This window comes from Pinus tabuliformis, chromosome 3_1 (assembly GCF_031772625.1).
Source record: "Pinus tabuliformis cultivar Carrire ecotype Pingquan chromosome 3_1, CPIR1, whole genome shotgun sequence".
Taxonomy (NCBI): domain Eukaryota; kingdom Viridiplantae; phylum Streptophyta; class Pinopsida; order Pinales; family Pinaceae; genus Pinus; species Pinus tabuliformis.
Genome location: NC_142301.1, coordinates 181,269,866 through 181,341,954, shown reverse-complemented (window position 1 = coordinate 181,341,954; position 72,089 = coordinate 181,269,866). Strand labels below are relative to the sequence as shown.

General features: G+C 37.8%; 2 pseudogenes; one reads left to right on the top strand and one right to left on the bottom strand.

The window, feature by feature from the left end:
* The first annotated feature begins 29,621 nt into the window (after nt 1–29,621).
* Nucleotides 29,622–38,338, top strand: LOC149186385 (PI-PLC X domain-containing protein At5g67130-like; annotated as a pseudogene).
* Nucleotides 38,339–50,429: 12,091 nt separating this feature from the next.
* LOC149186384 (SKP1-interacting partner 15-like) lies at nt 50,430–68,852 on the bottom strand (annotated as a pseudogene).
* Nucleotides 68,853–72,089: the final 3,237 nt, after the last annotated feature.

The window sequence follows — 72,089 nt, the reverse complement described above, 5'->3', positions numbered from 1 at the left end:
CACCATCTCATTTTTCAAAGACGCCCACAAATTCTTTCATGTAACGTGGAAAAATATATAGTTTTGGGTTGTTACAGAAGTCAAAAGCTTTTCACAATCTGCCTACATCTAAACAAAGCCTTTTGTTCTCAAATCTTCGAAGTCACTGTATAACATATTACAGATATAAAAATATAATCTATCGAAAAAGAAATAATTGTATGCGTTATACTTGAGGTACCGTGTTCTAACTCCACGTTAAACGGTAATTAATTTGGGCATGAGATTATAAAGGAAGGGCAAAGCAGCTGTGGAGCGCATTGAACAAAGGCAAGTTTCATTACAGGGTCAAAAACCCCCACTATTGGCTCCGGCGGAAGACGCAGAGTGAGGATGTTGAAGCCCAGCCAAAAAAACTTTTATCACGACAAACATTCAGCTTGGTAAGTATGGAAAACGGTCAATAAAAGAGATTCTCAGTAAGATTCACCATTTTCTTAAGGGGTGCAAAGCCTACTGTTATGCATGAACAGGACAGATCCATTTTCAGCTAGTGGAGGACTTGAAGAATCGTTACAGAGATTCAATAGCAGCAAAAGTTTCATCGGTGAAACAGTGATTTAAATTTTTAAGTTGTTCTTGTTCAATTGACTTCAAAAGAACCGGAATTCAAGACCGCCGCACATAAACTTTCAGGAAATCCAAAAATTCTAAGAAAATAAGCAAAAAAAACACCATGCTTCACGAGCGACGTTTCAAAACTCTTAGAATACATGGCAAAAGGTAATATTTATCAAAAGAAACTACAAACACGATTTGCATGCAGACCCAGAAAACCAAAGTTGACAAATTCCCTCCATAATTCGAACGACAAACACGATTTGCATGCGGACCCAGAAAACCAAAGTTGACAAATGCCCTCCACAATTCGAACGCGGATTCAGATCAAGAAACCTCGCAAAAATCAGAACTAATTTCTAATGCTATTCGAATCGCACACCAAGGCAGAGGCAAAAATGGCACTCTGATACCACATGTTTGACATTCTACAGTTTTAACAATGATTCTGCATGCGGAATAAACTCAAAGAATCATTAAACTTTATTGCCCAGGGATACGAGTTACCTCCAGCCATCGGTGATGTATTGATGCAGGCCACAGTCCACGAGCTTCTCCTTCAGCACTCCAGCTTCTGTCCAAGCAAAAGAACAAAAACTTCTGAAGGCACTTCCGAGCTCTGCTATCTCAGCTAGATGGTGTAGAACTGAAGGGGGTTGAGATCTGAGCTTGGGGACCAAACAGATGAACATATAGCTAAGCTTCCATCAATCTTCTAAATGCTATGTGTTAGAAAAACCACAAATCAAGGTAGAGATGAGATCAAAGTAATGGACCACTTTAGTAGCTCCCAATTATAAATTTAGTAATTGCAGTTGATTTTCTTAACTTAAGGAAACTACTGCAGTTGGTTTCCATAAGTTAAGAAAAGCTGCAACTCCATAAATCAAGGTAGCTTTTGTGTAAAATTAATGGAGCTTAACATTCTCCCACTTGGTCCATACTTCCAAACTTAATGTCTCAACTTAAAAACCATTGATAATCTGTATTAAGTAATAGATACATGAATCATGGCGATAAGTCCTCTAATGACGAGTATTACCTTCCATGTATTACTATGCATTTATTCTTATTATAATTTATGTGGCAACAATTTCTTAATGAATAGAACTTATGTTTATTCTTGGTCCTTCTTAAATGAATTTTCTCAAATCAACTTAAGGTGCACATAAATATGAGAAAAAACATCACAATAATTAAGAATTTCATTATCATTGTCCATACAATGAAAAACTGCATAATGGAACCAAGTCCCATATTCAATACATGACCCTTGAATTTAAACGGTGGCATGCCCTTAGTCAAAGGATCAACGATCATTAACTCAGTGCTGACTTGCTCAATGACCACTTTACTTTCTTTAACACATTCCCTTATAGCTAAATAATTAATGTCGATGTGTTTATTTCGACTCCCACTTTTTTTTTTTTAGCCATAAAACCAGCAGCTGAATTATCACAATATATTCTCAATGGCTTAGAGATAGAATCCATAATTCTAAGCCCATAAATGAAATTCTTAAGCCATACACCATGTAAAGCAGCCTCAAAACAGGATATACATAAGCATGTAGTCTTTGGTCCCTTGAAGGTACCTCATTACTTTCTTTTGCAGCTCTCCAGTGGTCTAAACCTGGATCACTCTGACATCGTCCCAACATTCCCAATGGGAGCTACACTTGGTGAACAATCCTTCATCCGAAATCTCTCTAAAATTTTATTAATATAGGTTTCCTGTGACAGACCCAAGATGCCTCAAAATCTGTCTCTATGGATCTTAATGCCAATGACATAAGATGCCTCACCCATATCCTTCATATCAAAACTTTTAGAGAGGAATTGTCTCACCTCATGTAGCAAACCCTTATCATTGGTTGCTAGCAAAAAGGTCATCCACATATAAAACAAGAAAACAAATTTTACTCCCACTAACCTTCATGTATATACATTGATCCATAATGTTTTCTACAAAACCAAAAGAAGAAATTACACTATGGAATTTCAAATACCATTGGCGGGATGCTTGTTTTAAACTATACAATGACTTCTTGAGCTTGCAAACCAATTGCTCACCATGACTAGAGGGGAATCAATGAAGATGTGTTATTCATGAAGAAGTGTTATCAATCATTAATGAAGAAGTGTTATTAATCATAATCTTTTAGTGCCAGTGTGAACATGCATTGAATCATATGTGACATTGTTTTGTAAATTAATGCAGTAAAGACCATTTTAGACAAAATACCATTCCCAACATAATCAGATTTATAGAATAGACTGAAAGATTCTTTACTGAAAAGTTTAAGGAATATCCAAAAGGTACAAGCCTTGAAACTGAGATCAAGTTTCTAGAAAACTTGGAACATAAAAGGTCTTTTCTAACTCCAAAACAAAACCACTACTTAAAGCTAAATAACATGTTCCTATAGCTTCCACATGCGAGCCCATCTTGTTTCCTGATAAGATGCTTTGCTCACTTCCCACTGGCTTCCTTAGGTTCTGCAAACCCTTTGTCTGCAAGCCATTTCTGATATTTGGCGCATTCCTTCTTTATGTGTCCTTTCTTCTTACAGAAAAAAACACTTGGAAACCTTCTTGATATCAGCCTGGGGAAGTGCTTTACCTTTCCCTTTCTGATTGGCTTGAGATTTTCCCTTTCCACGCGTTGCCAGCATTGCACTGTCTCCTAGTTCCATCACCAGTCTCTCTTCTTCTTGAACACACATGGTCATGAGTTCATTAATTGACCATTTATCCTTATGTGTGTTGTATGATATTTTGAAAGGTCCATATTGGTGCGGAAGGGTGTTCAGGATGTAGTGCACTAGGAAGGACTCCGATATTTCAACCTCGAGTTTCTTCAATTGAGCCACAGTGTCCCTTATCTGCATGATGTGCTCGCGCACACCTTTCACACTGGTGAGCCTTAGGGATGAGAATTTCATGATTAGGGTGCTTGCCAGTGCCTTGTCTGAAGAGACGAATTGTTCATCAATGGCCTTCAACAAGTCTCGGACCTTATCATGTTGATCAACGGAACCTCGAATACCAGCTGAAATTTTGGTCTTAATGAACATCATGCTTAGACGATTGGATCGCTCCCATCGTTCATAAAGCGCGACGTCCGCTGCAGTGCTGGTATTAGTGAGTGCCGATGGTTCATCCTTCCTGATAGCATAATCTATATCCATCCACCCTAAATGAAGGAGAATCCTCTCCTTCCAGATCTTGTAGTTATCTCCCTTAAGTTCAGGAATGTCACAACGAATTTCAGAGAAATTTGCAGGTTGTACTGCTGCATCAAAAGGATCACATGCTTATGTTAAATTGAGGCTTAATAACTTTCATGTTTTACCAATGTAAATCATGCAAAAAAGAATTGAATCAAATGACATGAAAATTGCCTGTGGGCTAAATTTTCAATTCAAACAGACTCAATAAAACTTTTATGAACTTTTATGTTTTACCAATGTAAAACATGCTAAAAAAAGAATTGAATCAAATGACATGAAAATTGCCTGTGGGCTAAATTTTCAATTCAAACAGACTCAATAAAACTTTTATGAACTTTTATGTTTTACCAATGTAAAACATGCTAAAAAAGAATTGAATCAAATGACATGAAAATTGCCTGTGGGCTAAATTTTCAATTCAAACAGATTCAATAAAACTTTATGATGATGCTAAAAAGAATTGAATCAAATGACATGAAAATTGCCTGTGGGCTAAATTTTCAATTCAAACAGATTCAATAAAACTTTATGAACTTTCATGTTTTACCAATGTAAAACATGCTAAAAAGAATTGAATCAAATGACATTAAAATTGCCTGTGGGCTAAATTTTCAATTCAAGCAGATTCAATAAAACTTTATGATAAAACTTATTAATTCATAACTCCTGTGGGTAGGTTATGAAATTTTATCCTAATTAATCACATAAATATAATAAAAATTCCTGTGGGATAAAATTTATTATATTCAGTGTAATTAATTACAATTTAATGTCTAAATAATCTTTATGTGATCTTGCCAATCAATATACAATTTTATTTAATTAAAGATGCAATGGCTATTCTCTAATTAATTAAAATCATATGGATCACTAGACATTATTTTGTTGCATAAACAAACCTTAACCAGAGAGAAAAATAATGTTTACTGAAAGGAGTAAGTCAAAATGACATTTTATAAACTCCATAAAACTGTAATAATTCTCCAGCAAAATCAAAAGCAGTCAGCATTGTCGAAAATGACTACAAATTGATTGTTCAATTTATAAACTAGACCAGTAAACAAGCTATTTTGCTCACAAGATAAAATTAAAATTAAATTTACATTCCTTAGTCTAACTGTCCCATAATTCATTTAAGACTAATTCTTAAATTAATTACAAAATGGGCTCTAAACAATTTGCCAACAAAACTGCAAATTTGAAATATTAGAGGAAATGAGTCTAGTAAGTCTGGCTATTAGTTGTCTATGATTCACAGGTAGAACTCATAAGCCAGCAGACCTGCCATTTATTTCCAAATGTTCATCCAGCTGCAAATATTCCCACAAAAATTTATCCTTTTCACTGTACACACAGAAATTTGATAACCATAAAGGCATTACATTGCAAACCATGTTTCGAAATCGCCCGCTTAAAATTTGTATGAACAAGAACATAATGGGAATGGATTCTGTTTTCCCTTATCTTGCAGGACGACTAATGCTACATACGAATGCCATTTATGTATGCCACCTATATGTGATTGTGATGGGGAGGTTTTGCATGTCTAATATGTCTTTATTAGAAAACGAGTATAGATTTAGAGTTTCTTGAACTAAAAGCACGCCATATGTTTACCCAACTTGGCTCTTGTCCATCACATTTCCAAAATAAATCCTTATTCTTGGGTCTCAATAGCTAGAACCCAGAATTGATGAGAATCCTGAAACAGGTACTTCCATGGAGGTTTGAAATAAGAGCTTACAGGTTTAAGCAGTTGTTCATACTGTTATAAAGATTTATGATAAAATGACCGAACTTAAATCAATAATTTTATCTGAAATCGGAATTTTCTTACTCATTACCAAATCTTGCACAATCCACATGTCTGTATTCGTGAAATTGATTTGCAAAAACGGAAACTTTCAAAAAGAAAATCCATCCCACTAATGTTTGATCTGAAATCGACGGTTTGGACGAAATCTGAGTATCGCTTCAACCACCATCTCATTTTTCAAAGACGCCCACAAATTCTTTCATGTAACGTGGAAAAATATATAGTTTTGGGTTGTTACAGAAGTCAAAAGCTTTTCACAATCCGCCTACATCTAAACAAAGCCTTTTGTTCTCAAATCTTCGAAGTCACTGTATAACATATTACAGATATAAAAATATAATCTATCGAAAAAGAAATAATTGTATGCGTTATACTTGAGGTACCCTGTTCTAACTCCACGTTAAATGGTAATTAATTTGGGCATGAGATTATAAAGGAAGGGCGAAGCAGCTGTGGAGCGCATTAAACAAAGGCAAGTTTCATTACAGGGTCAAAAACCCCCACTATTGGCTCCGGCGGAAGACGCAGAGTGAGGATGTTGAAGCCCAGCCAAAAAACCTTTTATCACGACAAACATTCAGCTTGATAAGTATGGAAAACGGTCAATAAAAGAGATTCTCAGTAAGATTCACCATTTTCTTAAGGGGTGCAAAGCCTACTGTTATGCATGAACAGGACAGATCCATTTTCAGCTAGTGGAGGACTTGAAGAATCGTTACAGAGATTCAATAGCAGCAAAAGTTTCATCGGTGAAATGGTGATTTAAATTTTTAAGTTGTTCTTGTTCAATTGACTTCAAAAGAACCGGAATTCAAGACCGCCGCACATAAACTTTCAGGAAATCCAAAAATTCTAAGAAAATAAGCAAAAAAAATGCCATGCTTCACGAGCGACGTTTCAAAACTCTTAGAATACATGGCAAAAGGTAATATTTATCAAAAGAAACTACAAACACGATTTGCATGGAGACCCAGAAAACCAAAGTTGACAAATACCCTCCACAATTCGAACGACAAACACGATTTGCATGCGGACCCAGAAAACCAAAGTTGACAAATGCCCTCCACAATTTGAACGCGGATTCAGATCAAGAAACCTCGCAAAAATCAGAACTAATTTCTAATGCTATTCGAATCGCACACCAAGGCAGAGGCAAAAATGGCGCTCTGATACCACATGTTTGACATTCTATAGTTTTAACAATGATTCTGCATGCGGAATAAACTCAAAGAATCATTAAACTTTATTGCCCAGGGATACGAGTTACCTCCAGCCATCGGTGATGTATTGATGCAGGCCACAGTCCACGAGCTTCTCCTTCAGCACTCCAGCTTCTGTCCAAGCAAAAGAACACAAACTTCTGAAGGCACTTCCGAGCTCTACTATCTTAGCTAGATGGTGTAGAACTGAAGGGGGTTGAGATCTGAGCTTGGGGACCAAACAGATGAACATATAGCTAAGCTTCCATCAAGCTTCTAAATGCTATGTGTTAGAAAAACCACAAATCAAGGTAGAGATGAGATCAAAGTAATGGACCACTTTAGTAGCTCCCAATTATAAATTTAGTAATTGCAGTTGATTTTCTTAACTTAAGGAAACTACTGCAGTTGGTTTCCATAAGTTAAGAAAAGCTGCAACTCCATAAATCAAGGTAGCTTTTGTGTAAAATTAATGGAGCTTAACATTCTCCCACTTGGTCCATACTTCCAAACTTAATGTCTCAACTTAAAAACCATTGATAATCTGTATTAAGTAATAGATACATGAATCATGGCGATAAGTCCTCTAATGACGAGTATTACCTTCCATGTATTACTATGCATTTATTCTTATTATAATTTATGTGGCAACAATTTCTTAATGAATAAACCTTATGTTTATTCTTGGTCCTTCTTAAATGAATTTTCTCAAATCAACTTAAGGTGCACATAAATATGAGAAAAAACATCACAATAATTAAGAATTTCATTATCATTGTCCATACAATGAAAAACTGCATAATGGAACCAAGTCCCATATTCAATACATGACCCTTGAATTTAAACGGTGGCATGCCCTTAGTCAAAGGATCAACGATCATTAACTCAGTGCTGACGTGCTCAATGACCACTTTACTTTCTTTAACATATTCCCTTATAGCTAAATACTTAATGTCGATGTGTTTATTTCGACTCCCACTTTCTTTTTTTTTTAGCCATAAAACCAGCAGCTGAATTATCACAATATATTCTCAATGGCTTAAAGATAGAATCCATAATTCTAAGCCCATAAATGAAATTCTTAAGCCATACACCATGTAAAGCAGCCTCAAAACAGGATATACATAAGCATGTAGTCTTTGGTCCCTTGAAGGTACATCATTACTTTCTTTTGCAGCTCTCCAGTGGTCTAAACCTGGATCACTCTGACATCGTCCCAACATTCCCAATGGGAGCTACACTTGGTGAACAATCCTTCATCCGAAATCTCTCTAAAATTTTATTAATATAGGTTTCCTGTGACAGACCCAAGATGCCTCAAAATATGTCTCTATGGATCTTAATGCCAATGACATAAGATGCCTCACCCATATCCTTCATATCAAAACTTTTAGAGAGGAATTGTCTCACCTCATGTAGCAAACCCTTATCATTGGTTGCTAGCAAAAAGGTCATCCACATATAAAACAAGAAAACAAATTTTACTCCCACTAACCTTCAGGTATATACATTGATCCATAATGTTTTCTACAAAACCAAAAGAAGAAATTACACTATGGAATTTCAAATACCATTGGCGGGATGCTTGTTTTAAACCATACAATGACTTCTTGAGCTTGCAAACCAATTGCTCACCATGACTAGAGGGGAATCAATGAAGATGTGTTATTCATGAAGAAGTGTTATCAATCATTAATGAAGAAGTGTTATTAATCATCATCTTTTAGTGCCAGTGTGAACATGCATTGAATCATATGTGACATTGTTTTGTAAATTAATGCAGTAAAGACCATTTTAGACAAAATACCATTCCCAACATAATCAGATTTATAGAATAGACTGAAAGATTATTTACTGAAAAGCTTAAGGAATATCCAAAAGGTACAAGCCTTGAAACTGAGATCAAGTTTCTAGAAAACTTGGAACATAAAAGGTCTTTTCTAACTCCAAAACAAAACCACTACTTAAAGCTAAATAACATGTTCCTATAGCTTCCACATGCGAGCCCATCTTGTTTCCTGATAAGATGTTTTGCTCACTTCCCACTGGCTTCCTTAGGTTCTGCAAACCCTTTGTCTGCAAGCCATTTCTGATATTTGGCGCATTCCTTCTTTATGTGTCCTTTCTTCTTACAGAAAAAACACTTGGAAACCTTCTTGATATCAGCCTGGGGAAGTGCTTTACCTTTCCCTTTCTGATTGGCTTGAGATTTGCCCTTTCCACGCGTTGCCAGCATTGCACTCTCTCCTAGTTCCATCACCAGTCTCTCTTCTTCTTGAACACACATGGTCATGAGTTCATTAATTGAACATTTATCCTTATGTGTGTTGTATGAGATTTTGAAAGGTCCATATTGGTGCGGAAGGGTGTTCAGGATGTAGTGCACTAGGAAGGACTCCGATATTAAAACCTCGAGTTTCTTCAATTGAGCCACAGTGTCCCTTATCTGCATGATGTGCTCGCGCACACCTTTCACACTGGTGAGCCTTAGGGATGAGAATTTCATGATTAGGGTGCTTGCCAGTGCCTTGTCTGAAGAGACGAATTGTTCATCAATGGCCTTCAACAAGTCTCGGACCTTATCATGCTGATCAACGGAACCTCGAATACCAGCTGAAATTTTGTTCTTAATGAACATCATGCTTAGACGATTGGATCGCTCCCATCGTTCATAAAGCACGACGTCCGCTGCAGTGCTGGTATTAGTGAGTGTCGATGGTTCATCCTTCCTGATAGCATAATCTATGTCCATCCACCCTAAATGAAGGGGAATCCTCTCCTTCCAAATCTTGTAGTTATCTCCCTTAAGTTCAGGAATGTCACAACGAATTTCAGAGAAATTTGCAGGTTGTACTGCTGCATCAAAAGGATCACATGCTTATGTTAAATTGAGGCTTAATAGCTTTCATGTTTTACCAATGTAAATCATGCAAAAAAGAATTGAATCAAATGACATGAAAATTTCCTGTGGGCTAAATTTTCAATTCAAACAGACTCAATAAAACTTTTATGAACTTTTATGTTTTACCAATGTAAAACATGCTAAAAAAAGAATTGAATCAAATGACATGAAAATTGCCTGTGGGCTAAATTTTCAATTCAAACAGACTCAATAAAACTTTTATGAACTTTTATGTTTTACCAATGTAAAACATGCTAAAAAAGAATTGAATCAAATGACATGAAAATTGCCTGTGGACTAAATTTTCAATTCAAACAGATTCAATAAAACTTTATGATGATGCTAAAAAGAATTGAATCAAATGACATGAAAATTGCCTATGGGCTAAATTTTCAATTCAAATAGATTCAATAAAACTTTATGAACTTTCATGTTTTACCAATGTAAAACATGCTAAAAAGAATTGAATCAAATGACATGAAAATTGCCTGTGGGCTAAATTTTCAATTCAAGCAGATTCAATAAAACTTTATGATAAAACTTATTAATTCATAACTCCTGTGGGTAGGTTATGAAATTTTATCCTAATTAATCACATAAATATAATAAAAACTCCTGTGGGATAAAATTTATTATATTCAGTGTAATTAATTACAATTTAATGTCTAAATAATCTTTAGGTGATCTTGCCAATCAATATACAATTTTATTTAATTAAAGATGCAATGGCTATTCTCTAATTAATTAAAATCATATGGATCACTAGACATTATTTTGTTGCATAAACAAACCTTAACCAGAGAGAAAAATAATGTTTACTGAAAGGAGTAAGTCAAAATGACATTTTATAAACTCCATAAAACTGTAATAATTCTCCAGCAAAATCAAAAGCAGTCAGCATTGCCGAAAATGACTACAAATTGATTGTTCAATTTATAAACTAGACCAGTAAACAAGCTATTTTGCTCACAAGATAAAATTAAAATTAAATTTACATTCCTTAGTCTAACTGTCCCATAATTCATTTAAGACTAATTCTTAAATTAATTACAAAATGGGCTCTAAACAATTTGCCAACAAAACTGCAAATTTGAAATATTAGAGGAAATGAGTCTAGTAAGTCTGGCTATTAGTTGTCTATGATTCACAGGTAGAACTCATAAGCCAGCAGACCTGCCATTTATTTCCAAATGTTCATCCAGCTACAAATATTCCCACAAAAATTTATCCTTTTCACTGTACACACAGAAATTTGACAACCATAAAGGCATTACATTGCAAATCATGTTTCGAAATCGCCCGCTTAAAATTTGTATGAACAAGAACATAATGGGAATGGATTCTGTTTTCCCTTATCTTGCAGGATGACTAATGCTACATACGAATGCCATTTATGTATGCCACCTATATGTGATTGTGATGGGGAGGTTTTGCATGTCTAATATGTCTTTATTAGAAAATGAGTATAGATTTAGAGTTTCTTGAACTAAAAGCACGCCATATGTTTACCCAACTTGGCTCTTGTCCATCACATTTCCAAAATAAATCCTTATTCTTGGGTCTCAATAGCTAGAACCCAGAATTGATGAGAATCCTGTAACAGGTACTTCCATGGAGGTTTGAAATAAGAGCTTACAGGTTTAAGCAGTTGTTCATACTGTTATAAAGATTTATGATAAAATGACCGAACTTAAATCAATAATTTTATCTGAAATCGGAATTTTCTTACTCATTACCAAATCTTGCACAATCCACATGTCCGTATTCGTGAAATTGATTTGCAAAAAGGGAAACTTTCAAAAAGAAAATCCATCCCACTAATGTTTGATCTGAAATCGGCGGTTTGGACGAAATCTGAGTATCGCTTCAACCACCATCTCATTTTTCAAAGACGCCCACAAATTCTTTCATGTAACGTGGAAAAATATATAGTTTTGGGTTGTTACAGAAGTCAAAAGCTTTTCACAATCCGCCTACATCTAAACAAAGCCTTTTGTTCTCAAATCTTCGAAGTCACTGTATAACATATTAGAGATATAAAAATATAATCTATCGAAAAAGAAATAATTGTATGCATTATACTTGAGGTACCGTGTTCTAACTCCACGTTAAACGGTAATTAATTTGGGCATGAGATTATAAAGGAAGGGCGAAGCAGCTGTGGAGCGCATTGAACAAAGGCAAGTTTCATTACAGGGTCAAAAACCCCCACTATTGGCTCCGGCGGAAGACACAGAGTGAGGATGTTGAAGCCCAGCCAAAAAAACTTTTATCACGACAAACATTCAGCTTGATAAGTATGGAAAACGGTCAATAAAAGAGATTCTCAGTAAGATTCACCATTTTCTTAAGGGGTGCAAAGCCTACTGTTATGCATGAACAGGACAGATCCATTTTCAGCTAGTGGAGGACTTGAAGAATCGTTACAGAGATTCAATAGCAGCAAAAGTTTCATCGGTGAAACGTTGATTTAAATTTTTAAGTTGTTCTTGTTCAATTGACTTCAAAAGAACCGGAATTCAAGACCGCCGCACATAAACTTTCAGGAAATCCAAAAATTCTAAGAAAATAAGCAAAAAAAACGCCATGCTTCACGAGCGATGTTTCAAAACTCTTAGAATACATGGCAAAAGGTAATATTTATCAAAAGAAACTACAAACACGATTTTCATGCGGACCCAGAAAACCAAAGTTGACAAATGCCCTCCACAATTCGAACGACAAACACGATTTGCATGCGGACCCAGAAAACCAAAGTTGACAAATGCCCTCCACAATTCGAACGCGGACTCAGATCAAGAAACCTCGCAAAAATCAGAACTAATTTCTAATGCTATTCGAATCGCACACCAAGGCAGAGGCAAAAATGGCGCTCTGATACCACATGTTTGACATTCTATAGTTTTAACAATGATTTAGTGTGAGACAATAATATTTTAAGACTAAATTTTATATTTAAAGTAAAACAGTTTGAGGAAAAAAATATTTTGAAAGAAATTTTATATTTAAGATAAAAACAGTTTAAGACAATATTTTAAAGCAAAAATTTATATTTAAGACAAAGTTTTATATTTCAGACAATGACAATTAAGATGAAACTCATTTAAGATTTAAGACAATATCATCTAACACTTGTAAAATTGATTTTGACAATGCCCCTTAAATCTACCAACTACCATTGTCTCAAGCCTATAGCGAGGTTGTTATTTCACTTACCATTCACATTATCTTATATAAAGACAACGATTTGTTGGGCTCTTAGTTTTGTGAGGTAGCCAACTTTGAAGAACGAGACAACTTTTCCTGTCAAGATTTCCCGGACATTAATTCCTCTTTTGTCCCTTTGATCTCCACTGATATGATTAGAGACAATTTGTTTCAGGAAATTTGCACAGAGATTCCATGAGTAGATAGGGGATAATTATATTTTTTATTTTTGAAAATAGATATTCGAACCACATGAAATTTAATCATATCAATTTCTTTCTTTTATATTATATTTTTCCTTTTTCATTATATCTATATATATATATATATATATATATATATATATAAGCTTGGCATTTCAATTTGTTTCAGGAAATTTGCACAGACATTCCATGAGTAGATAGGGGATAATTATATTTTTTTATTTTTGAAAATAGATGTTCGAACCACATGAAATTTAATCATATCAATTTATTTCTTTTATATTATATTTTATATTATATTTTTCCTTTTTCATTATATATATATATATATATATAGATAAGCTTGGCATTTCATTCATTTTCATTTAAAAAAAGGTCGGTTACATCCATATTCTAATGGTTAGGTGGCCTCAACCTGCCCAATGGGAAACCATATATGTTGGCCACCTAACCACATTATAAGCCATCCAAAAACATAATAGTTTGAGACTATCTAGCAAAGCTATATATGTTTGAGTATCCTTAATTCTCCTAAAATATAGATAACTAAAACATAATATCAAAGTCTGCAAAGCCTTCATCTATACAAAGAAAAAATTAAAGCCCAAACTATGCAAAACATGCTACTAATCATCTGAAGAATCCACAGGTGTTGGGTCTTTCGCACTTGAGCCAGGTAATTTCGTCTCAGGGAGACATGGAATATGTTTTTCTATGTAGCTGAGGTGGGTATTTTGTTGATGAATCTGTATTTTCATAAGTTGTAATTCCTTGTGAATTTCCTCGAGTCTAGGATCTGTCTTGGAGGGACCAGTGGAGGGAGTCGTCAAAGCTCTTACCACGATATTCTTCATCAACCGGTAAAGATAGACAATCTATTTAGATTAAGAGGACCAACCTCTAAAGTGTCAAGGATTCCGCACCAAGTCTTCCCATTCCTCCATATCGACATCTGCATCAGCTGCTTGTTGGTTTAATACTACTTCCCTGTCTGAGATTAACTGATGAATATGAGGTTGTGTGTCGGTCTGGTATGAATCGACATTTTTTTGAATGAGACTCGAGGTGGATTTGTGGCCCCTACCCTAAATTGGACATGTCTGGGGTTAGTTACTTCCCCATCGCTGACCTACATTTATATTATGCCCACGACCTCCATTAGTCAAGGTTCCTTTGCCGGAGGAGGGCCGCACCATGTTGCACTTCAACAAAACACCAAAATGATATGAAACCCTGAAATAGAGAGCTAAGACCTCGAGCTTGAGGCAATTGACAAGCTTAAGGTCTTGGTACACACACTGAAAATTTAGACCTGTAAGTATACCACAACAGAAATCCATATAACAGTGAGCAGTAAGGCCATAAACCAAACATTTTTCCATGGATATGAGATGGGTTTGCCAAGAGAGGCCAAACACATCAACCCAGGGCTCCCCGAGCCATCTTAAGACAAAACACAGAATTGATTCGGGTGTATCCTTACGTAGGAGACCCCTTCTCTTAAATGCCAGTAGGTTCATTGAAAAAACAAGATAATAGACACAAACATCCATGCAGGAGATGCATACTGAATTCTAGTGCACATACTGCAAACACATGCCCATCCGAGAGAGTAAAATTCCATAACAGACAGAAATAATTTTACAATATTCAGACAACCCATAAACAAAATCAGCACTTCCCCCCCAAATTTCACGGATGATTTTCCTTCTTACCCCACACATCGGCTTGGAAATGATTCTCCAGCACACTCAGAGAACATACCTACTGTTGCCGACCACAGGGAAGAGGATGAAAATGTCTATACTAAGGTGGCGGACCTCGCGAAGCTCCTTCACGTTCATCCCCAAGCTCTCCAGAAACACTTTAACCATTCCAATTGCAATGCCACCTAAACGTTCAGAGCTACTAACATAAAACCCTAGCAAGGAGATGTCCCTTCATCCTCTTCTGTCACCATTGATAACTCCATGTGTAGTGCCACCTTGCAGTTGAGAGCAAGTGTGTGAGTGCCATAACTTAATCACCCATCGTCCTTTCTTATCAAGGCGATGTCCATGTCATAGATTCCAGAGATGCTCTACTATCAGCTCACACCTTAATCGAGGGTCTATAATTCATAAATTGGTTAGGATCATTGTTATCTCTAGCATCGTGATCCAAGATATGCCTCAAACTATCCATCTCTTCTCGAAGGTCTTGTGAGGGCCATGGAGAATCCAAAGTCCTTCTAATATTTAAACAGCCCTAGATTTCTAAGAAATCTTCTACTTCATTTCCTTCTCTCCTAACATGGGAAGGTATGATATATTCAAACCAAGGTAGAAGATCACCTATGTTTCTCACTAATCGGGCAGTCCTCCAACTATGACTAATCTTCTCACTACTTGATCCGTGATTCAATTTTTTTAAAACTGTTATCACCAAGTTGTAGTCCCCTTTTATCACCAATTTTATGTAACCTTCTCTTTTGGCTATGAGGAGGCCTTGCATTACAACATTAAATTTTGCCTCATTATTGCTAGCATAGCCACAGTCTACTACATAGATGAGTTTGATTTGATGTTGCGAGTCTCTAAATAAACCTCCAAACCTAGCCTCGCCAAGGTTTCCTTTGGAAGCACCATCAAAAATTTAGCTTTGAGAATCCTTCTGAGGCAGTAGAGTAATGAATTAGAGAGGATCTGGGGGAGACCATGAGTTTCTAGGAAGAGGGAGCAATCATTTGCAAGGATAGATTTAGGAGGTGAAGGATCTTAGCTTCATGAGAAAAAACCTGCCAATCATTCAGATGCCATTGATCTGCTAGAATTGTTTCTCTTATATTTTGGACAATCCCATTCCATACTCCCTCCTGAGATAGTTGTTGGTCCTTAAAGATCCTTATGTTTCTTTCTTTCCATATTTAACATAGGAGAAAGTCAATTTACACTCCCCAAGCATGATTCAAGGCTGGGCTTGAAAATACCCCTTTTCTCCAAATTTCTATAGATTCCTTGATACTATTTTGCTCATGGTCTAGGTAACCAAAGAGGTGGCCTAGCTTCCTCAATAACTCATCAACAAAGGAGCATTAATTGAAACGGTGTTCAAGATATTCATTTTGAAGGTCACATAGAAAGTAATATGAGGGCCCTTGAATTCCTCTTTTCTGTAGTTGATCCCAAGTGAGAATTCTTCTTCGTCATACAAGCCACAAGAAGTGCGCAACTTTAGGGCAGAGGTGCTTTGTCCATATCTTTATCCATATAGCGTTGTGGTGATCTTGGGTTTCTTCTGTTGCTAATTTGTATGACTCCCAAATATTTAACATACATTTGATGGAGTACCCCCATCTAAGGATATCATTGTTGAAATTAATGGAGAATTTGTATTATTGGAGAGAGTCTGTTCATTAGTTGTGTGTGTGTCCTAGTTTAGGAATTAGTTCCTACTTTCTAGGTGTTAGTTCTAACTCTCCTATTCTCATGTAAACTTATATATTCTTGATGAATAGTGATCAATGTAGAGTGTTCTCCATGAGGCAGTCTCCATGTGCAGCTTTCTCACCTGTGAGATACTATGTTACATAATATATCTTATTTCTTCCATTTTTAACATGGTATCAAAGTCAGTGAGCTTTGGTGGATGTGGGAGTGCTCAAGTGGTAGAATTGTGGCTCTTGGTGGTTGGTATGAAGGAGGCCTAGCAAGGAGGTGAAGTGATGAGGAATAGCATGGTATTTTTTTTCTTGAGGTAAAACTGGAGCAGCGCGGGTTTTATTCCATACATTTGTGCTTCCCTAGCTTTTGACCAACACGGGATTTGGCCTGAAAAAGTGTGCTTATCAACCTTTACTAAGAACATTATCCATGAGGCAGTATCTAGGTGAAGCTTGCTCACTTGTGAGCTGCTATGTTTCAAAATATATCTTATTTATTCCATTTTTCATAATATATCTTATTTCTTCCATTTTTAACAATCATGACCTCCCTCTTTCACAATTTTCCTAGATTGGAGTTCTCTTTCAAGGTTTTTCCATTGGCTAGTTGCTAGAGGGTTCATCCAATCGTGATGCCATTTCCATTGTCTCCACACCAGATCATTTTGTGTAGGACTCCAGCATTGATCCACCAAAGATCAATTTTGCCTACTCATAGAAAGGAAGATATCCCCTAGGTCTTTCCTATTGAACAACTTCCCTCTCTGTTGCCATGATTCTTTCCAAAAAAGGGCACTTTTCCCATCCCTAATCTCCAAGAATATATGGTGTTTGATGAGATCTTTATTATTCGACTCAACATTGCAAGTTGATGAGCCCTTTGGGGTACTCGAATTCTTAATTTTCCTTCTAATGAGTTTGACATTCTATATTTTCTAGTCTATATTTTCTTCCACAAGTCAAAGCCACCCTTTAACCATATCCACCACAATTTAGCCCCCAGAACTTGATTTAGGATCAACAGATCTCTGAGACCTAAACCTCCTACTAATTTAGGTTTTATAACATTGGTCCAAGAAACCAGGGCCCATTTCTTAGCCTTCTGGGCTCCTCTCCAGAGGAAGTTTTTGAAAATTTATATTTGTCATGGAAATGCATGATGATTTGGGAGTTTCCTTCCCAAGAGTTGGTAAATCAAAATGGATTATAGAATAGCTTTCAAAAGAATCAACCTATCAACTAGATTTAGGGCCCTAAAAGCCCACCCATTGAGCTTCGATTGGATTTTCTGAAGAAGATCTTTCTAATAGGAATTTCTTAAGGAATTTATAACCAAAGGCATACCCAAATATTTGATTAGCAAGGATCCAATACCAAAGCCTAGGGAGCGAGCTAGGACGGTTTAGATGGGAACAAGGGTATTGAAAAAAAAACATTCGATTTATCAGGGTTCTAGAGGGTTGCATAAACTCATGAAGGATATCTTTTAACTTTCTAACTTCATGAAGGGAGACTTTACAAAACAACATGATATCATCCACAAATTGCTGGTGAGTGATACAGAGATCATTACCCCATAGACAAAGGCCTTTGAGATGAGAGGATTGGGAGGATGATTTGATATATCTGCCCAAGCCTTCTACTGTTGGCATTATGTTTCTGGTATGGCTATATGTTACAGATGTTGTACTTGATGGCAACTCCCATGACAAGGCTCCCATTTTATTGAAAAATTAAGAAGGACGCAGAAAATCAGTTCAGAAGGCGCGTACCCGCAGGCACATCATGCAGGGACCGCGTCCAGAGACGCAGGCCAGCCGTTCAGGAGGTGCGTCCACCCAGTGCACACATTTCAAGGCAGAGAAAGGCACACGTGGGGGTTTCTTGTGATTTACTCTTGGTATCTAGCCGACGGTATTGTGTTATTAAGGTGTCGGCTCGTGGTATTGTTCCATGATTTGAGGAGGAGCTTGCCTATATAAAGCAAAGGAGATCATTTGGCTCATGTAGGTCTTTGGTTGAATATCTTATGGGGCTAGATCTGGTCTAGATCTAAAGAAGGCGAATCTTCTGAAAGACTGAGATCTCTTTGGCGCATGATCAGATCTGTAGATCTGACTGTTTGGGTTACACTTAAAGTCTTGAAATCATTCATACCCGAAGGTACGAAGGTACAGTGAAAGACAAGTGCGCCGGGACGCAGTGCAGTAGGAAGAGACCTGCGTGGGGACGCAGGGCAGAGTAAGATTCAGGTGTGCCCGGGACGCAGTACAGTAACAGGCGCACTGCGTGGGGACGCAGAGCATAATAAGGATCAGGTGCGTCTCTGAGCAAAAAGACGCGGCGCGATAGTATCTCTGGGTGTGTCCTTGCAGCAACATGACGCGGCGCGATAGTGTTTTTGGGTGCGTCCCTGCAGCAAAAGGACGCAGTGCAGTTGAAGAAACAGTGCATGGGCACGCAGTACAGCAGAAGGATACCTGCGGGTGTACGCAGGCAAGCAGAAGGTTAATTGCGTCGCGACGCAGGCCACAGAAGGGAAAACTGCGTCTCTGTCTTAAAATGTTCTGTTGATTGAATTTCTCTGTTGATAAGGTGTTCTGGGTTAGTTTTGTTATTGCTGATCTGATAACTGTAGTGGACTGTAACTGTTATATTCTTGATGATCATTTGATGCTTTATGAAAAGAAGTAGGGGGTTGTAGCTCCCTTCCAGGAGAAGACTTGAAAACGAGAGAGAGTTGTAGCTCTCTGCAGGTTGCAGCCTGCGTACTGGTAAAGGACTGCACCAGTACAAAATCATTGTAAAAGGAGTTTCTAATTTGAAAGAAGATAGAGACATATTGCAGCAGGTGGTTTTCACCCACATTGGGTTTCCACCTTACATCTTGTGTTCTTTGGTGTGACTATCTGTTTTCTTTGTTCATGCTCATTATTTTATGGTACTGACATGCAAAATAATTCAAAGATCAAATAAGGAAGATTTATTAAATTGCTAGATAATACTGATTCACCCCCCCTCTCAGTATTATTTCCAACAATTGGTATCAGAGCCGGTCCTTCAGAGAAGCTTGATCGCTTGAAGGTAGATCGTTCATCATGAGCAACTACGAGAGAGAAGCATCAATCAGGCCACCAGTTTTTGATGGGACAAACTTCAATTATTTGAAGGTAAGAGTTACTGCATATCTTCAATCTCTTGGTACAGAAGTTTGGGACATTGTAGAAACAGGCTACGCTTTTCCTTCAGCTACTCCTACAGATCCAGCTGAGAAAAAGAAGTATGAAACAAATGCAAAAGCAGTCAGTACTCTGTTAGGATGTATATCCCAAACGGAATTCATGAAGGTAATGCACTACAAATCTGCAAAAGAGATATGGGACAAAATTGTCACAAGCTATGAAGGAGATGAACAGGTAAAGCGTGCTAAACTTCAAACTCTCAGGATTCAGTATGAGACTCTCAAGATGTATAATGATGAAAGTGTGGCTAACTATTTTCTTCGGGTAGATGAGATTGTTAATTGTATGAAAAATTTGGGTGAAGAAATAAGAGAGGCTATAGTGGTTAAAAAGGTTCTAAGATCATTGTCCCCCAAGTTTGAATCTAAAGTATCTGCAATAGAAGAAAAGGAAAATCTACGAATTCTCACTATGTCTCAGCTACATGGAATTCTAACTGCTTATGAAATGAGAAAGGGAGGTCCATCAGACAGAAGAGAAGCTGCTTTCAAGGCATCAGGTAAAGAAGATTATTATGAAGCAAGCCACGTCCCAGAAGAAGAGGAAGAAGAATCAAATTTTGTCAGAAATCTTCAAAGAGGTTCTGGAAGGTTCAGAGGTAAGTTACCTTTTAAATGCTTTGCTTGTGGAAGAGTAGGTCATTATGCTACAAAATGTCCTTATAAGGATAAAGGAAAGGAACCTGCTAGATGGAACAAGAAACAAAGTGCAAATAAGAAAAGCTACTACACCCATGAAGATAGTGATGGTCTATCGAACAGTGATGAAGATGAACGAGGTAATGAATATAAGTTGTTAATGGCATTTGAAGATGATGATTATGTGGATGCTATAGATGTGGATAACCTTTATGATGAAATTACTAGACTCAAGAGATGTATAGAAGAAAAGAATGTGATCATTGATACTCTACAATTTCAAATTGATGAAAAGGAAAAACATCTTGAAAAACTAGAAGGAGAAATTGTTGGTCTTAGAAAAGAGATTGAGAAAACAAAAGCTATTAATCTTAAGTTTGCCAAAGGATCTGAAACTTTGGATAAGATTATCAATGTGCAGCGGTCTCCTCTAAACAAGACAGGTCTCGGCTACAATGGAGAAACCTCTCAAGCATCCACCTCAAAGAGTTATCTTGATGCAGCAAGAAGAAATGAGCAAAAGAACAATGAAGATCATCAGGTAAAGCAGGGACGAATTACAAACAGAAACTATCAGGGGCAATCCATCTTAAGGGTGAACCAGCCACAGGTAAAATCTTCTCAATTTGGTTCAAGAATAGATGAAAATAGAAATTACAATCAGTTGGCTGGTAGATTCGATAACCGCAGAAGTTTCTTCAATGGGCAATGCTTTTCTTGCCATAACTTTGGTCACAAAGCAGCTCAATGTGTTGCATATAAAACGATCATGACTAGGGAAGCTCAAAAACAAAGAAGTATGACAGAGATTACAAAAAGGACCTATAACAACTTTTCGGTTCTTGAAAATGAAGTTGAATGTTCTATTTGCAATAATTTTGGTCATGAAGACTCTGAATGCAGGAGCAGGTTTCAGCAGAAAAAGGAACAAGCCTCAAGCACCAAAACATGGAGAATAAAGGAACCTCAAACAGAAAGATGCGGGATAGCTTTTATGCAGAGGGACAGGAAAATCTATGGTACATTGACAGTGGATGTTCGAAGCATATGACAGGTGATAAAGAAAAACTTGAATCTTATTCTGCTCTAGAAAAGGGAAAGAAAGTCTCTTTTGGAAATGATACTCCTGCAACTATAAAAGGAAAAGGCATTGCTCAGTTAAAAGAAAAGGTCAAGGCTAGAAATGTTTTGTATGTTGATGGATTGAAGCATAATCTTCTAAGTGTCAGCCAGATGTGTGATCAAAGAACCGAGGTTATATTCAGATCGAATGGATGTCTTGTTCGTGATCTTGATACAGGTAAAACAGTGCTCAAAGGCAAAAGAACTCCAAATAATCTGTACATATTTGAAGAAGGACAACAACAATGCTATCTGAGCAAGGATGAAGAGCACTGGTTATGGCATCGAAGGTTGGGACATCTAAGCTTCTCACAAATAAGGAAAGCATGCAAATATCAGGCAGTTCGCGATCTTCCAGATATCAAAATTCCTGACAACACCATATGCAAATCATGTCAGTTTGGAAAACAAACCGGAACTAACTTTCCAGAGAAAGAAGGATCAGCTAGCATGCCTCTTGAGCTAGTACATATAGATACATGCGGTCCCTTCAGAAAAAGAACACCTCGAGGAGAAGAATACTTGATATTATTCATTGACGATTTCTCCAGGTTTGTCTGGTTAGGACTTATGAAGCACAAAGATGAAGCATTCGAAAAATTCAAATCCTTCAAAGCCTTGGTGGAAAATGAATCAGGTCACAAAATTAAGTGCCTCAGATCCGACAGAGGTGGGGAATTTACTTCAAATGAATTTTTCGATTTCTGTGAAGAACATGGGATAAGAAGGGAATTCTCTACAGCAAGAACTCCCCAGCAAAATGGAGTTGTGGAAAGAATGAACAGAACAATCCAACAAATGGCTCGTGCTATGCTTGATGAATCAGGAACTCCCGCTACTTTCTGGGGTGAAGCTGCACATGCTGCGGTTGTTATTCTCAACAAAACGAATGTCCGGGTGAACAGCACTCAAACTCCTCATGAGCTTTGGAATGGTAGGACTCCTTCGGTAAAGCACTTCAAAATCTTTGGGAGCAAATGCTATATCAAGAATACTGATGAGCAGCTTGGCAAACTTGAACCTAGAGCAGATGAAGGCATTCTTCTTGGTTATTCTCCATATAGCAAAGCATACAAATGCTACAATAAAAGACTTGGCAGAATTGTTGACAGCATTGATGTAGTGGTTGATGAGAAGGGATACATTCCTAGGCAAGTACATCGTGAAGACATCGAAGAAGATGAAGGCTACCCTCAAAGACAGAATGATGAAGAAGAAGAATCTCAAGAAGAACCTCAAGAAGAACCAGAGGAGCAAACAAGAATAGAAGAAAAGACTCCATCCAGATATGTTCAGAAGAACCATCCAGAATCTCAGATTATGGGACAGAAAGAGGCAGGTGTACAAACTCGAAGAACAGTTGCAGAAGCTTCAAGCTATTTAGCATTACTCTCCTCAACTGAACCACAAAATGTGAAAGAGGCATGCAAAGATGAATGTTGGGTGAAAGCAATGGATGAAGAACTTGAGCAGATTGAAAAAAACAACACTTGGGAGCTGGTTCCTAGACCAAAAGATAAGAATGTTATCGGGACAAAATGGGTCTTCAAAAACAAATTGAATGAAAATGGAGAAGTAATTAGAAACAAAGCCAGACTTGTTTGTAAAGGGTATGCGCGGCAAGAAGGAATAGACTTTGAAGAAACCTTTGCTCCTGTTGCAAGACTTGAGGCCATCCGAATGTTTCTTGCTCTCTCAAGTTTTCAAAACTTCAAAGTATTTCAAATGGATGTGAAATCAGCCTTTCTGAATGGAGACTTGGAAGAAGAAGTATACATTGAACAGCCAGATGGGTTCATTCTTGGAAATGATCCAAACCTTGTATGCAGATTGAAAAAGGCCCTCTATGGTCTCAAACAAGCTCCAAGGGCTTGGTACTACCGCTTGGACAAATATCTTCATCAACAAGGTTTTTCAAAAGGTTCAGCAGATAGCAATCTTTATATAAAAGTTGAAAATGACAAATTGCTAATACTTGTTGTGTATGTAGATGACATTATTTTTGGTAGCAATGAAGAAGCTATGAGTCAAAGCTTTGCCTCGGTCATGCAGAAAGAATTTGAAATGTCCTTGCTAGGAGAACTGACATATTTCCTTGGTTTGCAAATCCAACAAAAGGAAGGAGGAATCTTTTTATCTCAAACAGATTTTGAAGAAATATGGTATGGAAGATGCAAAACCAGTACGTACACCCATGGTCGCAGGATGTAGTCTCAGTGCAAATGATGAATCTACAGCAGTACATCAACCAACCTACAGATCTATGATTGGAAGTTTACTTTATTTGACAGGTACCTGACCAGACATCATGCATGCAGTTGGAATAGTTGGAAGATTTCAGGCAAATCCAAAGGAGACTCATCTTCAAGCAGTGAAGAGGATTTTCAAATATCTTCAAGGGACTCAAAATTATGGCTTATGGTATCCTAGAGATACAGATCTTACTCTTCATGCTTATACAGATGCAGATTGGGCCGAAAGCGTGGATGACAGGAAAAGCACAAGTGGTGGTGCGTTCTTTATGGGTTCCAGACTGGTATCTTGGTTCAGCAAGAAACAGAGTTCAATTGCCTTATCTACAGCTGAAGCAGAATATGTTGCTGCTGCATCTTGTTGCACCCAAATCCTTTGGATGATGCAGACTTTGTAGGATTTTCAAATCACTTGTACACCACCAATATCCATCTTATGTGATAACACAAGTGCAATCAGCATCTCAAAGAATCCTGTTATGCATTCAAAAACCAAGCATATACCAATCAAGTACCATTTTCTCCGGGAACAAGTACTTGAACAAAAGGTCAAGTTGGAGTATGTTCCTTCTAAGGAACAAGTTGCTGATATTCTCACCAAACCATTGCCCAGGGACACTTTTGAATACCTCAGGCAAAAGCTGGGGGTTGTTGATGCATCATCTTATTGTTGAATCTTTTCTGACTAATGGTACAGGTTCAGGGGGAGCATATAATGCATTGTTGGCATTATGGAGGATGGTCAGAAGGAGATCTTGGAAATAGCTGCAATATGTCTCTATCTCTTTCATGGTGGATTATGGTTCTTTGTTGCAGATCTGGTTCATATTCAGGGGGTGCATACCCCTTTGCCCTTGATGTCGAAGGGGGAGAATAAAGCTGAAGTTTGTGAGGTTGCCATCAAGTCCAAAGGGGGAGATTGTTGGCATTATGTTTCTGGTATGGCTATATGTTACAGATGTTGTACTTGATGGCAACTCCCATGACAAGGCTCCCATTTTATTGAAAAATTAAGAAGGACGCAGAAAATCAGTTCAGAAGGTGCGTACCCGCAGGCACATCATGCAGGGACCGCGTCCAGAGACGCAGGCCAGCCGTTCAGGAGGTGCGTCCACCCAGTGCACACATTTCAAGGCAGAGAAAGGCACACGTGGGGGTTTATTGTGATTTACTCTTGGTATCTAGCCGACGCTATTGTGTTATTAAGGTGTCGGCTCGTGGTATTGTTCCATGATTTGAGGAGGAGCTTGCCTATATAAAGCAAAGGAGATCATTTGGCTCATGTAGGTCTTTGGTTGAATATCTTATGGGGCTAGATCTGGTCTAGATCTAAAGAAGGCGAATCTTCTGAAAGACTGAGATCTCTTTGGCGCATGATCAGATCTGTAGATCTGACTGTTTGGGTTACACTTAAAGTCTTGAAATCATTCATACCCGAAGGTACGCAGGTACAGTGAAAGGCAAGTGCGCCGGGACGCAGTGCAGTAGGAAGAGACCTGCGTGGGGACGCAGGGCAGAGTAAGATTCAGGTGCGCCCGGGACGCAGTACAGTAACAGGCGCACTGCGTGGGGACGCAGAGCATAATAAGGATCAGGTGCGTCTCTGAGCAAAAAGACGCGGCGCGATAGTATCTCTGGGTGCGTCCTTGCAGCAACAGGACGCGGCGCGATAGTGTTTTTGGGTGCGTCCCTGCAGCAAAAGGACGCAGTGCAGTTGAAGAAACAGTGCGTGGGCACGCAGTACAGCAGAAGGATACCTGCGGGTGTACGCAGGCAAGCAGAAGGTTAATTGCGTCGCGACGCAGGCCACAGAAGGGAAAACTGCGTCTCTGTCTTAAAATGTTCTGTTGATTGAATTTCTCTGTTGATAAGGTGTTCTGGGTTAGTTCTGTTATTGCTGATCTGATAACTGTAGTGGACTGTAACTGTTATATTCTTGATGATCATTTGATGCTTTATGAAAAGAAGTAGGGGGTTGTAGCTCCCTTCCAGGAGAAGACTTGAAAACGAGAGAGAGTTGTAGCTCTCTGCAGGTTGCAGCCTGCGTACTGGTAAAGGACTGCACCAGTACAAAATCATTGTAAAAGGAGTTTCTAATTTGAAAGAAGATAGAGACATATTGCAGCAGGTGGTTTTCACCCACATTGGGTTTCCACCTTACATCTTGTGTTCTTTGGTGTGACTATCTGTTTTCTTTGTTCATGCTCATTATTTTATGGTACTGACATGCAAAATAATTCAAAGATCAAATAAGGAAGATTTATTAAATTGCTAGATAATACTGATTCACCCCCCCTCTCAGTATTATTTCCAACATCTACAGCTAGGATGAAAAGAAAGGGAGATAGTGGATCTCCTTGCCTAATACCTATATATGGATTAAAGGTTTTGGAAGGGGATCAATTTATAATTAGGATAGAAAAGTCAGGTGAAGAAATGAGGGAGGAGACCCAACTCATCCATCTCGAATTGAAACCATAAGCCTTCCAGATACTAAGGAGGTAGGACCAACTAAGGCGATCATATGCTTTGGATAAGTTTAGCTTGATCAACATACCGGGAATTTTAAGTTGTTTAAGAGAGTGGACAACTTCTTGGGAAGTGATGATTCCATCTAGAATTTGGCGGCCTTCAACAAAACCAGTTTGTTCCGGAGATATGAAACTGGGAAAAAGAGGTTTTATCCTTTTCACCATAATGGTGGAGATAATTTTATAAATGAAATTACAAAGGGAAATAGGTTTGAAACCCTATGGATCCTCAGAATGGTTTGATTTAGGAATTAACAAAATAAAAGTATAATTAAGACTAGGATGAACCTTTTGTGTCCTTTGGGATTCTTCTACCACGTCCAGGATATCTCTCCCTATGAAGATCCAAGCAACTTGGAATAATTATACTGTGAATCCATCAAGTCCCGGGGATTTATTTCTGGCCATACCTTTGACCACTTCCTCTATTTCCTCTAGTGTCACCACCCTCATCAAAGTAAGAGTCTGATCCCTACTGACCATGTGAGGAATATGTTGGGTCTTTGAATAGCCTCCCATCGATTAGGAATAGGTTACGAAGAAGGGAATGGAAATGATCCACTAGAAGGTATTCCATCTCTTCATGTTGAGCAAGGTGATTTCCTGTAGTATCCTTCAAGGATAAGATCTGATTATGTTGCCAATGTTGAATCATGGCCTTGTGGAAGAATCTTGTATTCCTCTCACCTTCCCTAAGCCACTGGACTCTATATTTCTGTTTCCAAAGGATTTCCTTCTGTTTCCTCCTTTCCTCGATATGATTCAAGATCTGACCTTCTTCCACTACCAATTCCTCTGACTGACCTTCTATGATTATACATTATTGGATCCCTTGCATTCTCTCTTGAAGACGTCATTGCTCCTTCATAATATTTCCAAACTTCAACTGGTTCCAACATTTTATTTGTTGTTTGAGGTCTTTTAATTTGAGCTGGAAAGTATGCATATGGTTCCCGCCTTGCACAGTATTGGACCTCCACCAACTTTCCGTTTTACCCGAAAACGAAGGGTCCCTAAGCCAAAAGGATTCAAATCAGAAAGGCTTGTTTCTAGGCACCAAATTTAGGTCCATTTCCAACCTAATCGACCAGTGATCTGACCCCGAACAAGGAAGGATTGAAGCTTCAAAAACAGTATCCCTACTTATCAGTTGTTCTGAAACTAGAAATCTATCTACTTGCGAAGCAACCTGATGAGAGTCTCCCTGTCGATTATTCCATGTATATATCCCATTAATGGTTTGAATATCTACCAACTTTAGCTCCATAATCAGGTCTCTGAACACTTCCATCTCTGAATCCATTCTACTTATCCCACCCATTTTCTCCTCCGCCGAGGAAATTAGGTTAAAATCACCATCGATTATCCAAATCTCCTCCAAACATAGACTTCTATTCTTTCCTATATTCTTAAGGAAAGCCTCATTTTCTCTTATAATGATGGGGCCATAAAAAGCCGACATTAACACCCAGTCTTAGGTTCCTATATCCCTAAATCTCCCTGAGAGGATTCAAGGAAGCTAACCCAATTGTCAAAGATTATCTCTCTTGGATTCTAGAGGATAGCCAGACCTCCTGTGCTTCCTATGGCATCTAAGGCCATAACCTCATAATGAGGTTTTATTCCTCGAACAATTTCTTTCAATCGATCCTTAGATACTTTAGTTTCCTGAAGCATCATAATGATCAGTCTTTCTTGTTTGATTATTTCCTTTATTTTTTTCCTCGACTGTTGAGGCCTCTCACATTATAGGATATGTTAGGGTCCAACCCTAACCCCCTTATTTATGCAATAGGGTCGAGTCATAGTTATAGTTAGTTAAAGAGTCAATAAAGCCCATATTAATAATTGTAGGTGGTTGACCCGCATTTAAAGAAAGGGACCACAGTTAGTTGCAAATGGGCCATGGTATTATATAGATGGTATTGGAGGTTGCCCCCTTGAAGAGGCAAGTGAACATTGTTTTCATCTCTGAATAATAAAATGCATGTTGTTATTTCTCATTTTGTTTTGTGTTTTGGGTTGTATTTCTTCACATATTTGGTATTCTGGCATCTTCTCGCAGGTCAAGAGCATAACAAGTGGTATCAGAGCACTTTCCAGGGCCGGTGGTATCTCCATTTTTTTTTCTAGAGACGTTTTCTGGCGTCTTTAAACAACGGGATTTGTCGTTGAGCACATAAACCTACGGATTTGGGGAGGCATGCATGTAGGAAATAGAAGAGGTGGTCATGCTTCTTGGACCCCCTTGTAACCCCTGTGGGTACCCCTTCGAGTAGTAGCGCATTAGACAGAACCACACATGGAAAGTCTTCCACGTACCCTCTAGGTATATCGGAAGCCCCCTAGGCTCACCTGAAACCTCGTTGTAGTTAAACCGTCATCCATCTTGCTGCTACAGTACACTGATAACAATAATCGAGGAGATTAATCACACATACAATAGGGTAGTTGGGTAGTACAACTAAGGGTACGGTTGATCCTCCTTAGTTAGAGCCCTAAAAGATTGGGCTGAGTACTACTGTTGGGCCCTTATGTATATTGCGATTTGTAGCACCTGACACTCCTTGAGACCATAGTTCCCTTGTCTCTTTGAAGATTTCCCATCATGTTCTTTACCCGATAAGATCTAGTAGGTTGGGTTTTGTGTCGCCGCAATGATCAGATCCACTAGAATACCATTCAGATCTAGCAGCGGGGGTTTCGGTCGCTACTGCATTCCTACTCACACTCTAAAATTGAGGGTTTCGCAGATAGATCTAACCATTTGTGCAGGAAGGATTGTGGCTCCTATACCTTAGGCCCCTCCCAGGATGCTTATAAGAGACTTAGCCCATAAGAATCAGGATGACGGGCTGGGCGAGGTGGTACCATTCACTTGTCAGCTTCAATTTTCGGGCAGTCCCAAATTTTTTGAAAGTGACGACAAGTGAACCATATCTATGTATGGTAGAAACCAAAGCTCAAGCTATGGCCAATAAGAAGATGGAATCCCTTGAAAAAAGGTTGGAGGAATTATCGAGGCAGATCCAGACATTGCACGACACATTCACAAAGGGAAAGTCGGCATTACAATCAGAGGCATATGATTTTAATGAAGACCATGAAGGAGAATCTAGCCATTGTCTTCATTTCCATGGAAACCACCAACATTCCCACCCTCGACCACCCATGTTGGACATGTACAAATTTGATGGCTCTAATCCAGCAATATGGCTATCACAAATGGACCAATATTTCATGTTGAATCACATCAGAGATGGTGAAACTAAGCTACGTGTGGGAGGCCTTTAATTGGACCAAGAAAGATGGCAATGGTGGCAATGGCATCAAAAATTCTATGCAAGGCCAATTACTTGGCAATCTTTCTCAAAATCCCTTTGTGAACGCTTTGAATGTGAATCCAATTTTTTGGGTCGTCTTACTAAGCTTAGACAGATAGGCACAATACATGACTATATTACAGCCTTTGAGGCATTAGCCTTCCACACAGGAGGTCTGGCAGATGAATTCTACTTGGAATGTTTTATCAGTGGTCTCAAAGATGCCATCCAAGCTCACGTCTGGATGCACCACCCACCCACATGGCTGGAAGCTTCCACAACGGCTCGCGAAGTGGAACACACTTTAGCAGCCCAGTCACCTCGTCCAAATTTCATAGCCAAGGGATGCCCCACCTAGTCTTCGGGAACTACCCAAACACTTAAGGTTCAAAAGGTGTGACCGGCAGAAATGGCGGAAAGAAGAAAACAAGGATTGTGTTACTATTGTGATGACAAATACTCCCCGAGGCATAAGTACAAGGAACCCAAATTCTTTCAAATTGATGCTACTGATCATAGTTCATCTGAGGAAGCCCCATCCTTTGAGGGAATAGACGAGGAAGATGAGGACAACCAACAGGACAATGAGCTACCATCTACACCAGCAGAACCATTTATCTCACTCCATGCTTTGGTAGGAATTTATTCTCCCCAAACTCTCAAAATCAGAGGTTTTATTAAACATCGCCCTATAGTAGTCTTGATTTATAGTGGCAACATGCATAAATTTATCCATCAGAGAGTCGCAGAAGCTGTGCATTGTTTTGTCAGAGCAGTCTCTAATTTCCAGGTACAGATTGTTGATGGGGGGACAATGAAATGTGACAGTCGTTGTGAAAATATCAAACTTCAGATGGGATATTACCACCTAAAGACCCACATGTTTGCCATCAACATGGGTGGGTGTGACATTGTCTTGGGTGTTGAATGGCTCTGCACACTCAGCCCAATCACAATGGATTTCCAGGAGTTATATATGAGCTTTAATAAGAATGACCACATGCACACCTTCACGGACTCCAAGAAGGTACTCCTTTTATCATCAGCTCGCATCGGATGGAAAAGTTGTTAAAAAAGGGCCACCATGGAGTTATCGCCCAATTTAATGCCATTCAGGCCTTCGAGCCCCCTACTCTTCATATTCATCCTGAGATGCAACAGGTCTTAAACAACCATCTGTAGGTCTTTGACAAACCTCATGAGCTTCCACCATTGAGAGGGGAACATGATCATAGCATTACTTTGGTCCCAGGGGCACAACCACCGAATGTGCACCCATATAGATACCCTTTCGCCCAAAAGAATGAAATTGAAAAAATCATCAAGGAACTCATGGAAGTCGGTGTCATTCGTCCTAGCATTAGTCCTTATTCATCGCCGGTGGTCATGGTGCTCAAGAAAGATGGGGAATGGCGTATGTGTCCAGACTTCAAGGCCCTCAACAAGCTGATGGTCAAATATAAATTCCCTATCCCGATTGTTGATGATTTGCTGGATGAACTAAATGGGGCTCAATTCTTTACTAAGCTAGACCTTCGCTTAGGCTATCACCAAATTCGCATGAAAGAGGTAGACATTTCGAAGACTTCTTTCCGAACTCATGAAGGTCATTATGAATTCCTGGTCATGCCATTTGGTCTCTGTAATGCCCCATCCACTTTTCAGAGCCTCATGAATCACCTGCTCAAACCATATCTCAGAAAATTTGTCCTTGTTTTCTTTGATGACATTCTCATCTACAGCCTCACTTGGGAAAAAAATCTTTAGCATGTAGACCTACTCTTGTAACTGCTCGGGAAGCATAAATTATTTGTCAAATTTTCCAAGTGATATGTTGGCATGAAAGAAGTCGAGTATTTGGGCCACATTGTGGGGTGTGAAGGTGTCAGGTTGGATCCCAAAAAGATCCAGGCAATGCAGGATTGGCCACAACCAAAGACCCTGAAGAGTTTGAGAGGATTCTTGGGTTTCACTAGCTACTATCACAAATTTGTCCGCAATTATGGTCACATTTCTAGACCCCTCACTCACCTTCTCAAGAAAAATTCATTCCCCTAGAATGATGAAGCACAAAAGGCGTTTATAGCTCTCAAACATGCCATGTGTTCCACTCCCATATTGGCACTACCTGACTTCACCAAATCTTTTGTGATTGAATGTGATGCTTCAGGTACGGGTATTGGGGTTGTCTTAATGCAGGAAGGTCAACCCTTGGCCTTAATTAGGCAACAACTAAGTTGGAAACACCTGGGACAATCTACCTATGAGAAGGAGATGATGGCCATCTTACATGTAGTGGATACCTGGCGACCATACTTATTGGGGTGGCGTTTCCAAATCCGCACAGACCATCAAAGCCTTAAATATTTTTTGGAGCAACGCCTATCCTCGCCACAGCAAAATAAATGGCTAGCCAAAATTTTGGGATATGATTATGAGAGAATTTACAAGAGAGGGCGCAAAAATGTCGTAGCGGATGCTTTATCATGCCAATTTGAGGAAGACAACACCCTGCTAGCAATCTCTCTTCCCATTCCAGAGTGGATTGAAGAATCTTGCAAGGAATGGTTTTCACATCCTTCGCTCTCCCAACTCATTCATAACTTGCAAGCAGATCCAAATTCCACAGTGGGCTACTCTTGGAAGGATGAGATTCTTCACTACAAGGAAAAAGTAGTGATATCACTGACATCCACCCTCAAAAGGCACATTTTGGCATAGTTGCACTCATCTCCCACTGCAGTACATTCAGGCTTTCATATGATTTATAGTTGCACTCATCGTTCCTCCTTTTAAATAGGCATGAAAAAGGAAATTCTTACTTTTGTAGCTGAATGTGATGTGTGTCATCACCACAAAGGAGAAACAGTCAAGTCCAATACCTGCCTCAATCTGGATGGATGTTTCTATGGATTTCATTACTGGTCTTCCGAAGTCAGGCAACAAGTCAGTCATCATGGTGGTTGTGGATAGAGTTTCTAAGTATGCTCATTTTTGCGCCCTACCCCACCCTTTTACACCCACTTTGGTGGCTCAATATTTCATAGACCAGATCTTCAAATTGCATGGCATGCTCACTTCCATTGTGTCTGATCGTGACCCGACCTTCACCAATAACTTTTGGCAGGAAATTTTCAAGCTACAAGGAACCCAACTCCAACTCAGTACTTCTTATCATCCCCAAATTGATGGACAAACTGAAGCAGTCAACAAATTTTTGGAGACCTACCTTAGGTGTTTCACTTCAGAAAAGCAACATCTATGGGTACAGTGGTTACCTCTAGCTGAATGGTGGTATAATACTAACTATCATGCCGCCACCAAGATGACTCCATATGAAGCAGTTTATGGTCAACTCCCCCCTTCACCTACCTCTTATATCCTTGGATGCTCTAAGGTATAAGTAGTGGATCAACTCCTATAGAACCGTGCAACCATGAATGCCCACCTCAAAGATAATCTCCATCAAGCTCAGAATCACAAGAAGCAACAGGCATACCAACATCATTGAGAGCACACATTTCAAGAAGGGGATTAGGTATTCTTGAGGCTGCAACCATACAAGCAAAAATCACTCAAAGACAAGGGTCGTCAGAAATTATCTCCAAAATTCTACGAACCATATCAAATACTTCAGCGCATTGGAGAAGTATCCTACAAGCTAGTCTTTCCACCCACTGCAAAAATCCGTCCCGTCTTCCATGTCTCATGCCTCAAGAAAGTGGTAGGGAACAATTGCAGAATTCAAACCAGTCTACTGGAATTGGATGAAGAAGGTTCAATCTGGCTCCAACCTGAATAGGTTCTTGACACGCGAGAACGACACCTACATGGCCGCATGATCAAGGAAGTCCTCGTCAAGTGGAAAGACACCTCTCCAGAAGATGCAACCTGGGAACCAACCACTATTCTTCAACAGTTTCCGCAGCTTCAGCCTTGAGGACAAGGCTATTTTTATGGGGGAGGGCATGTTAGGGTCCAACCCTAACCCCCTTATTTATGTAATAGGGTCGAGTCATAGTTATAGTTAGTTAAAGAGTCAATAAAGCCCATATTAATAATTGTAAGTGGTTGACCCGCATTTAAAGAAAGAGACCATAGTTAGTTGCAAATGGGCCATGGTATTAGATAGATGGTATTAATAAAACCATGGTACTGACCCATGGTATTGTATGTATGAATCCTATATAAAGGATAGAGACTCCCCATTGAGGAGCTTCGTGTCTTATTCTGTAATCGAGCCCTACTCTATTGGAGGTTGCCCCCTCGAAGAGGCAAGTGAACATTGCGTTCATCTCTAAATAATAAAATACATGTTATTTCTCATTTTGTTCTGTGTTCTAGGTTGTATTTCTTCGCATATTTGGTATTCTGGCATCTTCTAGCAGGTCAAGAGCATAACAAGAGATGATTATCATTGAGAAGATTTATTAATTTGGTGGAATATCACTGAGAGCGGTACCACCCTTTTTGAATTTACCAACAAATCCCCAACCATATGGCTTGATTCTTGTAAATTATTTTGACCTCGTTTCTTTCCCCATTTCCCTTTTGCACCTTGATCTCGGTTATTTCCTGGTTTGGACCCAAGGTGCTTTGGCTGATCCATGCAAATTTGGATTTGCTTGGCTTGATATTGTTGAAAAGTGTCTCTATAAAGTTTTTTTTTTATCTTCTGGAATAAATCTTTCATTTATATTATGCCATTCATTCAAAAGCCTCTTAAGAACTTTTTCTTTTGTGCTCAACTCCTCTCTCCTTCTATCGATCTCCATGTTTTCATGATCCTTCGGTCTTTCATTGTCCTCCTCATCCGAGGGCTCTTCCTAATATTTCATTTTAAGTTTATTTGTTCCTTTGGGTGGAAACCTGAAATTTTCAGTGTCAGTATGTTGGCCTGGATCCCTTGTACACTCCTTATCTTCCATCAATACTTCACATCTATTGTTATTAGCTTGATTTTTCCGCTACATTTTTTGAACATTTTCCAATGGTGATTTTGCATTCCTCTTTTTGTTGGTAACCTCTTGAAAACCCTCTTGATCTTCCTAGGGCTTAGGGTTGTCTTTGAGGTTTTCTGGGTCCCTTGTTCCCATTTGATTCAAAGGGAAATATTTAAACAAATATCTATATTCATGCAATTTTCAACAACGAAACGGTATATGCTCATAGCCTAGGGGTTGTTTCCATAATTCATATTGGTATTCCTTCTCAATGAATCTAGGAAGGGGTTTCGTGATGTTCATATAGACACAAATTCAAGCATATGAGGTGTAACGACCTCGACAAGTGGAATCTGCTACTTTAACAAATTTTCCAATGGAATTACCAATTCCTTCTAGTATTTTGGGATCCCTAAAGTCAACTGGAAGAGAAAATAACAACACCCAAACCGGGGCTACCATGAATATTTCCTTATCCGGGTTGTAGCATTCTTCCCAATTGAAGAGACCGGCCTTATAAAAGAAATATGGCCCATTTTCGGAAACCCTCTCCTTATCCTCTAGGCTGGTGAAGGTCACCTTGAAAAATCCTCGAGCACCCCATTTCAGATAAATATGCCGTTTCGACTACCATTTTAGCTAGATACATTTGATGACATCTCTCTTCGAGCGCCAAATGTCGATAAATTTATAGATCACGGCATGTTTCTTCATGAACTTGCTATAATTTTCAAGTTTATTGCTTGGAATCACAAATCTTGGTTTTTTAGTTGTTCATGGCAAGCATTGACCCCTGATCCATGCTTGACAATAAGCCCCCATTAGTGGATTTCATTTGGTTCTTCCCTCATTGCTGGTCGTCGTCGAGGCCCCTCCCTTGTTGTTCATTCTTCAACTACAACATTATGGTAGGATGGGATCTCTCCCCTCCCAGCTATCTCACTCATATGAACTGTCAAAATTCATTGAATGGATATTATGTCTAGGGTTGTAAGGACTGACATTGCAGAAAAGTTTTTAGGGTCGGCAGGTTGAAACCCTAGCAAAGCCCATTCTCTGATAAATTATTTTTCAATATAAAGTTAGAATATGCTAATTATATTATTTTTTTAATTAGTTATGAAATTAAAATATAACATTTTGAAAATTTAGAATATTTTTGACTAATTTTGAAGTATAGTTTAATGTATATTTATTTGAAAATTATATTAAAAATTACATAAAAGTAATAAATTAAATATAATTTAATTTCAAAACAATTACAATATACATACCACATTCTAAAAATATAATTACACTGAAGGTGTTGCTCTACGGGCTTTGGCTAGGCAGATTTGGCCAATCAGAGCATTCGATTTTCTTCCTCCTCTATCAAATCAATTTTTACCACATGGAAGGATCTCACAACTCTTGGATTTCATCTCTGATCTCTGAGTTCAGTCTTTTCTTTCATTGGTTGTCTCAAGTTCGAGTCCCAGGCTGTGTCGTCAGTCTCAGTCCAACCTGAATGCAACACTTGTGTGAGCCCAAGTGTGAGGAATATTGAAAATGTTCCCTTCACTCAAGGTTTAGCTCCATTGTCTCCCAAGTCTAGATTAAGCATTCTAAGGACTGGTATTAGGATTACCAGAAGTACATGTGTAATGTGTTTGTAGACGATTCATCATCTTTTTCATGGATGCAATTGTGATCTTTCCCACGAGTGGCACATGAGAAACTTGTTCCAGTGGGATTTTCCAAGTCATGGGCATGGAAAATTTTAGGGGCTAATGTTCGCCCAGTGGGCTAATTTTCCATGATTTTTCCACAAAAAGATTCGCCAATTTCCAATTTTTATAAAAGATGATTCGCCCAAATTTTAGAATATAAAATTATTTTACCTTAAAAATCGCCAACATTATATAGAGACTATATATAAAATCATTATAAATTTGAATAATTTTACAAATATATCAATAAACATTTTATAGTTTGCATATCAAGGATTAGTGGGATTCGCCAATGTTTTTAAACTTCAAGAAAAATTTCCATCCTTAAAATTTTCCTTGGTCATGGGATCAAATCGCATAGCCCACATCTGCTATTTTGGTTGTAATAATCTTAGAATCAATCAGGGCAATAAGAGGGTATTCTCATTTGTTTCTCTTTTTTTTCCCAACAGGTCCATGATATTTGTACAAAGGACAATGATTGTGTCATAGGTCTTCAATGCATATTGTGTAGTTCAGTGGGTGACTCGAGTTACAGATGCACCAGGACTAATACTACAAATCCAACTTTAAAGGCATCATTCTCAACTTTGAAAGATTCTGATTGATTTTCATTTAATTTCTTTGCAAATCATTGACATTTTCTTTTATTTTTGTTTAGGTGGGTGACCTACCTTTCAATAAATACTCATGGTTGACGACCCACAATTCTTATGCAATCATTAGAGAAGAATCGTAGACGGGTGTCCAAAGATTCACTTACAATAACCAAGAAGTTAATGTTACAGATCAGTTAAATGTATGTATGGCCTGTAAAATATTTTAGGGCAATTAGAGTATTTGAAGCATTGGGAATTTAGCGGAGACTTCAAGCAATTAGGATATTTAATTTTGGATTTTTTTGCAGAATTGTGCTAGAGGACTAATGTTGGACATGTATGATTACAAGAATGGTGTTTGGATTTATCATTCCTCCGGAGGAAATTTCTACAATTTCACAACTTTTGTATGTTAAAATCCCAAGTCCCTTGATTAGCTACTGCGACTTTTATTTATTTATTATTAAATTAAATACATCCGAGCATAACTGTCTACATTTGAAGTGCTATTCGGGATGTTAGGGTGTTATTTTTTGTTGTAAATCAATGTACCATACCTCCAGGTCCACATTATTAAGGAGATTTTAATTTACCCAAATACCCAATAATGTTTATGATAACCAGTGAAACGACAACCTTGGATATAAAGTTAAACTAGTCTGACTCATATTGAGGTCTATTTCATTTAAGAGATTTGAACCTAGCCATGTCAAGCATTAAATACATTGATAGATTACAAATAATTATAGATTTTGTCAACCATGTTTAAATTTAACTAAACCAATATTTAAATATTTTGTTTATTTGGAATATGGTTCTGTTACAAATGCCAGTTGTGAATACATTGAAGGAGATTCAGGCATTTCTGGCAGCCAATCCCTCTGAAATCATCACCATATTCATCGAGGACTATGTCAAAGCTACCAAAGGTTTGACCAAAGTCTTCACCGAAGCCGATTTGATGAAGTATTGGTACCCAGTGTCTGCCATGCCCAAATATGGCAGTGATTGGCCCACTGTGAGCGACATGGTTGTGAAAAACTATCGCCTTATAATATTCACCTCAATAGCTTCCAAAGAGGCCTCAGAGGGAATTTCTTACTAGTGGAACTATGTGGTGGAAAATCAATGTAAGTTTTACAAAACCTATCCCATGCCTTGAATGATGTATATGGAGGGATTGATGAGCAATTATTTTTGCAGATGTGGTTGTTGGTATGGTAACATGATATAACACTAATCACATTGAATCAAAGAATATAAACTTAAAAGCCTAGTCGCTAGTTCTCGATAATTTCTTCTCAGATCAACCTAGTCTACCCAAAATATATGTAGAAAATTCTGATGCACTCTTAAACATTCTAAGCATGTGTCACCAGGCCTCAAGAAAATGACGGGCTAATTTCTTAGGAGTGGATTTCTTTCAAGTGCAATTTATCACTTGATTTTTTGAATTTACACTGAACAATAGTTAACCTTGGTGCTATTATGACATATACATAGAGGTTAAATTTTATTGATCCATGTTAAACTAGGATTGTTACGTTCACATATATTTGTGATCATTGTTTTAATGGTCCTAAAGTGAAAGTGGGTTTGGGTTTTTGAATTTACATAAACCCAAATCTTCAACCTTGGTGGGTTTTATGACATTCATAGAAAGGTTAAATTTTATTGATCCATGTTAAAATTGGATTGTTGCATTCACATTAGAATTGGATCATTGTTCTATTTTTATTTTCACACCATGCTATATTCATTACGGAATTTTCTCATACATTCCATTTTGTGTATTGCTTCAAATGCAAAGCACGACAACCTGATTTGTCCCATTTGTGGATAAAAATGGAAGGAAGTTTTCCTGTTGCATTTACTACAGAGCTCCAAACACATAATTCCTCTGGCATTTAATATAGAGATTTAGACAATGTATTCCTTTCAGAGCTTTGGACAAGGTATACCTATTTCATTTACTACAAAGCTCTAGCTCTGGGACGAATACCTCTTAATTGAGAATCTAAGTCAGGAAAACCTAAGACGGTGGGAATCTGTTATATGAAAGAGGAATTGGTTGATCACAAGATAATTTCACCCTTGAGTCCACCATCATTCCTTCAAGCCAAAAATAATGGCAATTAATGTCATCTTTCTTGTGGAAAAAGGAGGGTAGGGTTACTGCACAAGATCATGTACTTCCTACAACACCACAAAACTCAAATGAAAGCAAAGGTGAGCCAAATGACATGAATTCCAACAACATAGATGACACTAGGTGACACAGATAAAATTAGAGATTAGATGATGATCAAGAATGGTGGCATTCACATTAAAAATAGTAGCATTAAGCTCAGATTAAAAACGTGAATGTGAGGTTAATTATGTAGTAGTAGAATGATTTATGGAAAAAATATGGTGCTCTAAAGAGTGAAGAAACAAACTGTGCCTGTATGTCTCACCATGTTGGCAACACTAGTGAGATTCATCAACATTTTGAAAACAACCATTTACATACCCATTCTCATTCTAGACCCGAAAATGATCATTTGGAGCATAGTTATTCTCATTCGAGACATGGGCATTCACTCATGGAGAAGAACCTTTCCAACCTGGGCATAAAAATACAGTGGAAATCGACATGTCTAAAAATCACCGAAATATTCATCGAACTATGAAAGGTATTTTCTTAGACATCTTAGCAGATACTTGAGTGAGGGGGTCAATGAGATGGAAAACATTACCCTCTTATTTAAAATATCTACACAAGGAAATATACTCTACAGATCCAAAACAACTATAACTAATATTTACTAGATGAGAAGAAAGGCCACTGAATGGGCTAAATTAGACCTTCTCATCCCTTACTACGTCTATAAATATTCCTATAGTGCAGGTTATAAGAATTCCAATGCTTAAACAAGCCACCTTACAGTGTGATGATTTTCAAACCTCAATCTTTGGACGACAACAATTAAAGAGAAGATAACTTCCATATCAAGACATATACACTACCTCTAATAAAGGTAGTTCATTTGGAAGGCACACAAAGCTCTTCTATATGCAGCATGAGAACATCAACAAACTTGTTACTACTCTTCCCTGTGAAAGTGGAAAGAGACTCTACATGTACAAACCCAAACGTATGATGGAAAAGAAGGACAACATGGTCCTAACCCAAGCAACACCACTCATTATTGATACTTGAATTGGATATCTAAATGGTCTACATAATAGTAAAATATTTTTCTAAAAGAAGTTACCCAACTTCTTGGTTTATTTTTAGATGTGTGAATGTTTCATTTGACCATATAAAAATTTCCTCAGCTCCTTAATGTTTTCTTATTTGTAGCCTTGCATATTTAACCTACATAAGTCAATCTCAGTGCCCACATGCACCTTATGCCTATAGGAGCTGATGTGAGCTCTGAACCATGAAATGCATTTTACGTGATTAACCAGTGCATTTTATGATATTTTATGTGGAGAGACAGACATGATGGGTGTTTTCTATCATATTTGCCTTCTCTCTATTATTGACCTCTAACTTGCAAAAACTTCAGAGTATATGGTCATTGGATGATCCACAACTTGTGTGTAAATATCCAAAGGTTCCACTTTTGTGTTTTCTTCTATTAATGTGAAAGATATTCTAGAGGAAGGTACAAGGTGAAAAATTCTCCAACAAAGTGTATCCATGTGAACATAGTGCACACCATTATAAGCCACAACAATTAGGTTGCCTTGGAACAGATATTGGATATTATTTCATTCAACAATCGTTCTACAAATGAACACCACCGACCTATGATGCTCCTTAGTCAAGCTTGTTGGAGTAAGCTAAAACAAAACTTCTTTAAGTGGTTGTCTTGGCCATTTGCAGAACCAATCATAAAAGAACTATATCTAAAATCAACTATAAAATGTTCTGGCTATAATTTAGAGAAAAGGATGGTATATGTAATGTAATTATGCATAACTTTTCCCATAACAAGTTGTTTAACACAATTTCACTTGTGCACTGTATTTATTACACCACAAGGCCCATCAAATGGGACATCCCTTGTTAGGATGGAAAAATAAATGTTGTAAAGACCCCAAAAACCTTACACATATTAAATTATCCAAAGTTATACATATATGTTAATATTTCCAATGCTTTGGAGATGATTGTATGTTGTATTGTCTCTTGACAAGAATTGTATTATTGACAAAATATCAAGGCGTAGAAAGAATGTTGATTTCAAACACTGATGTAATCTTAACATATCCAACTGAGATAGTGAGAAATGTAAGATATTATTAATCCCTTTTAAAAAATATTAGTATATTTGATATTAGTGAAAAACGTTTTCCAAATGATATCATCATGAATGATATGGACTTAATGCAGATCATAAAATAGAGAATCTCAAGATTCTTATAGCCTACTTGAGATGTAGTGACCTATTCATAAAGTGGTACAAGTCAGAGCTAATGCAATGCACCACTTGAATATTCTAGCAAACTTGAGACTTCCTAAATTCCATCTTAGGCTTGAATGTTTGTTTATAAATCATCGACCACTACATTCCTACTTAGATCATATTGAATATCTTTGGAAGATGTATCTAAAACTATTCCATAGGTCCATCGATGCTATTTTTATATTGATATTTCGAGTAGAACTAAATGTGGAGAAATGTGTTCAAGGCCACTCGATATGGGGGGGCTGGGAGGCCAACACCGTGCAAAGAGCATGTATGGTGACATAGCATTATGGAGGTTACTTATGAGGCATCTACTAAATGAGATGGACAGTGCACACTGCCTCCCAGGTTTGAAGTTTTACAATGACTTTACATCCTGGTTCTTCCTTCGATGGTTCTCAAAAAGTTCCTAAAAAAATATTTAGCCTAATTCTTCAAGGAAAATTTGGCATGTATTCTAATACTTGTATACCCACTCGTCCTTCGTGAAATGAGAATCACAAACTATACAACTGCCAAAATGCTCATAATAGTTGTATTATGAAAAGAGGGATGAATTTGTGTGTGAATAAGAATATGGCTATGATTAGATTATGCAAACATAATCATCAAAATGCCTTAATTTTCTACTACATAAAATAATAGGATGAAGGCATTATTGTAGAAAATAATGAAATAAATGATCATATCATTGATTTAGAATACCTTCAATGTGTTAATTGACCCATATTGAGGACAATAACTGCAACAACCTATGTTATATAAGATGAAAATATAGGAGGAACAAGTGTGCAAGTGTTAATCAAAGATTGGAGGAGTCAATTTTTTTTGTAATTTAATTGTGCTATAGGTCTGAACATATTAAATGAACTTTTCACTTGATTAACAAGGGTTTATAGAGTCTCATAAAAGTTTAAGACTTAAGTTCACATAACTACAACCAAATTTTTGCTGGAGGTTCAGGCATGTTTCAATTATCTAAGAAGGATATGTTTCAATAATCAACCATGAATTGCAAATGCAATTGCCAAATGTGGATGGCACTAACTTTACCTAATAGGTCCCCACTCTTTTTGTTGTGAATCTGGCATATTGGACATGCTGACATGTCCCTCCTATGAGTTTGATACACAGGGACAAGTGTCATGCAGAGAATACGTCTTGTGCATGCCCAACTTGATGGAAAGAAATGTCCTGATGTGTCAGACCTGTGGGCATGCCCAACTCGCTAGAAAGAAGTGTCCTAATGTGTTTTAGCAACACTATGCCTTCATGGAAATCTAAGTAGATATTGTGACGATGGTGCCTCTACAGGTTGCCATTATTTTGTTGAGTTCATCATTTCTCAATCAACAATGTTTTTTGTCTATATAATTATATTTTATTTCTGTTAATTTTTAGAAATAAGATACTTTATCCTTTATCCTTTATATGTGTATATGTGCATGGACTAGTTAGTATTTACATGTCCCAATTTAAGAGTCTATGATATCCATATCAAATACTCAAGTTTGTATATCCCTTTATCCCCATGTCACGTGAGATAATGTTGGTGGCATTTTCACTAGTGGAAAGCACCATCCAAAGTTTGACATTTTTTCCTGTTGCTATGGATACACTCTGAATAGGCATCAAAGAAAGCTTAAACATGTGGTCACTCCAATATTCAGACACCTATGCAGAGCTACAGGCTTTGTGGAAAATTCAAAATCCTTGAATTACACTTCCAAAGCTTACATGCTTGTTAAAGTAGGTTGGTGTTTTTAGCAATCCATCTTGTCCATGAGCTAAGATATAACGTGTCTGGATTGGCTTAGTTGGAAGGATGGATAGCTTGTTGATGGAAATAGTGGGCACAAGAGCTTCAAAGAGATAGAACCTCCCCATACCTGCAATAAATAGGTCATTACAGTGACGATGCGTTGAGTTTCACTGGAAATGCTTCCATTATAGTAGAATTCATGGTTTCATGTCTTGGATGCACAAAATATCCAAATGCATAATGGATGGATAACATCCCTTGGACCCAAGGACACACTGTATATCTTAGTGATGCACCCGAGAGAACATCCCTAAGAATGTTGAGTCTTTTCTATGAATTTGTCCCTTCAACCAGCCTTTCTCCCAATTAAACAAAAAATCATTCATCAAGTTTTAAAAAATTTAACCACCTACATTGAAAAAATTGCTCAGTAGCCAAGGGTGAATCGGAGAAGCAATAATTGAAGACATGATGTGGAAATTGAGTGAAGAATTAATCTAAAAGTGAAATAGATAATTTGAAATATGAAAATATGAATGGTGAAGCTGAAACTAAACAGTGACAACACTGGAAATATGAGTACTGAAGAATGAAGTTTTAAACTGAGGAGTTCTACCCTTCAATAGCTAATTCTAGACACCATGTCCTTGCAAGAAAAACATTACAGTAAACTATAAATGTTTCTTATGAGAGATGTTAAGGGTTTTTGAACAAATATATTATGCCCCACATTGATGCCATAGGGCTTCTTGTTGGGCACATGCATTTCCTTTTCTATTTTCTACCTTTTAAAGTAATGGCAAGTTTATTTATTTTTTTTAAAATTAGTTTGGAACTTTGGATGTCCTCTACTGTAGGAGATGTTCCTTGATTTTCTGAAAATTTTATGGGGATGTCCCACATTAGGTTGGTGTGTTTCCATAGCTTATGAGTGTTTCTTTGGAACCTATTTTCATGGTGGTATATGTTCCCCCATCACTGGGATTATCCCCTGCGGAAGGAGATGCTCCTGTAGAAATTTTGGAATTTTGACTTTAGTGCAATTATGAAATTTCACCTCACCTCATACCGAAGGTTTCCTAATTCTAAACCTTATGAATATTCATCCTTAATGCTGATCTGAAATATAGCATCTAGGAACAAATGTAAGGATGCCAAACATATGCCAACAAGTTTCATTCCTTAGGGAACACTTTCTAGGCATAAAATCAGATGATTTAGATCTACACCGTTGCAAAAAATACAGATTTACAAGGGTAAATCTATATTGTTATCTATATTAATGTTAAATAACTTAACAATTTCAACTTTGTCAAATTAGCAGAAAAATTAGTGCTAGGAATGACAAAACCAAGAAGACAATGAATGTTGAAAATCGAATATGCAACAAAGACAATTTTGAACAACTGAAAACTTCATGTGTATAAAGATGAAGTACATGTATATATTGTTATCTTGATCCCAAGGTTACCACGAGCCTCTAGCTCTCCAAAACCCTACCTAGGGAAAACCATGAAAAACTCTAGCTCCACGAAAGATCCTCCAAAAATTAGTATCATTCTTGCATTATTCCTTCTTGCCAAGCAAGATGTCTCCTCACTTTTCTTCAACTCAAGTGTTGTTAGGGGATCTAATCCCTTCAATGCTTTGAGCCTAGAGATTTCGTGCAGTGACACTTGAATCAACAACCAGAACACATCGTACAAATGTGTATATACAACGATACAAATTTATTTTTAAGCTATATAATTTAAATAGATATTTGATATATAAGTCTAACTTGTATGAAGTAACATATATACTAACAAGAACTTGTATGAAGTAACATATATACTAACAAGATATAAATATTTATGTACATTTATAATATAATACAATTATATATAAATTTACCGACTTTAGAATATGACATATGATATAACATTTGTGACTAATACTTCTTTTCTATAAATGCTAAAATTTGTAAGGTGGAGATAATAGAAGTTGAGATTTATGACATGAAAAATTATCGTTGTATTTGAGAAGCCATCTGCAATATGTAGAGAACTGCATGATTTTGATTATGTAGACCTTGGTGTACAAGTATTCCCATGAAGGTGTGTTGTTCTTTCCATTATTTCCATGAAGGTGCACAGATATTCCCGAGATGGCATTTTGGATTTATGTATTTTCTCTAAGATGGATTGTTCATTATGGTCTTCGATGAATCCAAGGATCTTGGCATAGTCATGACTAGCAATATGTGGTAGTGGACTAGTTCAACAAGATGGTTTATGTATTTCATGCAAGTAGACCATCATTGGCCAAGAGACAATGATGTTATTTCTCCAAAATGTATGGGATGCATTTTGAACTTCTACAGTCCATAATCTTAGACAGAGACAATAGCCTTTTTTGGAAGGCATTGTGTAATGTGATGGATACTAAAAAAACTATTTCATTCATTTTCACCCTCAAATGAAGGGTTGTCACAACTCGAGTTCAAGGCCCCTTTTCGTGACTTATCTTGCAAGGCAACGCATCGATGAAGAATGAGCCCCTTTTCGTGACTTATCTTGCAAGGCAACGCATCGATGAAGAATGAATGATTGCAGCAAAGGAAGGTAAAATTCCAATTATACCGGTTTCGATTCATATTCACATTAAGTTTTCCATCTGGAACACATCTCACAAACCCAGGCGTAAATTTAATGCTCAGATTTTGTATACGTTAGTTATGATGTGTGTTTAGTTTCATGCTCTACTATTTATATTGTTCGGGCAACCTTCTTGCATTGCCAAAGTTTCCAGAGCTTAGCTTTTAAGTTCTCCCCAATTTATACAGCCTTAGGTTTACTTATTTCATCTCATTTCATGGCAAGGGTTTATTCTCTGTTTTCTTTAATATTGATTCTTGGAACTGTGGTTATCTTACCCTAGAGCTCTGCAATCCATCTCCATGCTGAAGGAAAGTATGGCAGTTGTTTCACTGGGGAACATCGTGATTGATGCAGAGGATGAATAATGCTCCATGATAATTGGGTCTGGTTCATTCAACGTGAATTTGTTATTAAAAAGGAGAATTTAATTATACTCACGGTTCACTATATGACGTAACAAGACTCTATTAGAGCACACAGATAAGCGAATATTTATAGGCGAATTTTTTAAGCTGGGAGCTACAATTGCCTACCTATACGCCAATGAATTCTTTAATCGAAAGTGTCAAAGACAAATACAAATGAAATGATTAGCTCCATGTGCTATATATATCAACAAGATGAAAGTTAACTTATTAAGCCTAAAGAAATAACCACGAGAACAATAATTGTCTGATTTGTCCATAAGAGATGGATTTCTTATGATAATATTCCAGGGAAATTAAGAAATTGTCTTCACTAGAAATAGCTAAAAAATAAATCAAGTAGATTTAACGAAGAAAGAGTTAAAAAGACACAAACAAAATACCGTTGAGATTATTCGTAAGCATCCAAAACTCAGCATGTGACCAACTCTTGGAGAGTCCATTGTTTCAATTTCCAATAATGACAAAGTTGTGGGCCATATTTTTCTCTTTCATTAAACACCACCATTTCATATCAGATCTGAGAGATTATGCTAAGTCGTTGCCTGCATGTAACAAAAAGGTATGGGATAGCAAGAAATTGGACAGATATTTTCCACTGATAGAGAAAAATTGTGGCGTTGGACTCCTTTATCACGATGAAATGAAACTCAGGATCCCTATCTTGGATCATAGATCCTAGACCATTGTTAGGTTGTTACAGTCCAATCTGATCAGTTAACTATATAATCACTTGATAGATTAACAAATTTAATGTATGTTTCTTTCTTTTCGATTTAAAAAATTCAATTTAGGTTTCTTCCTTTTCGATTCAACCAATTCAATGTATTTTCTTTGTTGTTGTCACATCTAGATTTATCTAATCATCTTATAAACAAGGAGGTCACATATATATCTATTCGTATGCTAAATAAAAACAACATAAAACATAAGGAGTCAAATTATCTAAGAACATCCAATGCATTTGATTCAAACCAGAGTAGCTAAAAGAGTGTCACTTGGAAAATCTAACACCACCACCCAACCTAGAATTAACTTCATCCAGTTCCCATCGATCAACAACCTCTTGTTGATCTTTTCAAACGGTATTTAATTCACTGCTTTCATGATAAGGTTTTCTATAGCGGTGTCTTGCTTTTGTGGATATTTTTATCCACTTGCCTAGGCGTTTCCCATAAAAACTTGCCTTTCCCTCGGGTGAGGCTTTTATGTTTTTTTTCAAACTTAGCATCTTTCTCGAGCTAAGCATCATAATGGAAATTTATCTCCCATCCTTTAAGCTTATCTAGAATTTGATCTAGAATTCTTATCGGGAAAGAATTATCCATTCCCATTCACCAATGGGATTTTGTTTGGCAAGAATCTCATCTCTAGATGTCTCCTTTTCAAAGCATTTAAATTCCCTTTTTCTATTTGGTAATAAATTATTCACTCACATTTTTACCCCAGTCCTAGATTTTTTTCTATAACTCAGTCTAACTTTTCCAAGCATGATAACAATGGAGGGGTATTACATTCCCCCTCTTAAATTCACACCATCCTCTGTGTATTCTCTAGAAATTTATGCATCTTATGATTTATTTCCTCGTTCGTAGGTAGCCATTTTTGGAATTACCGGTTCCGATTACGTTGCCACCTGAATCAGATCTTTCCTAGATATAGGATAGAAAGTATTTCTACCAGCAAGTCTCCTTCAGGTGCTACTTGTAACATTTGTTTCAATTAATTGTGTGAGAGACATTAGATGCCTTCTTCTAAATACTAGTTTACAAACTAAAAATATCATAACTTTGATATAACGGTACTACTATTTGAGTATCCACACGTTTAATGTTGCTCGCAATTTAACTATGATTCCTTATTTCTAAATTCATTGCATTTAAATAGTAGGAATAAATGTATGTTATTCCAATACATTTGTATTCATGCCGAACACTTACTTCTTGTAGTCTCCCTGCATCAATCACATTATCCACATGTTTTCAAACAATGTTAGTATCATTAACAAAACATCAAGTCAATTCCAAAGGTTCCTTTTAATCATTTATTCACAGCTACATTTAGTGAATAGGTGTAATCTCTTATGGAATTCAAAGTAGGAATCCTGAACTCTTCCCTTCGTACTGCTCACATCAAGGAATTACTAATTACCGGATTGTCTGTATCATTTTAGTTTCCGGATTCTCTGTATCATTTTAGTTTGATCTCATAAATTCAATATCTTTGTATCTAATATATGTCTATTATATATATCTCAATGTACATATCTTACTACTACCAGTCTATGGTGATCGTTTTGTTATATATTTCCATTCATTTCCACAAATATATGGAAGTATGAAAATATTACCAACATAGATACTTAAAGAGTACCTTGGAAATTTTAATTATCATCTATTCTAGAAATTCTTATTTTTTTTTATACATATGAAGATTCCCTTCCATGGTTTAATTGTACCATGCATCAAATTTCCCTTAAAATATTTCCATTCAATTAGGCTACTAGATTGATTTGCTATACATTCTTAGTACATTCAGTGGCATTTACCAATTCATGTTATTTTTGGTATATAGCCTCTAAAGACATATCCATGTTGCTTCATACACTATCCATTGTCAATCTACATGATAACTATTACTTTATGGTCCACCTCGATTTCCATTATACTTAATATCTTTATAATTATGTTTAATCTTATTCAGGTATTGGCTTGAACCACACCATTTGATTTATGCATATGGCCATCATAATACTTTAATCTTATTTGATTATGAAAGATTTATAACTTTAACCTCACATTAGTGTCACACCATGGATTGCAAATTCATGGTTAATTTATTAAAAGTACCCCATAGTTATATTCTCTATTCCTTTGAAATGTTTGGCTGGAGCTAAGCAGCCATATATTGGGTATTTAATGTCCTCAAAGCAGCTCGCAACTTAGCCCGATAACACTGGAGCGGGCAAATATTATTTAATGCAGAATTTTCCCGCTCCCGTGTTATCGCGTTAAGTCGCGTGCTGCTCTAAAGGCATTAAATACCCAATATATGGCTGGTTAGCTCTTTCCGAAATGTTTGGCCAACTGGCTAGAAATTTCATCTCTTATAACCATTACCACGGTTGTACTCTCGTCCCAACGTTTATTAATTCCATATTATTGTGGACATATACCAATGTTCGAACTGCATTTTTTTAATACTTTATTGTAGCTGAGATTTTCTCTAGCTACGCTTGGGATTGGAAACCAAAATCTATATTACATGGGTTACCACATTTAGGTATGGATACAGGAACAAAGAAGTTAGTGCCCCCTAGCATTCCTCTTGGCTAGTATTTTAAATTTCAATGTCTTCCATATTAATTGCAGCCTTTGTAGCAAAAGAGAGAAATTAAAAGAAATCCCTTCTGTCTTCATTTTCAATTTATGTAATGGTTGGAAAAATTAAATAATCAACCTATACTTCAAATAAAATAAAATAACTTTTTGGATCAATGATAACTCAACTATTACCTCCAAAAATCTTTGGTCAATGAAGGTAAGTTTTCCATAATTATATTATATCACATGAATGATAGCCTACCCTCCTTCCTTTGCACCTGGATTAAGATTGGTTTTCACCATGTAGCCTGTTTCTTTTCCCACTGTACTACAATATTACTATTATATAAGGTTATACTTGTAACTCAGGGAAGGTTGTCACTCACCTATGGCAACAGTGAAAGTAGGTACTTGAGCATACTAAATGTAAGGTGCTGAAAGGTCTGTCTTGGTCGGATATCTCAACCTGGTAAGCTAATTCAGGGCCTTACTAGCTGCATGAAAGGACCAACCTTTTTTATTGAGGTAAGACCAGGACCTTACCTGAGCTCTGAGAAGACCCTTCTCTTCAAAAAGAGGAAACTCTCAATGAATATCAAGATCCTTCTCTACCTCCCTATAAAGTAGAAATTATAGTACAAAGGAAAAAACTGATCCAGTTTTAGTATTTTAGATCTGAGATCCGTGATTTCAAATTTCAGTTAACAAACACTTCCTAACACATTGGAATACTATTATCAGTTCAGTTTCATTGAAAATGAAATAACAGAAAAACAAAGTCGTTCACTCACGTTTATTCAAGGCACAACATCCAGTCTGGGTTCAAATGGAAACGTTTTGCGAATAACATTCCTCTGTCCAAGAGGATTATCAACCCAACTCTAGCATCCGTTTCCAACGTTGGAGAAATTCCAAAACTCCAATCTTCCCACCTTTCTGCTTGAGAAATAAACCCCTTCAATCCCACCGAATATATCGACCCCACCTTCAGCATAAAAGTGTCTCAATAATTCTATGGGCATCCTACCAGCCTCATACCATTCAATAACACAATAGGAATTAGGTAAATCCAAGGGAAAGTCACAAAAATCTAAAGTATGCTTTTATATTCATAAGAACAAGAAAAAGAAAAACAGGGGAGAAGCACAGTCATAGTCGTAATTAGATCCAGTGATTTAACAGTAAGGTTTTGTTGATGCCTCTAAAATCCTAGCATCAACATCGGGGAAAACCACCTAATCCGGACCTTAGTGCAGCGCCTTTTCCGTTTGGTATGGTGGTTCCGACTGGATATAATGGAAATAGTTTCCCAGTGATGTATGAGTTGAAGGGTGATTGTTTTATAATGTGTAACGAAGGTGATAAGTGTTTTATACTACAATTCAAAAATATACAAATATAAGTATATAACCCGGGTATCCTATTAAAAATGTGATTTCTGATTATTTCTAATAGACAAATAATCATAAAGATGGCTTACTTGTAAATAGAAAGATGTATTCATATAATGATTATTTTGTATTAAGAAATTAAACAAAGTAATTATAGAAACATTATCGCATTCATCACAATATATATCGCTGACATATATCCTTTGAAATAAACAATTCTTGATTTTTAGAAATGATATAATAAATAATTGTTTGAAAGAGCATACATATATCAACAATAACAACTTTTAAGAAATGTTCATTCACATAAAGAAATAAGACAAAAACAATGATAGAAGTACCACATGCATTTGAATCCTTCCGATGTAAACAACACTCCGATTCCACTTTCCTATTTGAGAAAACCTCTGGAAAATGCAAAAGTGCAAGTCTTGAAAAATCTTCTTTCACAAAAATGCAGAACCTTGATCCACTTTTGATAAAAAAAAATATTTAGAAGTACAGAAGTGCAACTTCTTAAGTCAAATCTTATATAGATTGAGGACCCTTTCTAAATACATGAAAGGGTCTTAAATAATAAAAATAAAAACAAACTATCAACAAAAATTGCTATGAGCTGTTCAAACTGTAGACATGAAAATCTGGGATTTGCAATAAAAATAGCAGTGCGATAGTGATTGAACTAATTCATTGAATCGGCGTCCTTTCTTGTGCTTGTAGCTGACAGATTGCGAGTATTGGCTGGATTTTCGAAGCTTGACTCATCCTGGAATGTAGCAGACTTGCTCTGCACAATGAAACGAAAGAACATAACAGAAGAAATATTTGCTCAAAGCTAATACACAATATACAAGATTAATGACAATTAAGCGCAATGAGTGTTATGGATTTGATATATTACACTACCACGGACGAAATCCTTGAAGGATTCAACCATAACTACTTAATTAATGATTTTCCATAACTGCCAACATGACACTTAAATGCCATAAAAATATGTCGCATTGCAAATCTTGATAATGATTCTTTTAAAATAAATATCGTAACTTCCCGATCAACGATAAACGATTAATTGCATATTGCATATCGGGAGGTATAACTGTTATGCTTAACTGTTTCATTTGTAAAGTTCCAAGTGCGATGGATGGTAAGCAGGATCACTTGAATAAAACGTTTTGCTTTTTATTTATAATTGACTTATAATTTAGACCCACAAACATTCGCTTAACGATTATATTTCACTTTTATTGAAAAGTGCGCTTTCCAATAATGAAATCGCATCGGTAGTTTCCAAATGGGCATTTATTATGCGTTTCGTACTTTCAGCGATGGCTGATTGCGATCAGCTTATCGCATCGGAAGATTTATATGACCCCTTGGAATGATTCCTTGATAAGTTGTGATATGCGCTTTCGATTTCCAATGGAAACTTAAGTCTATATTTTAAACAAAGGATGTGACACATTCATTTATATTTGTTTTATGACAAGGTCTTGTTTAATATTTAAATCAGATCAGAACTTTTCATAAGGATTTTCATGTGTTGTACAGATTTTGCAAAATTGTGATTCTTATTGAACTTAACCTTAAAGCAAAAGACTTATCACAACTATTGATTTTTTAAAAGTTTTATTCATTTTATCTAAGTTCTAAAAAAAAAGACCCATTTCTTATTAAAATTTTAGATAAAAATTTTGAAATGGGGAGGGTTGTTGTATAACACAACAGGTTCAAATAATCCATAATGATTTTACTTACCAAACCATTATTTTTAGATGGAAATGAACTTACAGTGACATGATCACTAAAATAGCTCCCTCCTTTTGAAATTTAATATAAGCCTTTAGTATACAACTTTTAACATCCATTTTGGTTTCGAGGATTCCTCCCACCCTGTTTGGAAGTTGATTTATGACCACCTTTATTACTGAAATAAATCTACATCCACTCAAAAACAACGACAACTCAAAATCTTTTCAAACACATGACTTGTTGGATGGAAAGGTGAAGAATTCAAGAAGAGGATGTCTTCCAAAAATGATAATGACCATGACTTCTCTTGAATGGCTTTTAAGACTAAACATGTTTTGACATTCTCTATTTGTTTGCTCATGTTTTTTATAGAGACATATCTACCTCTGTTTATGTCATTGGTTGAGCAAGATATGAAGTGTTAGGAATATACTTCCTTACTCTTTAAACCAACTTTTATTTTTTACTTCAAACCAACTTTTATTTTTTACTTTAACACATCTCCAATGTTTTGTACGAGGGATTTTATTGAGATTGTGATTATTGAGTCGTACTAAAATGGTAAGTCTTTTTATCTCCTCCTTTAAGTCGTGCACGCTGGATTCTATTTCTAGCTTATATACTCAACCTTTGTTCTTCAAATTTATTAAAGAGCTAATAGTTGAAATTTCTGATAATTCCAAACAAAACTGAAAAACAGAACAATACTCTGTTTTAACACAGTGGAAATAAAAATCGTTTGCGGAGTACAGTGTTTCAGCAACGCAGTTTCATCAGTTGCTGTTTGCAGTGTAACAGCAACGGTGTTCCAGCAACGCTGAAACTCGTGTAACAACAACACGGTGTTTTGATGTCAAGTTTATTTTCTACTTACGGTGTAACAACAACGTGCAACGGTGTAACAGCAACGTAAAAATAACTTGTATTTATAAACAGTAAACCAACTGATACAAATTCGTCTTCCTTACATAGAGGGATTTTCACACAAGATTATGCTGAAAAGCATCTTCCTCTTGATAGAGGGATTACATCAGGAACGCTTCAGTTCCACAAAACAGTTTCTTACTATCTTAGAGAATTACAGCTTCAGCCACACAGTCTGTTGCTGAAACACACAGACAGTTGCTGTTACAGCCTGTAGAATGCATTGCTGCTCCAAAACACAGCGACATTGTTTTCTTGCTGTTTTTCTGCTCTGCCTGCTTCTCTGTCTTTTTCTACATTCTTCTAACCTTAAAACAGAACTGTTGTTCATTACATTTATAAGAAAAAACATATCTGAGTTTAAACAATAAAATAATACAAATATCTTCTAACGCTTATCTGCGTATTGAATGCAGCAAAGCGGTGATGCCTTTCTCAAGAAATTAAGTCGCCGGTGGCAGGGGAATTCAATTCTGAGAATTTAATGCACATTAATGTGCAAAATATCAAGCGCTACTTTGATACATCGAACAACCTGGAATATCTACAGAAAATCAGATTTCTGTCCAACTGTTTATGTTGCAGTTGGAATTAAATTCCAACACTCCCCCTTAATTTCAACTGCTGCATACCCAGGCATTTCCTGAAATGATCAAAACTTTTCTTTTCTAATGGTTTTGTCAAGATGTCAGCTAGCTGATCCTCTATTCTGCAGTGCTGCAAAACAATCTCACCATTGTTAACCAATTCACGGATGAAGTGAAATTTGGTGTCTATGTGCTTTGTTCTTTTGTGAAAAACAGAGTTTTTAGACAATGCTATTGCTGAGCTATTGTCACAGTGAATGGTTGTGCCCTTTCTTGTTCATGACACAAATCTCTAAGAACTCTTCTCAGCCACACTGCTTGGCATGCTGCTGTTGTTGCTGCCACATAATCTGCCTCTGCTGTTGACAAAGACACAACTGGTTGCTTCTTGGAAGCCCATGAGATGGCTTCCGATCCCATATGAAACACATATCCCGATGTGCTTTTCCTATCATCAACACTTCCAGCCCAATCACTGTCAGTGTAACCTGTCAACATGAAACTTTCAGAAGAGGAGTATAAAATACCAAACCCCTTCGTTCCATTTACATACCTTAGAATCCTCTTGGCTGCCTGTCAATGAGTCTCTTTCGGTCTTTCCATAAATCTGGAGATTAAACTCACAGCGTGCATAATGTCTGGCCTAGTTGCAGTCAAGTACATAAGGCTGCCAACTATGCTCTTGTACAATTTTGGATCAAAATCCTTGCTGCTGTCTTCTTTGGTCAATTTCAACCCCATTACAGTTGGAGCCACAGCTACGTTGCTGTTTTGCATGTTAAATCTCTTCAACACTGCTTTTACATATTTATCTTGAGAAATGAAAACACCATTTTCATTTTGGTATACTTCAATTCCAAGAAAATATCTTAAAAAGCCCAAGTCAGTCATTTCAAATTCACTTTTCATGACTACTTTAAAATTAGTAATGAAAGAAGCATCATTGCTAGTAAAAATCAAATCATCTACATGTAAAACAACAATAATAATCTTACCGTCATTCTGTTTTATGTAGAGTGTGGGTTCACCATCACACTTATCAAACCCATTCTCAATCAGATAAGCATCAATTCTGCTGTACCATGCTCTTGGAGCTTGCTTCAGCCCATAAAGAGCCTTCTTCAGTTTACAAACTTTATGCTCTTGGCCTTCAACTTCATAACCTAGAGGTTGTTCAACATAAACCTCTTCTTTTAACACTCCATTCTGGAATGCAGATTTAACATCCATCTGATAAATCTTCCATTTGTGTTGTGCTGCAATAGACAACACTGTTCTGACTGTTTCCATCCTTGCTACTGGTGCAAAAGCCTCATCATAGTCTCTGCCTTGTTGCTGTTTGTAGCCTTTCACAACAAGCCTTGCATTGTTCCTGTCAATCTTGCCTTCAGCATTGCTTTTGGTCTTATAGACCCACTTAACTCCAATGGCATCTTTGCCTTCAGGGAGGTCCACTAACTCCCATGTTTTACTCTTCTCGATTGCACCAATTTCTTCATTCATTGCTTCAATCCATTTATCTTCATTTACAACATCTTCAAAATGAATTGGGTCATGAACATGACAATACAAAGCGAATAATGAATTCAGACCGGTATTGTTACTTACCTCTCCTTGTTCATAAATCTCATTCAGATTTCTGAATCTTGGTCTTCTTGGTGTGCTTGGAGTTCCATCCGAACTTGAGGGTATTTCTGATCCCTGTGGTGTTTCAGCAACAGCTGTTTGTGGTGTAACAGCAACTGTTCTTCTTTGACTCCTCAAGGCTGTTCGAATTCCAGCTTGTGGTGTGGTTTGTTGTACTTGCTGTGGTGGAGGAGGAGCCACCAAGGAAGGATTAGTTGCTGCTGTCCCTTCCTCTTCTTCTTCATGAGACACAATTGTCTTCACATTCACTGTTTTTCCAAGCTTCCATCCCAAGCTTCATCTTCAATGAACTGCACATCTCTGCTTATTATTAATTTCTTGGTGGATGGATTATAGAGTTTGTATGCTTTGACTCATCACAATAGCCAATAAAGACACACTTCTCCCCCTTACTGTCAAGCTTCTTCCTTACCTGATCTGGTACATGTGCATATGCCACACAACCGAATACTCTCATGTGAGTGACAGTTTTTTTTTTACCACTCTGTTAGTGTTAGTCTTTCCAGCCTTCCTCCAGTGATCAAATGTACTCTTACAAAGTGGTCTCAGAGTGTCAAGGTCAAATTTTGTCATTTCAGTGAGTCTTCAAGCAAAATTTGGTCACTAGGCATTAGGTCTAGGGTTTGCCCAAATGTCAATCCATGTCATCATTCAGCTGAGCCTATCATCATTCAGAGGGTTTTCATTATCATGTCAGTGTCGAATGGGTCATTTTACACCGTGTTCATGCTTCAGTTGTGCCTTGGCAAGGTCATTTCCCTCTCCTAGGGTTTTGAAAGCCAATTCCTCTTGGGCGGCCAAATCACCGGAAAAACTTGTTTCCTGATGTTCATACACCTTCCCCTATCCTTAAAGTACCTTACCAAACACTTCCCATCCCTTAGATCCGCCAAATTCCTCATTTTTCCACAAACCCTAGTTTCTAGCTACAACCTGGCAATTTTCTAGGTTGGGCCTGTGTTTTGCCCTTTTGGACCCCTTCCCCTCACTCAATCTCTGAGATTCCATTTTCCCCTGCTTCCTAACATCCCTCCCCACTCCCACAAATTTCCCCAAGAATTTAGAAGCCCCCTATCCCCTTCATTTCGCTTCATTTTGACAAAATTCCTTGTTTCACACATCGGGACAAGTTTCACTCAAAAGCTGTTTCTGAGCAATCAAAGATGAATTTTTCAAAAATGAGAGAGGTTTTTGTCCAGAACATGCCAAGGAAGAAAAACCTCCTTCACTTTTTACACATGTGTCATGGTTTGAGAGAAATGTCAAAAATGTCGGCGAGAACGAAGGTGCTCCAAGGACGGTTGGCCAAAGCACAAAAACGAAGGAAAGCGCCCGATCCACTCCAAATTTTGGCCAAAGCCTCTTTGAATTAGCATGGTACTTGATTGGGGTCTCCCAGCCCAAATTTCAAGAAATTTGGAGAAAATTTTGTCATTTGTGAATTTTTTGTGAAATTGACAGGTTTTGGCCTTTTGACATGCAGCGCCCCGTGCGCTACGCTACATGGGGGCAACTCAGAACGGGAAAAACTCAGCATTTTTGGAATTTTCATGCAAAGTTACACCTACCTATGGATGGACTTCAGTTTTTATGGAGATTTGGGCTTCCAAAAGCTCAAAATACATGCAAATTTTGACTTTCTGCCCCTATTTTGAGTTGCAGAAAGCTGTCTTGGGAGAATTGAGTTTTGAGGGGTCAAATGAACTCCAAATTCAAAAATTCCGGTGGGGTTGGAAAGAAGACTCGCAGACCTTTCCAATGAGCTAGCTTGCACCTGATTTGGACACCGGGAAGGCCCTCAAACAGGCCTCTCAATGTGCGCTACGTGTCAGGCACATGTGCGCTGCATGTCAGGGAATTTTGCCTATTTTGACCAGTTCGGCCAGAAAAACACTGTTTTCACTTGGTTTAATGTTTTGGGCATGTAAATCATGGATTTTTATGTCACTTTCATGGCTCTAAGATACTTTTACTCTCCTTGATCACTTCTAGAAGTTTCTTGAATGTAAATGGTAAATATTTAATGCATGGATAGGTTTCCTAAGTTTTAGAGGCAAGTTGTTTTGACTGCCTATTATCTAGTGCTTAGTTTGGAATTAGTTGAAACAGCTCCTAGGAAGCTGAGTTCGACCCCTAGAGGTGGGGAAAGGAGTTAGATCATATATATTATGCCTTCTCTTGCTCATTTTCATGGTTGGACTCTTGAGGGAGAAGCTCCTATTGTATATTTTACTTGTATCTCTGCAATTTGAGGAAAGGGAAGACCAGGGTTTTGCAGACATCATTGGGATTCTTGTGGACTCTTGTGTTGATGGTTTGTTCTCTTATTGTAATTGTAAGTTTGTTTATGTGTTCCATCTCTTTCTTTACTGCATCTTATTAAACAAATGAAGTGATAAAGTTTGAATTCATGCTTGCCATGCTCAGCTTTCAAATTTGTTTAATGTTTATGTTTTCCACTGTCTAGAGAGGATTCAAAGTCATTGTTTGCCCTCTTTAGCTTCTCTTTTTTCTTCTTTGATCATCCATCTCAGCTAAAGGCATCAGCACAAACTCCTACCTTGCCCCAAAGACCCACCTGCAAAAACTAAGCTCAATCCCCGCACCCTGAATCGCACTCCCTCCAATTGCCACCAAAAACACCAAAAACTTTAAATCAACCCTCCTTATCAGTTTACTAGCCTAATATCAGTGTTCCTAATTGGGTCAGCTCATCCTATTGAAAGATCTACCGAGTTTGACCGGAGAGAGCCGTCTCATACCCCGTAGGGCTAGCTACGAGGTGAAATGGTTTGATGTTGCCTTGAAGGTTTACCTTCCTCAGACTAGGGTGAAATCTCAAGCGCTAACATAGTGGCGACCATACTGGGGAGAACAAAGTGATTGTTTGCTTATTGGTGTGTTTAATTCATAAGCTTAGACGGAGCCTGAAGTTACGCCAGGTAGCCTTCGAAAATGCTCTTGTTTTACATCAGCGTTAGTAGATAAACGCTGCTTCAGTCAATCTCCGTGAGCTTGTGAACGTAGCGCTTCATTGACACTTTACCCTAGTACATGTATCAAGTTCAGATCTGATTGTTGATGGTGGACAATGATCAGACACTTGCAAGGCTGAAATCATTCACTTGGCGACTCTAAATCAGTTTTGAAGATCAGATCCAAAGACTCCACTGGAGGATGATCCCGACCAGCAAAAACATGAAAGGAGAATATGGCAAGATCAGGTACTCAAGTTGGAATTTCATCCAATACATTTCGTTCTTTGTCATAAATTATTTCTTCTCTTTTCCCAAGAATGTCAAAACTTCTTTGCAAAGTATATTGTATTTGAGAAGAGATCCTCGGCCTGCAGTTGATTCTTTCCCTTTGAAGATTGTAAATACCCAAGATTTGCATGCCTTTGAGCTTGATCAAGATCCTTTTCCCAAATCTTGTGATGACTATCTTCAAATTGATGAGCCCCAAGAGACCAAGACTGATTCTATACCTACTGTACATACCCCTACACCTTGTAAAATTCCAGATCGGTATAAACCTCTTGTCTTACCTTCTTTTCTTCATGCTTTCCCCAAAAACTATGATCTATACTTGCCGATGTTTGATGGTGAATGTAAGAATGTCAACGCTGAGCAACATGTCCAGAATTTTGAGAATTTTCTAGATCTTTTTGAAGTTGATGAAGAAGATGTTAGTATGAGGCTTTTTGCTCTTTCTTTGCAAGCCAAAGTGAAGAGTTGGTTCAAAGCTTTGCCTGATGCAAGCATCTCAGATTTCCAGCAGTTTGTCAAAGTTTTTCTCGACAGGTGGATGATTGGGCAGAACCTTTTCTTGATTGTAGAAGAGTATAATCAGCTGAAAAGATTGCCAGGGGAGACATTACAGCAGTTTTCAGCCAGATTTAACCATGTTTATTATTCGATCCCAATTGATATAAGGCCTACTCTTAGATCTGCTCTCTTGCACTACCCGGGTGCCTTTGATCCGGAGATGGAGTTTCAGCTGAGAGAAAGGGACATTGCAACACTTCACGAGATGCAAAACAGTGCAGTAAATGTAGAGGCGCATCTGCTGATCCGACGGGCAAGAATGAAGGAAGAAGAGATGAAAAATATAGATCCGGAAAAATCGACATCTTTAGAGGTAAAGCTTGACATTTTGGTAAGTGCAGTAGAAGAGATGATGAAGAAGATCACCGCAAGAAATTCTTATGATGTTCATGCTCATGGCTCGCTGATTGAAGAAGAACAAGTTGCTGATCCAAAACATTTTGTCTCTCATCCTAGTTGTCATAGCACTGATAATGATTGTTTTGTAGATCATCTTGGAGAAGAAAGAACTGTTGATATGACGTGTATGTTTGATGATGATTTGCCTCAATTTGATGAGTATGATGATGATTATGTTCTCCAAACCGAAGCTAAGCTTGCAGACAAATCAACAGCTCGTTTGTGGGAGGAAGAAGTTCATTTTCAGCAGTTTGAAAACAATGTTCAGCCATCACATATCAGCTATGACATTGACGAGGAAAGTGCAGCAAATTTTGAAGTAAGTGAAGGATCTTTGCCTTTTTGCTTTGATTCGTTTCAGTTCATCAGAGATAACTACCATGCAATCAGAAATCAAATGTCAACAAGTCTTGATTTGGACCATCTTGGGAGCAATGAAAATTTTGTTCAAGACTGTTCATATTCAGATTTGCAACCCCCGAAAGCCATTGGTTTTCAAGTTGCAGATGAAAGCATGGAAGCTGACATATTTGATCAAATGATTCAAGGTGACTCCATACCATTTTGTTTTGAATCAATTCAGTTTTTGAAGGGTAGATTGCATAGTAAATCATTTAATGTTGAGAATGAGACAGATAACAAAATTCTTGAGCAGCCTGTAGCATCAGATTTGCAGCCACCAAATGAAATTGAAGGGCAGATTATAGATGAAGGTGTGGCAACCGAGATACCTGATTTGATGATGCAGGAAGATTCTATACCCTTTTGTTTTGAAGCATTTCAGTTTATAAGGCAGAATTCTCGTAAAATTTCTCAAGAACAAGATGAGCAGCATGTAGGCAATCATGTAATCACAATGGAACCAATAGAAATGGGATTGCAACAGTCTTTTCAAGTTTTTCATGATCCAATAGCTGATGTTTTGGATGAGGTTTGCAGTCAAAGTCTTTCTCCATTGACTACATGCGAGCTTGAATCATGTGCTGATATGAATTTGATCCGGCAGCCGGTTTCTTTGTCATTTTTAGCAGAGGTCTCATCACAAGGCTCAGATCAAAGTTTGCATTCATGGTATGAGGAAAAGAGAAGTAATCCATTGGATGAGCTAAGTTCTAGTGTGCTTGAACTTCAAGATCCTTATGCAGTGTTTTTGGAGGCGGATAGAGAATTCATATCATTCAACGGATCTGTTTCTAAGTTGTCATGGGAGTTGCCTTTCAATAGTTCTCTTTTGTTGTTCATAAGAAATCACTTGTGGAGAATTCAAACAGCAGATGAGATATTTACTTGGTTGCATTGGTTGTTTCATTTCACTTGATCAGGTGATGAATGAAACCGTTAGAGTAGGTTTTGATGAATAAGCTCCACTTTGAGCATCATTTTCAGTTAGTCGATTGTGTTTAAGTATCGAGTCAGTTTTTAGTTGAGTCATGAGTCCTTTATGAGTCAATTTTTAGTCTTGTTGTTAAGTTAGTTTGTGTCAGTTTTCAGTCATGCATTTCAGCTTGAGTTTATGACTCCATTGCCCAATGATTGTAAAGCACTGGTCTGCTCTCCCAGAGGTCTAAGGTTCTTGGCACCTCCAAGGAGCTACCATCCCCATTGGAGCCAATGTTAGTGTCAGTCTTTCCAGCCTTCCTCCAGTGATCAAATGTACTCTTACAAAGTGGTCTCAGAGTGTCAAGGTCAAATTTTGTCATTTCAGTGAGTCTTCAAGCAAAATTTGGTCACTAGGCATTAGGTCTAGGGTTTGCCCAAATGTCAGTCCATGTCATCATTCAGCTGATCCTATCATCATTCAGAGGGTTTTCATTATCATGTCAGTGTCGAATGGGTCATTTTACACCGTGTTCATGCTTCAGTTGTGCCTTGGCAAGGTCATTTCCCTCTCCTAGGGTTTTGAAAGCCAATTCCTCTTGGGCGGCCAAATCTCCGGCAAAACTTGTTTCCTGATGTTCATACACCTTCCCCTATCCTTAAAGTACCTTACCAAACACTTCCCATCCCTTAGATCCGCCAAATTCCTCATTTTTCCACAAACCCTAGTTTCTAGCTACAACCTGGCAATTTTCTAGGTTGGGCCTGTGTTTTGCCCTTTTGGACCCCTTCCCCTCACTCAATCTCTGAGATTCCATTTTCCCCTGCTTCCTAACATCCCTCCCCACTCCCACAAATTTCCCCAAGAATTTAGAAGCCCCCTATCCCCTTCATTTCGCTTCATTTTGACAAAATTCCTTGTTTCACACATCGGGACAAGTTTCACTCAAAAGCTGTTTCTGAGCAATCAAAGATGAATTTTTCAAAACTGAGAGTGGTTTTTGTCCACAACATGCCAAGGAAGAAAAACCTCCTTCATGTTTTACACAGGTGTCATGGTTTGAGAGAAATGTCAAAAATGCCAGCGAGAACGAAGGTGCTCCAAGGACGGTTGGCCAAAGCACAAAAACGAAGGAAAACGCCCGATCCACTCCAAATTTTGGCCAAAGCCTCTTTGACTGAGCATGGTACTTGATTGGGGTCTCCCAGCCCAAATTTCAAGAAATTTGGAGAAAATTTTGTCATTTGTGATTTTTTTGTGAAATTGACAGGTTTTGGCCTTTTGACATGCAGCGCCCCGTGCGCTACGCTACATGGGGGCAACTCAGAACGGGAAAAACTCAGCATTTTTGGAATTTTCATGCAAAGTTACACCTACCTATGGATGGACTTCAGTTTTTATGGAGATTTGGGCTTCCAAAAGCTCAAAATACATGCAAATTTTGACTTTCTGCCCCTATTTTGAGTTGCAGAAAGCTGTCTTGGGAGAATTGCGTTTTGAGGGGTCAAATGAACTCCAAATTCAAAAATTCCAGTGGGGTTGAAAAGAAGACTCGCAGACCTTTCCAATGAGCTAGCGTTCACCTGATTTGGACACCGGGAAGGCCCTCAAACGGGCCTCTCAATGTGCGCTACGTGTCAAGCACATGTGCGCTGCATGTCAGGGAATTTTGTCTATTTTGACCAGTTCGGCCAGAAAAACACTGTTTTCACTTAGTTTAATGTTTTGGGCATGTAAATCATGGATTTTTATGTAACTTTCATGGCTCTAAGATACTTTTACTCTCCTTGATCACTTCTAGAAGTTTCTTGAATGTAAATGGTAAATATTTAATGCATGGATAGGTTTCCTAAGTTTTAGAGGCAAGTTGTTTTGACTGCCTATTATCTAGTGCTTAGTTTGGAATTAGTTGAAACAGCTCCTAGGAAGCTGAGCTCGACCCCTAGAGGTGGGGAAAGGAGTTAGATCATCTATATTATGCCTTCTCTTGCTCATTTTCATGGTTGGACTCTTGAGGGAGAAGCTCCTATTGTATATTTTACTTGTATCTCTGCAATTTGAGGAAAGGGAAGACCAGGGTTTTGCAGACATCATTGGGATTCTTGTGGACTCTTGTGTTGATGGTGTGTTCTCTTATTGTAATTGTAAGTGTGTTTATGTGTTCCATCTCTTTCTTTACTGCATCTTATTAAACAAATGAAGTGATAAAGTTTAAATTCATGCTTGCCATGCTCAGCTTTCAAATTTGTTTAATGTTTATGTTTTCCACTGTCTAGAGAGGATTCAAAGTCATTGTTTGCCCTCTTTAGCTTCTCTTTTTTCTTCTTTGATCATCCATCTCAGCTAAAGGCATCAGCACAAACTCCTACCTTGCCCCAAAGACCCACCTGCAAAAACTGAGCTCAATCCCCGCACCCTGAATCGCACTCCCTCCAATTGCCACCAAAAACACCAAAAAATTTAAATCAACCCTCCTTATCAGTTTACTAGCCTAATATCAGTGTTCCTAATTGGGTCAGCTCATCCTATTGAAAGATCTACCGAGTTTGACCGGAGAGAGCCTTCTCATACCCCGTAGGGCTAGCTACGAGGTGAAATGGTTTGATGTTGCCTTGAAGGTTTACCTTCCTCAGCCTAGGGTGAAATCTCAAGCACTAACACACTCCATGCCTCTTCAGGTATTTTGTTCATGACAACTTTAGTTGGGCATCTATTCAAGATGTAAACTGCGCAAGTAACAGCTTCTGCCCAATACTCATGCGGCAAGTGTTTTGCCTTCAGCATACTTCTGACCATGTCAAGAATGGTCCTATTTTTCCTTTCGGCAACACCGTTTTGCTGAGGTGTATACCTTGCCGTGAACTGCTTCTGTATGCCATTCTCTCTGCAAAAACGCAGAAAGTCTTGGGAGATGTACTCTCCTCCTCTATCTATTCTGAGCACTTTGATATAATGCCCACACTGCTTCTCAACAAGAGTTTTGAAGTGCCAGAATTTCTCAAACACTTCACTTTTCTGTTTCAGCATATACACCCATGTCTTTCTGGTGTAATCATCAATGAAAGTTAAAACATATTTATTTCCAGCAAATGATGGTATTTGCATCGGTCCACACACATCAGAGTAAACAATTTCCAAGGGTGATTTTGCCCTTACACTCTTTCCTGCTGGAAAGCTTTCTTTGTGTTGCTTGCCCAAGATGCAGCCTTCACAAAGGCTGTCCGGTTTCTCAATCAACGGCAATCCCTTTACCATTCCCTTTCTGTGCAACAGATTCAAGCCTCCGAAATTGAGATGTCCAAATCTCAAGTGCCACAACCAATTCTCATCTTTCACTTGTTCCAGAAAGACTTCTTGTGTAACAACTGCAATAGTTCTTCCTTCCTTCAAATCTGCCGTGAGTTTGAGAGGAAACATTCTATTGCTGGTCATCTGCACCTGTGCAATGATCTTCTTACTTGGAGGTATGTCTCTGATTGTACACATATCATCTTTGAAGAACACATTGTAACCTTTGTCAATGAGCTGTCCAATGCTCAAAAGATTACATTTCAGACCAAGTACATAGTATACCTCTGGCACAATCATCTGTTCTCCATTTCTTGCTTGGATACTGACTCTGCCCTTACCCTTGACAGATATTTTACTATCAGTCTCTGTTGTTACCTCAGATTTCACATTTTCATCCAAATTGGCAAACATTGCAATATTTCCAGTCATGTGATTACTACAACCTGAGTCTAAGAACCAAAAATCTTCTTGTTTGTCTTGTGTTATGTTACATGTTAACAGCGCGTTCTTTGGGTTCTTATCTTCTTCATTTGCAAAATTAGCATTCTGCCTATTATTCATGTCATTTTGTTTTTTCTTGCATTCATTGGCATAGTGCCCATATTTCTTACAATAATGACATTGGACTTGGGATTTGTCATACCTTTGTCCATGAGCTTGTTGTTTTCTTGAACCTTCAGCTTGGTTCTGATTGCAGCTCCTTCCGCTTGCAGGATAATTTCTGCCTCTGTTTTGGCTTCTTCCACGACCTCTGTTATTTGCTCTACCTTGACCTTTTCCTCGGTCAAAAGACATCTGAGTCTTGAATGCTTGCTAAAAAGAGGAATCTGTTCCTCTACTCAGTCTGTGTTCATGAGACATAAGAGAAGCACTCAGCTCATCTACCGTGAACTGTGAGAGATCTTTTGTTTCTTCTATTGCTACCACAATAGATTCAAACCTTGAGGGAAAAATTCTCAAGATCTTCTCTACAATCCTTCTTTCCTCAAGAATCTCACCATGAGATCTTATCTGGGTTATCAACCCAATAACTTGAGTGAAGAATGAATCTATTGTTTCAGATTCCTTCATGCTGAGATTTTCAAAGTCTCTCCTCAACATCTGCAACTTTGCAGTCTTCACCTTCTCCATGCCTTGATAGGCAGTTTTGAGAATATCCCATGCCTCCTTGGATTTTGTTGCTGCTGTAATCCGTGGAAAAACACTTTCATGTACTGATTGGAAGAGAAAAAAGAGGGCTTTTGCATCCTTCTTCCTGTCGCTCTTCAACTGGTCTCTTTCTGCTACTGTCAAAGCAGCCAACGCTGTTGCATCTGCAGGTTCAACATATCCAGTTTCAACCAGCTCCCATATTCCTTGAGAAGCAAACAATGCTTTCATTGTTATTGACCAATAACTGTGATTTTTCCCATTAAACTGTGGCAGTTGGGAATTTTTCAAACCTGTTCCAGCATCTGCCATCTTAACTCCGTATAGGTAAAGAAGAGATACTGTCTGTAAAATGAAAAACAAGCAAAAACTTTCTCTGCTGGAAAAAGTCCGCTCAACAAGCTTCTTGCAGCACCTACAGTGAAAAACAAGCTCTGTTTTTGACTCACTGAGTGCCTAGACCATCTCTGATACCATGTTGAAATTTCTGATAATTCTAAACAAAACTGAAAAACAGAACAATACTCTGTTTTAACACAGCGGAAATAAAAATCGTTTGCGGAATACAGTGTTTCAGCAACATAGTTTCGTCAGTTGTTGTTTGCAGTGTAACAACAACAGTGTTTCAGCTACGCTGAAACTCGTGTAACAGCAACACGCTGTTTTGATGTCAAGTTTATTTTTCTGCTTACGGTGTAACAGCAACGTAAAAATAACTTGCATTTATAAACAGTAAACCAACTGATACAAATTCGTCTTCCTTACATAGAGGGATTTTCACACAAGATTATGCTGAAAAGCATCTTCCTCTTGACAGAGGGATTACATCAGGAACGCTTCAGTTCCACAAAACAGTTCCTTACTATCTCAGAGAATTACAGCTTCAGCCACACAGTCTGTTGCTGAAACACACAGACAGTTGCTGTTACAGCCTGTAGAATGCATTGCTGCTCCAAAACACAGCGACACTGTTTTCTTGCTGTTTTTTTGCTCTGCCTGGTTCTGTCTTTTTCTACAGTCTTCTAACCTTAAAACAGAACTGCTGTTCATTACATTTGTAAGAAAAAACATATCTGAGTTTAAACAATAAAATAATACAAATATCTTCTAACGCTTATCTGCGTATTGAATGCAGCAAAGCGGTGATGCCTTTCTCAAGAAATTAAGTCGCCGGTGGCAGGGGAATTCAATTCTGAGAATTTAATGCACATTAATGTGCAAAATACTTTGATACATCGAACAGCCTGGAATATCTACAGAAAATCAGATTTCTGTCCAGCTGTTTATGTTGCAGTTGGAATTAAATTCCAACACTAATTTCCTCTTAGTGGCAAGGAATTGAACAAGTACTATTCTTGAATTTATTGTTGCAATCCCTTCAGTTTGAGTCTCTAGTTCTTCCTTCTATTCAAAAATATTTCCAAGAAATGTCTTGAAAAATATTAGCTCTCTATCCACCGAAAAAATATTTACCCCAAATTTTAGGGTTCCCCTCTCTCTACAAATACTCAACCACACGATAAACCATCGATATATTTACCACTCTTTTTCAAATAGGAATTAAGGATTCTGGGAATTCATCATAACCCGTAGGGTAACTGTGTAGTGGCCCTATTGGTTGTTGTACCACTGTAGTGACCTCCAAACGAATGGTGTTCATCATACTACAAATGTTTCCAATATTTCAGAAACAAAATATTTTTCCTTGTCCATTGTTCAAGGTAAACCACCCTTCAAAAATGTGTTCACTTAGTTCTATGAATCCATGGAAATATGTTCACTAGGTTCTATGATCCCATATAATATCCATATGCTCACATGGAAAAAAAAAATCAATTTGACAAAGCCAATTCTTTGGAGTCCCACTTCTCTAACAATGTCATCATGCAAAACTTGCAAAATTGATACAGATTCATTATCATAGATTTTTCTTGGTATATGTGAACTAGTAGTCCCACGCCAAATACACATCCCAAGAATAATTCAAAAATTACAATGTTTCCCTTATTCAATCTATGAATCACCCTACTCCTCTACTTTCATCCAATCACAATCATAGCCACTGTCTGCTTGAAGGAAACTTCCTTCAGAATGAATAAATTTTGGCTTTGTATCACTTTAGAATAGCATCCAAAGTGTAGTGGAAAATATGTTTCATTATGGGAAGTAGTTACAGGGTCTTGGATAAAACTATCGGAAAACCTGAGATCTGACCTGTGACACGATGATGCTTTATGGCTCTATATATCACTTGTAGACATGTTGAGAATACAAATGTTCGTTCCACCTTTAGTTGCGACTACGCAGGTGAATGCCCTCCATTGAAGTGGAACATGGGAAACATTAACTGTTCAAGGTTGTTGAGATCAAGTTCCAGAATCACAAATGTAGAACAAACCAAATTCAATGAGAACGATGACTTCAAACCCCCTTCCATTATCAAGCAGTGCCCTCTTCCCTTGATAAGTCGAGGCTCTTTAACAATATCATCTTAGATGTCATTTTTAGCAGGGTTCCAGAATCCCCCATACACATCATCTATTTTTAAACTAGCAAGCCTCCACCTGGGATGCCAAGTAGAACCCACATCCTCAAGCCCATAGATTACACCATTGAAAGCCATCACAGGGCTTATAGGTCTGAAGGGTTTGCATCCAAATCTAATCTAGCGATTATTGTGTGGATAGTAACAAACTTGAAGGCCATCGTGTGGACAGTAACAAACATGAAGGCCATCAGCCATGATTAGTATCTTGTGGGACTAAAACCCTAGATCTTCGATCATTAACATAACGGGGAAGGATACGAGGTCATGGAGGGGAGGGAGAATCCTGTACTTCTTAGTTAAGGGATTGCAGAGGCAAAGTGAAATGGTGGAGTTGGACTCTACGACGCAAACCAATCCTCATGAGGTTGTCACTAGGGTTATGAATTGGAGAGGGAGGAATGAGAGATCCAATTCATAGAATATGTGCAATGATGGGTCGTAGAGATTGAGGAGTCTGTAGTTGTTATCCATTCTGTCGTCTCCTTGGGCATATATGAGGGTGAGCCAGGAGTTGACACTGTGAGAATTGGATGGATGTCAAGATTTGATTCCAGTGCTTGCAAACAAATCGAGAGTGAACTATGTCAACGATAAGAAGATGGGAGAAAACTCGATCTAACATGTCCCTTGGCAGATCATCCCATGAAAAGAAAACACTATAAAATTATTTTCATGGGCCATAATTTCACTAGAATGAGCTTGATTACCAATTTTATTTCCAGTGAACCTCCGTGAATGTGATCCCAATCCATGTTATCAGAGATATCTGCAATAATATTTTGATAAAATTTAAACAAGGATTTTGCACCGCGCCAACATGTGTGATTCGAGGTATGTTTTGAGCTTTCACAATGATGGGATACTATGGAAAATAAGAAATAAAATCTATGGTTACATGCCAAAAAGAAATATGGGTTATTATTCTTCTCAGCATAACTTGCAAGCGTTGTTATAGTTTGGATTCAAGCAAGTACTTCTGAGATATAACATAGTCAAATGACCTCAGTAGGGAAGGTTCATGCAGTATTGGATCATTGGGTTCAATTCAAAATGTATCTACCCATAATCACACCAATCGCAATCAACTTGTAATACCTCCATTTCAATTCTGAGAAGGATATAGTTTTCAGCTGATCAACATCATTAAGATACCTAAGATTATGGAAAGCGAGTTAGCTCCATTCAAATGCTAGGGCTACCATGAGTATGGAAATTCCAGCTAGAAGGATGAGGAAGGGTTGTCGAAAACTAAGCCAAAGGAAAAGTGGAGAAGTCAAATTTTAGCCACCCAAAACAAAATGCTGACAATTTCAAAGGACACAATTCTCAACTGGGTGATTCTGAATGCATTATAAACCTTGTTGAATTGCTCAATCACTCTTACGACCCTTAATATAGTTATAGAATTTATGTAAACAAAATTAGAGTTTTATTGGAGGCATTTTTTTTCCTTCCATGATTGTCAACTACTTCCCCTTCCTTATTCGAAATACGTTACATAGCTCTTATTACCTTATCTTCACTACCCACTAGTGAAGGTCTTCCTGTGGCTTACAATAGTGCCCAGTGCCCATTAATCCCAAGGGTTGAGTCTGTGGTCTAATACCACTTGTCACATAGCTCTTATTGCCTTATCCTCACTGCCCACTAGTGAAGGTCTTCTTGTGGCTTACAATAGTACCCAGTGCCCATTAAGCCTGAGGGTTGAGTCTAAGCTCTGATACCACTTATCACAACTCTAGTTCAAGAACCCTTTTCATGACTTATCTTGCAAGGCAACGCACGAATAAAGAATGATTTATTGCAACAAGGTAAAATTCCAATTATACCGGTTTCGATTCAGATTCACATTTGGTTTTCCCATCTGTAATGCATCTCATAGACCCATGCGTGAATTTAATGCTCATGTTTCGTATACACTAGTTACGCTGTGTGTTTAGTTTCACGCTCTGCTATTTATTCTATTCAGGCAACCTGGTTGCATTACCAGAGTTTCCAGAGGTTAGTTTCTCCAAAATTTATACACCCTTAGGTTTACTTATTTCATCTAATTTCATGGCGAGGGTTTATTCTCTGTTTTCTTTAATCTTAATTCTTGGAACTGTGGTTATCTTATGTTGCATCTTTGCAGTCCATCTCCATGCCGAAAGAAAGTATGACAGTTGTTTCGCTGGGGAATGCCATGATTGATGCAGAGGATGGAGAATGCTCCACGATAATTGTCTGGTTCATTCAACGTGAATTTGTTATTAAAAGGCGAATTGAATTATACTCACGGTTCACTATATGACGTAAGAAGACTCTACTGGAGCACACTATTGGAATGTTAATTCCAACTGCAGGTGGCGGACGTGGACAATACGACTGCACCCAAAACCACCGAACAAAACCACAAACCGCCCAGACCATATCGCACCGCCATCCAGGGAAAAGCAGTTTCCGTATGTTTGGCTCCGATGCGATTTGGTGAAGACGCGTGGCTCTCACCTGACATCAGCATCTCTGACATATCGGGAGGTAAAGCTCAGCATTAAACGACCTTCCGATATCCACTCCAGCCGTCCGATCTCCTCGCGCGTCCTCCGCCGTTCATCAATGAAGCTGCACACCTGCATACGACCAACGTCAATTCAAGGTTTGCGTGGAGTGTTAGGATTCCCGCTGACCGTCGTAAAAGGAAATTAAATGGTATTTGCAGGGGGTTGTTAAATGGTCAACGTGGTTTTTAATTTTAATGTTTTTTTTATATACGGAGGTATGGACATACATTATATATGTCATATCCTTTAAAGAAGCGTTGACCATTGTAAAAAGGAACGATGGAGCAGTTGAAAAAAAGAGTGTGCTCTGTATTGTGTTAATTACACATGGGAGGTATGTAAGTGTGAAGCAGTGAAAGAGCAGAGCGCAGCGAAAAACGATGTATTGAACGCACAGCAGTGCGAAGAAATTACAAGGAACATATTGTAATGTTTTTGTGTTGTATTGTAAAAACAGAGGAGTAGCAAAAACCATGTGTGGTTTTGCACAGTAGTGCATGAAGAAAAGAAACGAAGTGGAGCGCATGTGTTTTGAGTAAGTTTTTTTTTATAGGTTGATTTTGCATTGAAATGCAAATGAAAAGAGCGCTCAGGTATTTTTTGAGATTGTGAATGTAATGTAAAGATTACTGTATGTGTAAAATATTTTTACAGCAGTATGTGTAAAAATAGTTTTACACCAGCAAATGTAAAAATGGGTTTTACTGCAGTAAACCCAGCACAGTAATTTCTCAGGTGAAAACAGAGTTTTGATGGGTGAAAGTAATTTTGGTGAATCCCTCTCAGCAAAGAGGATGAATGTTGTTTCAGGCTTTATATTTTAATCAATAGAAATATTTTTATGGCTGTGTAATGGGCTGTTATGAGTATATTTGTTTTTAAAGCTTCCCTGTGCAAAAGATCCAGGAACAGTGGAAACAGAGCATTGGCTCTGTGGTGTCTGTGTGTTTGGTTTTGGTATTTCCCCGTTTAAAAATACCCAACAGTGGTATCAGAGCTAGTCCAGGCTCTTTGAAGACTCAAAGAAGCTGAAGGAAGGTGTGGTTGCAGCAGTCAAACTTCTCCAGCAGTGTGAAGCCACAGCCAAAAGGATTAAGGTATTTCTCAAAGCTTTCCTTTGTGTTACTGTTAAAAGAACAGTCAGTGATTTAAAAGAAAACACAGTCAA